The following is a 60,948-nucleotide window of genomic DNA, read 5'->3' on the forward strand; positions in this document are numbered from 1 at the left end:
GAAACTAGCTCATTGTTACTGACTGTGCAGCCCAACAGGTGACAGTTAAGTGACAAACACACACACACACACACACACACACACACACACACACACACACACACACACACACACACACACACACACACACACACACACACACACACAGTACACATAGTAAACACATTGACATGTTTGCACATAAACGAGTCACTGTCCTAAAGGGACACGTTGTACTGTTGACCCTGCAGTCGTAGGACAGTGGAGGAATATCAGGAGCCGCTCTGGTGTAAAGTCCATCAACTAGCCTGTGAGAAAGAGCACCCCGCCTAGACCCCAGGCAGCTCTTCTGTGACTCTGCTTATTTAACTGAAGTGTGTGTGTGTGTGTGTGTGTGTGTGTATGTGTGTATGTGTTCTCTGTCAACACGCATTGTACGCTTGCATGTCATTGTTGAGGATCTCTAGGCAGCTGCGTGTGTTGTCTGTCTCCTCAGGCTTTGAGTTTTTCATTTTTCTTCTTCCCCACTGTTGGTCCTGAACCTTTGTCAGTCTGTGATGCTGTTTTTTTTATTTTTATTTTTTATTTTTTTTCAATTAACTTAATTGAAAATTCTTAAACATACAGTATACAGTATTATCTATTATATTTGTGTGTGTATAACATACATATTCATCAGATGATCCAGAAAACAGACCAACATTTTAAACAAAACCATGTATTCTTACAAACCTATCAGAAGTTAAGACAAGCTAATACATAAAGAAAAACATAAATATACAATATACATATATATTCTACAGGTATATATATATATACAGGTGTTATTTGATGGTCTTAGTTATAAAAGCCAGATCTATACCTCGTCTTGACTTAATGTATTTAACTGTCTTCAATGTCAAGAGACTGAGGTAATACGAAACTGCTTGTTATGCAAACAGACACATATTTTATTTAAGTAATGTGGCACAGAAAAAAAAACACCTTCACTCCCAAAACAAGTAAGTGACAATCTGTGTCTTACATCATCTGTGCTCATTTAATGTGTAGTTCTGGCCCGACAATAGGATGACTCTACACTTGTTCTACACCTGTTTCTGTGTCAGACTAGTCCCCATTTGGAAAGGTTCCCAGAGATACTTTAAATCCAGGGATAAGATGAAGATTATCCTGGAAGCCCCTTTCTCTCGTAAAGTGGAACATTAAATCCTACCTTTTAAAGCAGAAGGTAAATCCCATGTTTGTGTAGCTTTTCTAATCAGTCGCATACTTGCACACTATCCTGTCGGAAAACAGTTTTCTCTAGCTGATGGCGTCATTCATACTGTCAACACTTTACCACTTATTTTAGCTTCTCAGGAATTTATTTTCGTCAGCAGAAGAAGTTACATCAGCCGTCAGAAACTGTAGGTTAAACCGGACTTTAAAGTGAGTAATTAATACACACAGGTGTGCTATACATTGACATGGAAGTGTCAATGAGGCTACAAGCAAAACATCTTTGTAGCAACCAGTGTTACACCAGTATTCGCTCCATTGAAATAGTTTAAGAGGATATAATAACTCCTCTGCTTTTTCAAATAGAATTTCTAGAAATGGTTATTTTCCTATATTACTTTAATTTGTTTATAACATTGTGCATTTTTAGATGTCTCTGTGTGTACTATGTGTGTGTGTGTGTGTGTGTGTGTGTGTGTGTGTGTGTGTGTCCTGTCCTCTTTTCCTGGCTGCTTCCTGTTCAGAACCAGGGGTGTGTTCCACTTCCTTCCTTCGCTGCCACAATCAGAAGTCAGGCTTCCTTTTGTGTCTTCCAACCTTTTATGAAATGTGCTGTGTATGACTGTGCATGTCGGCGTGCGTGTCTGTACTCAAGTGCACATGAACCATGTGTCCGTGGGACACAGGGCTTGTCTGCGGTGTTTTTCTATGCGACCTTTGACTCAGCTCACACGCTAAACAGCGCCCGGCAGACACACCTCTGAGGTCAGAGACAGATAAGGGAAGACATGAAGTAACTTTTCCCACACTGTGATGTCAGCGCCTGTGAAAAATCCTGTCCCTAAGCAGCTTGTCTCTGGTCCCTTTTTATCTTTGTTCTCTGCTTCTTTCGCTCCCCAACCTCTTTCATCAATCCCTCTTGACCAGACTTTGTCCTGCTTCACTGATACCTGACGTGAGCTAACGGGAGGTCTGCACTGCTGGCTCAGACTCTTACTGATGGGGCAATGCGCACACAAACAAACAAACAAACAAAACAAGCAAAAAAGAGCAATGCTGTTTATGTGGTTAGCACTTCTCCATCATTGATGAATTGGCATTTTTCTTGCAACATGGAGGAATGTTTTGCTTCCCGTCTGGGTGCTGTTGTTTTGACCCTTGCAGAACTTCTTGGCTGCACATTTGTGCTGGTATTACATCAATTTAACTTTATTTTGCTGTCTCGTAATGTGGACAAAGAGATTGACCATTGCACACTGCCTGTATTGTATTGTTATGTTTTTTAACTGCACATGGTCAAAAATGAACAGAACATGTGGCAACTTGGTGTGATTTATTCTGAAATGCCCTTAACACATGTATGATGTAGTGTAAGCCTTTTCAACATTATTCATATGCCAGCAGGGCTGTACAGTGCGACAGTTTTGATCGCATTTGCTACTGAAATTGATCACGTGCGATGATGAATACAACTCCAATCGCACTCGTGCTAGTGTTGCCACCCGTCCCGTTTTTCCCAGAATTGTTCTCTTTTTTTCACCAGCTGTGACCCGTTTTTTGGGGAAAATGCCAAAACCTCATTTGATTTCCTTCCTTCGTTCAGTAGTTAAGGCCGTCTCACACGGGCCGAGGAGTTTGTTGCGCCCGCTATTGCATCGGAGAGGCGGGCGGGCAGGGGCGGTCTTAACGATCTCGGGGCCCGTTTCAAGACCCTGTGTGGGGCCCAACACTTTTTTTTTTTTTTTTTTTTTTTTTTAATAAATAATGCTTGTGCATGCTGCCCGCGAAAATAAAAAAGATTGTGGAAACCAGTTGGTTCATAGACGGATTATGAGATAATGGGCCCAGACTCTTTGTACCGTTTTAAAGTTAAATGCATCAGAGCAGAGGAACATTTTAATCAAATCTTGAGCTGCAGAAGGAACATTATTTTTCTTAAACAGGCACTCTTTACGCTGCAACTGTGAAAACAGTACAGTAGATTGGTCTGCAGACTCATGTTATATGATGGAGGGGCCCATTGCAACATATACAGGGTGGAAAGCTACTTTTCATGAACAGTATAGAATTTACACATAGCAAGCTTATTCCTGTTTGTGTGTGGGGGGCTTAGCTGTCCCTCATGAAGCCCCTTAGACAGAGCTAATAATGCTTTTGTTTTGCACTTGCTTTTCTATTTGTCACCTAGTTGGGGCCATGATGATTTATTTCCTTATATTTAGGCTATTCCTTGTTGGACCCTGTTATTGACATGAGTGACTGAGCTCTTTGACAATGCAACATTTAAAGTTACTATCAGTATTTCTGGCTTAGGCCCCCCCCCCCGAGCCCTTGGGCCCCTGGGCATGGTTGCATGCAATATTATTCTCAAAGTGCACCAGATTGATGAATTTTACTTTAAAAGGTTGCATTTTTTTCTTCCGGGGCCCCCCTACAAGGTCCAGGGTCCCCACCCACCTCAGTCTCCCTATTTAGCCTATACTGTAAAAAGCACTGTAGGTGTGTATGGTTATTATAGGTCATTACACTGGTCAGTCTGAACTGGTAGCCTAATAATGGCCGAGCCCTCCGCCCCAAACATTCAAGTGTCCCTTTTTTTCCTAAATCCAAGGTGGCAACCCTAACTAGTGCGACAGCCTGCCAAATTGCAATTGGCAGGTTAGATTATTTTGTCTAAATTGCAATCAGTGCACCCCTATTATTTTTTCTACAATTATTACTGCACACACTAGGAAATAATATTAATTGAGAATCTCAAATGAGACCAAGATGACATGCTCAAAGGTAATTAGAGCGAAATGCAAGGGTTAAGGTTATGCAAGTTTTCGATCATACTTTGTGTGCTACCAAATTTATTTTTGTGCTACTGATTTTTTTTGCTTGCTAGCACCAGTGCTACCACTTTAAAAAATAAGCGTACAGCCCTGCTGCCAGTATACTCACTTTTGATTAATAACATCTGTTCTAAAGTAGTTGATGACAGCCAAACCCACAATAACAGACCTTTCTGGCCACTTGGGAGCAGTGTGGAAACAAGCTGAAATATCATTTTTAGTTGATATGGTGGACTTGTTAGCAAAGGGTTGCTGATTTATACATGCAACTGCGACAGAGCAAAATTAGCATTCATTTGGAGTCATGTTTTTGTAATTGTTGAAAGTGTAACAGTATCGAGAGTTGGAGGGGGGTGTTGATACTGACGTCTGTATGGGCTCAGTCTCACATTTCTACAGCTCTGGCCAGTGTTACTGTGTATCTTGACCCTCTGGAAGCTCATCTGGCCGGGCTGAGGTCATTAAACTGTTTCCATGTGTGTATGCGGCTGCCATAGAAACTATAGGGGGTCGTCTGATGGCAGGACCTGTCTCTTATCTCGCCCAGTCGTCCTGAATCCACTTCTATGCCCTTGTGAAGCACTTTGGGAAAATATGCACTCCCAGTGTTACAAAGACACACACACACACACACACACACACACACACACACACACACACACACACACACACACACACACACACACACACACACACACACACACACACACACACACACACACAATGTCCACACACACATACACAAATGTCCACACAACTGCAAAGAGATAGCTGGTAAATTTAGGGCACGACTGTTGTCCTGCATGCCGGAGCTGACCGAGCAGCAGCAGTTCCTTTATAGTTCACTGTTAAAGTCCATTATGATTTGTCTCTACGTGGAAAATTCAGTGCCTGAAAAACCAGACAGAGGCGAAACAAAACAGGAAGAATTCAGTGGCATTTCTAAAAGCAGATGCCGTGAGAGCAAACGGTAGACAAATACAAAAATACAGCTGTCATGTGCTTTCAAAGATGCAGGCAAACTGTGCCCCCCCTCTCCCTTTCCACCACTCCTGCTGCAGATATTTTAATACATATGTGTTTTAAATAAAACTCTTTCCATGACAGTGTCAGTCTAGTCCCACTGGCACTCACACTTTTGCAAAGATTACGAAATGATGAGGACCCTGCACCCAGCCGCCCTCCACCAAATATCACACAAAAAAAAGTGCTGATTGCATCAACACTCTTAATCAAACACCTCCTTCGCACCTCGCAATCCAAACTTTGTCCCTAAATACCTCACCCACAGCTTGTCAATATCATTTTCTTTCAAACAAAACAACTTGCACAACCCCACTACAGAGCAAATGCTCTCCTACGCAGCCCGCAAAAACACACCAAACAATCCCACCCCCCCAAAAGAAAGGCCCTTCTGTCTGGCATCGAAAGCAGAACACAATCTGTCTTCAGAGAGCAAGAGAGAAAGAAGCGCTTTTCAAGAAGCCAGTGTTTTTCTCAGCATTTTTCACAGAAAAACGCCTGCAAAACATATTTCTTCCACAATTGTTTCCATGCTGTATAATCAATTGGGGCCGTAGGAGTGTCCGCGTGGGGAGAAGCCTGGACGTCACAGGGGGAATGTTTGTAACTAGGACGATATGATAAAGAAATGTAGCAATGACTGCTGTGTCGGGCCACAGATACGGCGATTAAGATATGGTACAAAAAGCCTTGAAATTTTGACCAGAAAGCTGTGAATGCAAAGATCTCGTTCTGCAGTGGAAGTAGTCCCTGCTTTTGGATGTGCAAGTCTGGGGGACTGGGTTGTCTTCGATGTGGGGGTCTGTTGAGTGGTATAGAGGGGGCCCTGTTTTCCAATGTGTGCTGTTCATGCTTGCAGTGTCCCTTTCCTCTTCAGGCAGAGGCTGTCAGTATGTGGAACAGTCCTGCAGGGCCTTGGCTCAGCGCTTTCTTTTTTTTTTCTCTTTCTAACATAGCTGATGAATTTGCTGGGGTTTGAGCCGTAGCATCTGTTGCTCTGAGGGGGCCTGCTATTTATCAAACTGAAGCTGAGTCTGCTGGGAGCCAAAAGGAAAGAAACATGGCTTACTACAGCATATAGGTTAACCCACCTTTTCCCTTTCCACTCCCACTCCCTCTCTTTCTCTTTTACCCCCAGCCGTCTGTTGCCTCGCTCTCTCCATCTGAAGACATGTTATTCAGAGCTGTGTTTGTGCGAAAGGAATAACTAGGAGGGGCTGCAAGGGGGATAATAAAGGAGAAGGGGGTTGGGGGGGGGGGGGTATTGGATGTGGCCTACAGTATTTTTATGACTCCCTGTAGTGTCATGGTTAAACGTTTGAAATAAAATAAAAACAATCGACTTCTCCCCATAAGCACTTGGCACCCGAAGTTGTTTTTCAAAACTCTGGTGAAATAGTGCGGTAGTTAAATGCAGATTGGCCTCGAGCTTTTCAGGAATCCGCCCAGTGTGTTCTTAGAAAGACTGCACAGAGGAGGGAGAACTTGAAGGTTTGCTTTTTATTCCAAGTGCTAAAATAAACAGCTGCAGTGTTTGTGTAGTTGTGCTCTTATCTGAATAACAGACCCCGAGAATAAGGATACATGTCGCATCAGGCAACCTCTACAATCATCCCTCACCTTTTTTTTTTAATAAATTCCGATTGGTACTTTCTCACACACACTAACACGTAGTTAGAGGGAGAGATTGCCTCAAGGCACTGATGAAAGGCAACAAGGAAACAAATTGACAATGGGGAATGCAAAGGGAAGCCGGCCGTATTGATTGACACAATGACAGTGACTTACACCGCTTGACTGAAAAGACAGAAAATAGTCCAGAGGGTGGACTTGTGACTTATTGATGCACTCCTGTGGCTTCCCAGTAGAGCGTGTACCATTGAGGCCAAGTATTTTTCTCGACGGCCCCTGGTTCGACTCTGTCCCCGGCCATTTACTGCATGTCTTCCCCCCTCTCTCTCCCCATTACAACTCTGTGCTTAAAACTATCATTATAAAGGTGGAAAAACACCCAAAAATATATTTTAAAAGAAAAAAAATTAAGATAAATACTTCTTTGGGCTGTGGCAGGAAGGCATCCCAGTGAGACGTGTCACTCATATTACTCCGAGAACCGGGGTTATGTAGGGCACCTAAAGTTACATATCTAAGCCATGCATGTAAACAAACACGCCTATTTCCTCCACTTCTAATGACCCACTTAGGCCACCACCGGTCACCTTTCCCTCTGCTTCTCCTTCCGTTTCTCCCTTGTCCCACTTTCCCAGTTTTCTATTCTGTCACTTTCTCTTCCCCTTGCTTTTGGTTGACCTCTTCTCTCTCTCATACCTCCGTGTGATGTAACTCCCTTCTAACAAACATGTTTTCTTGAAGGAGGCTGCGCACACAGAGGCTCCATTCACGCCAAGCTATTCTCTTTATGCTGCTTGACATGTTTCTTAGAGCACAACTATACTCACGGCTCACATGTCTGTCCCGCATCTGCAGGCCCTGTCACGGCCCTTTAAATCCTTTATTTATGTAAGATGAGTCTTGTTATGAGTTGAGCCGCCCCAAAAACATGCCTCCTGACATGCTACAGAAAATAGGAGGGAGGGAACATGCAGGGATGTTGTCCCCCCCCCCCCCTCTATTAACATAGACTGAGAGGAACAAAGAATAAGAGCAATTTTTCACAGGGTGCACTGCACACACAGCAGGCTAGAGGCTCTTCCTCCTTTCTCTCGTTCTGGCACACACATAAAACTTTGCACACAAACACACACACACACACACACACACACACACACACACACACACACACACACACACACACACACACACACACACACACACACACACACACACACACACACACACACACCAACGCATGCTCTCCAATCAAAACTTTCATGCTGAGAGGCAGCAACTGGTCAACAGGATATGATACCTTCCTCTCTTCTTTTTTTTCTCCTTTCTTCTGCATGTTGATTTGACCTTTCCCCTACTTGTGCCTTTTCTGCCCTAAAGCTGAAGCTCTGTCTCTCGCGTGCAGTGTTTTCTGCCGTGGCTGTGGTTGACCCGAGACTTTTTGAGTCCGTGGCGTTAACTTCAAACACCACTGAAAGCAATAGCCTACCCTGGGCAAACTGTGTGTCTCGGTTTAAGGAAACTTTCCATTTCTGCGCTGCAACTCCGTGCAGACTTGCGGATAATCAGTGTCCAGCTCATTTGCTTTATGGGTGATGGCTGAGTCATTCCCATGTACTTGGAGAAAGGCGTTCGCTTGGAGACGGAGACCACTCCAACTCCACCACCCCACCCCCCTTTCCCTGGCTGGTGTTAGTGGAAGAGAAGATGACCATCTGCTGCCCCAGTTGCCCAGTGACTGGACAACAGCCTTCCCTTATGGCACAGTTCCACTGTCCATTGTCTGCATGAGACCATGACTGTAAGTGTGTGTGTGTGTGTGTGTGTGTGTGTGTGTGTGTGTGTGAGAGAGAGAGTGTGTAGCCTACAGTGCATATGTGAGAGGGAGTGTGTACTGTGTGTGCCTTTCTTGTGTGCCCCTTTTATGTGTGTGCGTGTGTGTGTGTGTGTGTGTGTGTGTGTGTGTGTGTGTGTGTGTGTACCTAAAGGAGAGCCCAGTATTGTGTGATGCTTTCCTGTGGGAGTCCCATAGAGAACACACCCTCAACCAGCAGGACGGTCCTCCGTGCGGTGCTAGCTGACTTGGCCTTACAGTTGGGTTAGTGGAGGGTCAGATATTTATAAGGCTATTGGCCAAAACCTTGCTCCCCCTGCACATCAAGAGAATAGATTTCCTCTCTAGACATGTGTGCATGACCACACACACACAAACATGCATACTCCGACCTGAACAACACAGACATCCATGCTAAGTATTGTTAAGAATCAAACACGGTCCTTCAGGAACAACTTGGGGAAGCTAGTGTGTAGTAGAAGGTGAGTGAACCTGACTTAAAATGGATGCAGTTCATGAATAAAAGGAGTTTTTTATTCTTTAGGGAAACGTAAAAATTATCCTTGAGATGGTTAGCTTAGCTTAGCATAAAGACTGGAAGTAGGGGGAAACAGCTGGCCTGGCACTGTCCAAAGGGAGTTGTTTTTTACATTTCTGTTTTTGTACAGATTAAACAAACAAGACAAAACATACAAGTGAGCGTTGCAGGTGCTGGTTGGAAGATCATTTGTAATATATATATTTTTTTTTTTATACCTTTGGACACAAACCTAGTTGTTTCCAATAAGCATATTATCTAACATTTTGGAATGTATTCCTTTAATCACACTGAATTTATAGTCTAAGCCTGCTAAGTTGCCAGTGCTTAACTATGAGCTTATTGGGCTTCATAACTCTGGAGAGAACATTTTTACAGTCAAGTAAGCTTAGTGGATTTAACCCTGCCAAATATGGTGCTATATGATAGCACAAAGCTAAATAAGCCCTTTAGTAAAAGTCTGTGTCGGGTGAAGAATATACACAAACGGTGTGCATGAGATACAGAAAAATAGCATTCACAGGATGAATGAGCCTCAAAATGATTCCTTTGAGAAATCATCATTACAGTCATTCACAAAACAGAGACATAAAAGCTTTTATTTGCCACAGTAGGTCAAGCTACAAGGCTGATTTGCGGCACACAAATACTTTATTGATAGAAAGATAATGAATCATTTTGTCAAAAAAAAAGACATAAGGTTTGTCCCTTAGTTTAATGTGAATATCTGTAGGACAGACAGACAGACAGACAGACAGACAGACAGACAGACAGACAGACAGACAGACAGATAGACAGACAGACAGACAGACAGACAGACAGACAGACGGCGCCCAGGTGAGCGCACACTGCCAGAGCGAGAGGAGATGGTCCTATCGGCTCACAGATCATGTTTCACTTCACCCGCCCCAGCACCAATACTGAAAGATCTGCTGTGGCCAACCACACATTTAGTTCCCCACCAGAGAAATATACAGCACTGTATGTGATAATGAAACCTAATCCGGTCTGAGATGAAAAAAAATACACCCACTCAGCAACTGCATCTTCATCTCAGTCACCTCAGGAAGTTAACACACTGTTGTTTTTTTACTCTCTCTCTCTAAACTGTATTGGAAATCGAGAGCAAGAACCAGTTTGTAACTTTCCAGATGCACATTCCCCTCCGGCTGTATTTCGCTGGTGTGATGTTGAGACAGTGTAAGTGTTGTTTGATATTTTTCTCACCCCCCCGTTTCCCTTTCTGCCTTGTCCCTTATGGCATGGCCTTCCTGTTGCACACTCTGTCTGGCACACACAGGTGATGGTGGGGACTGCACTGAGGTGGGTTACTCATCATCCTCCCACTGTTCGCCTTGGCAGAGAGAACAACAATCACTGGCAATCTGAGAGCCGTGTTCATAAAGCTGAACTTTTCCTCCCAGACATCTAGTGAGGAAAACAAGCCTGAAGCATCACATTTTTTCTCCCTTGCTTAGCTGAAAGAATGTGGTGAGCACATCTAATTCTGTCAATGGTGCTTAAAGCTCAGAGACCACATTCATGACACTTGTTTATGGTTGACAACATTTACAAGGAGTTCTTTGAGTGATGCCAAATGCCTACGTGCTTCAAGATGTTTTTATTCGCATTTATTCCCCTCTTTATTGCATAATAATATACTGTGGATTGAGCAAAGAAAAAACAGGCAGGGAGTAAATAGGTTGAGAAATACTCAGGGGGGATCTGGGAGATTTGCGGATTGGTGCTGAGCCATGCTGCTCCGGGTTTTTAGGTGTGTGTATGTGCGTGTTTGTGTGGGAAACCTGATCGAAATCTGATTTGGCAGAGCCATTATCCCCTTTAGACTTCAACACTAGGCTTGTACTGCACTGTGGCAGCTGCTAATCCCATAATGGGCTGACTCTGCACTGAAGTCGCACAAATACTGTTCCCTTTGGCGAGAACCGTGACAAGAGAGTTTGTTTCTGTTAATGTATTTGTATGTGCTCTGCATCACAGTTTGTGTGTGTGTTGTGTGCGTCCGCTCAGGTGAGCGGGCACAGATAGGTAATCTAGTGTACAGAGTCATCGATTTTCCTGCCGCACAGGAAGTGCCTGGTTATTGATTCTCAGGGACAATGATGTCACTCCAGACGGTGCGGGGTGTTTACTTATCCATGATAAGGTCCGAGGCGCTTTCTCTCTGCACACTGATCAAATAATCCTCTCCCTCTGTCCTCTTCCCTTTTATCACTCTTCTCTCATCTCTTTCCACCCTCTTTCCACCCTCCTTCCACCATCTTTTCATCCAATGTGAGCGCCCTCTGTGACCCGCACAGCCATTATGTGTGATATAATCATTTATGTGGGCTGTACTGCATTTGGCCAGATCTATTAAGGTATGATTATAGTGTTTATTGCATTTCTTACTACATGACTCACATTATACATATTTGATATTAAGTACAAATTAGTTCATTTAAATTGAGATAACTTTCTCTTTGTTAAACACATTTGCACATTTATTAAATTTGAGCACCTAAGCGGCATTAAAACTCAACAGTCTTGTGGGACAAACTGTTTCCAACTCTTTGTAGTCTAAAAGACTTTATCTTTTATCACAAGCCTCTTGTGTTGTTGGCTAACTTTACTTTCTTATAGTCGCCAAAGACTGTACTTTATCATGCTGTTGTTGTCCTTTTTAGCCGAGTTGGCTAAACCATGCACTATTATTGCTTATCAACTGTGTAATTGACATAGATTTATTGGTTTTTATAGAACATGACACCAATAGGAATGCTGCCAGACGTCCTGGCAGTGTTTATACAGTGGTGTCCATCTATTTGGGTTACGTAAGACCATTGTAAGACACTGATTGCACACTCCTGGTGTCTGGGTGCCTGTTTACAAAAACTGACCAGAAGATTTCAAATCAAAACCTTGATAAAAGTATAAACTTTTCGACTTTTAAGAAACATACTTAAAACCTTGCTTTACCAGACAAATTGACTCCTTTACTTGGTCGCCACAGTAATATAATCATTGAATACTGTGCCGAAAGCAATCGTATCTACTAATGACATCTGACACTTTGAAAGTTAGTGAAATATTTGAATCAGACTTGAGTCCACAAGGGGAATGATACAGAACAGTCTAGGCTGTTAGTTTGTTCTTTTATTGGTCCCAGAGGCCTGTAATTGATTAACCACAGAGCAAATATGTCCAACATTACCTGTAGGAAGACCACACTCGCATCCACACTCGCATGCACACACGCACGCACGCACGCGCACGCACGCACGCACGCACACACACACACACACACACACACACACACACACACACACACACACACACACACACACACAGACAGTCAGGGTTATAAGGTCCATGGAGAGTTTGTAAAAGGGAAGAACTAGCATGCACACAAGCCCTATACGCATTAACTAAAATAGTTTAATTTTCTTTTCATTATTTAGTAAATTAATCATCCAAAATGCACAGATATCATGATATCTTATGAGAATATGTTTCTTTCAAAAGTCTGACACAAATTATAGCATTTATATTCCTTCAGATGTTGCAGTATGCAGCGTTCATATAAGCATGACACATTGAATATTTTACTAATAAAAAATGCCTTGAAGCTGCTAAAATAAGAAAGTTTGATCATTTGATTTGACTTAAATGTACTGTGATACACGTGAATGACTGTTTGCGTAATTGGTCGGTCGTATGGATGTGTTTAAGGCCCAGAAAAAGACGTGCCTATGTAAGCATTTTCTGATTTTTTTACAGAACAAACTCATGATCTCATATCACGTGCTTGTGTTTCCATATTTGAGGAACTCACTGGGTATAGTCTCAAGAGGACAACATGCATGTGCCATGTGTTTGTGTGTGTTGGTATTTGCCCCTGCTGTGTTTGCACACATTCGGTCACTGTATATTTTCTATGTACTCACTTGGATCCCTGCTTGTTGAAGTTGAACCTGCGCTGCATTCACAAGATTCTGAAGCTACACCGTTATTCAGACTGCTCCCAATGACAGTTTACTTGCCAAGTTGATTGTTGGAGTTTTTGGTTCTGCTGTGTATCTTTGGGTAGTGGAGTTCACCTAGGACAAGACAGGGCTTTAGAGGGAGAACAAGCACATATTGCCTTCTGTGTTAAACACTACATCTGATGTACTCCCTGCCAAACAGGACAACATCTTTAGGAGACAGACCCTATGAAATGCTTTATAATTTTATCAAATCATCAAAAATGATAATGGGAAACGAGGTATGTCCCTTGAACATCATACAGTAGCTTAATAACTATTGAACAAGCTTTGGTTTTGGGGTTCTGCAAATATTAATGCATTTGAAGAATTTAGAAGGCAAAAGCGTAATGGAATAATTGATTAAACTTTGTATTTATCCGCTGTAATGTAGCATGCAATCTTTAGCATGGGCGCCTAGCTAACATTCCACAGTAGTTATCTGACGTAACCTACAAGGCAAAGGGGAATTCCATACTTGATTGGTGCCAGGTTTACAGGTGACAGCACATCCACTGTGTTGTATTGTTTCCACTGTGGAGAAGTTGCTATATCAAAGTGAAAGGTAACGTTAGCAGGTTTGTCCTGCTCTTTATTGGATTTGCATGTTGTTAACACTCCTGCGACTCCCAGAAAACTTGTTATGAAGAAAGTGTTAGTTTGCCAAAAAAACGACAGCTATTCCTCAATCCAAACACCTTTTCTCGTAGAATCAAGTATTTTTTATTTATTTATTTTTTGTAATGCTTTATTGATAGTGTAGAGACAGAGTTGAAATGGGGCAGAGAGGGGAGTGACGTGCAGAGAACGACCGCAGGCTGGAATCAAACCTGGGTCCACTGCTGGCCGAGGCCCATGGGGGGGGGACGCCCTACCAACTGAGCTAAGGGCGCCCCCAGAATCAAGTATTTTAATCACAACTTCTGTATTGCTCTTTTGCATTAATAAGCTTAGCAGTCAGACAAACTCTTAAAACAAAACAATCTTACATTTTTCCTTCAGCCTTCCTTCATCTAGAGTATATCTTAGTGGCTGATCTCTGCAATACAAGAACAATGCTGCTGCTGCTTTATTTTCATGTTGTCTTGATATTTTTTTGACTAACTGCAGCTTTGTCCAGGCCTCAATTATAGACTGTATGCACTTGCCATTCGGTGCGTATTTAAGATCCATTTACGGGATTCTTGTCAGCTTGAGACATCATAAACACATTCAGAGAAAATGTTTCCAACCAATTCATAGTTCTGACGTCATCTTAATTAGCTATCTACAGCTGATTAAATCAAGTAGCAATAGTTGTCAGTTCAGCCAAAAAGTTGACAGCCTGCTTTTGTTAACCGCCGTCCCAACATCAAGGACCCATTGTGTAATCTGGCACCATTAGTGAGTGGTCAATTAACTTGCACAAAACTTCATTTGCACTGTTGAAAAAGAGACAACCTCTTTATTTTGAGGGAGATTTGATAGAACTGGAATTAGTGATATTTAACTGTATCTCGAAGGCAGTGAAAATATTAATATTGACATCAACGGCTCCAAAAACAATCTCTAAAGTTGCTGGATGTTGAGTAAGTGGCGACTGAGGAAGAGGACAGAGACCAAGGTGATCGGGTTTCCAGCTAATCAAAGAGACATTTCATAAACCATTAAACATTAACGGGGCGGTCGCCGTGACGTCGCACTCAAATGCGGTTCTGCCAGCTGTTTTGTTCTACCATTCATCGCCTATTAATGAGGTAATGGGACACGGCAACAAAATGCTTCTGAGGCCAACGATTAGGCCATATCACTTCTTCTCTCCTAAAAGTACAGCAGTATCACATCCACTCTTTGAAATCAAAATGCATCCCCCGGGGTGAAGGTTTACGAATTGATAGATAATTGAGGGAAACGAGATGGGCAGGAGTGAAAACCCGGCATTCGGAGGCAGACATCAGTGCAGATTAATCCAGAGTGTGATAGCTTCTAATCTTCGCTGTGAAGCCTTGACGATGATGCATTACATCAGACTTCATCCGTCTGCTGTCTGAGCTGGTACACCACACAACGAACGCATCGCTGATCTCAGGACTGTCAGCATTACTTGTTCTGTTATATAAAATGGGGCCGATTTACCCACTTGTCTGATCTACTTGGAGATAATAAAAACTGTATTCGTTAGACTCATCAAGTGACTCATCACCAGCCTTTTTGAGTAACAGTTGTCTGCTGTACGCTGCTGCTGCCAAGATCTTGTTGTTTATTGGTTTTTTTTTTACAAATGAATCACCTCCGTTCTGTGTTCTCACAGAAACAGAACAGGTGAGGGGTCCGATCTTTTGTGCAGGGTTTACAGCGCCAAGTAAGAATTACAGGGTGAAGATCAACAACTTTTTGGCCATGTTCCCAGTGACATGAGTCATTTATGTTTTGCTCAGTCAGCAGAGCCGAAGTCTTGTCAGAGAGAGAGAGAGAGAGAGAGAGAGAGAGAGAGAGAGAGAGAGAGAGAGAGAGAGAGAGAACAGCTGTGCATGCCAGGAGGCACACAGCAGCGGGCTGTTTTCTTTGGGGCTTTTTGAGTATCCCAATGCTGGTATAAGGTCAGCTCTGTTTAGTCCTATGTTTTTTGGATAAGATTGCCCTTGATTTCACCACTTATCTTAGAATCTAAAACATTTGCAACCATACTTTATAAGACTCTGAATTATGTCTTTTGTTCCTCACCTCTACTCTTGCCCTACAGTGATTCCCATCAGTAAACCTTATGTAGAGGCCAGGGGGAGTCAAAGGGCAGCTACGGGTTGTTATCTTAGAAATAAGGAGACTATTGAGAGGAAAGAGAACAGGGTGAAGCAAAATGGAGAGATTTTCCCTGGTTTGTGGTGGCTGGCTCATATCAGGCTATAGTTAGCAGGGGTGGGTTTGGCATTTTCATTTTTTTCTATGGGATCTTTTCTGTTGGAAACCCGTTGTATTGTGACAGCTGCCCCTCTCCCCGTTAGAATAACATCCCCGGGAACTCACTCTTCCTCACGTGCACACAGGGGTTTTGCAGGCCAACGCCTTTCCCCTTACACTGTAGCACACAGTATTTAGATTTTTTTTAGGAAATAAGGCATAAGCATGTTATCGGCCTGGCTGGCTGTGTAACGTCATAAAAGAGAGGTTATCTTTTTTTCCCAGATACCTCTCCCCCCCCCCCCCTCCCCTGATTTCTAGTTTTCTTTTCTTCTCTTTTCCGTGTTGTCCATGAAGGCCTCTGCAGTTCCTCTGAGTTTCATGGAATCCAGGGAACGCTGCTTCCTCCCGGGGTTGGTGTGCGCTGGTCCAGGGCCCTGGTCTGGGGGGCACGCCTCTCCTCTCAGGAAGGCCGGCGGCTTGGCCAGAACGCTCCACTCTGATAGCCTGCCAGAGTACACACAGATCAGAGGAGAGGCCACTGGGAAAGAAAGAGTTTGGGGGGAAAAGAGACCAAGAGTCACCCAAAGAGGGCCAAAAGGCAACTCCACTCTGTTGTGGCTTACCAGTCTTGAAGGTGGAATAAGCTGTTCTGGGGAATGCTTGTTATCAAAATCACTTTTTGTCCAAATCAGTGAATATCCCCTCACCTGTCCATACCGTTAGTTTTTTGTGAAAAAATCCAGTGTTAACAATACACAGCTGTGGCTCTGTAAACGGCATATTTTTTTCAGTGCACACACACAGTATGTAAAGGATTTTGTGGAGATATTCACGGATTTTGACAAAAACTGATTTCGACAACAAACGTTTTCCCCAGAATCCCTGACTTTACCTTTAAAAAAAAATAATCTGGGTACATTTACACAATTGTTAAATGTTACCCTCACTTCTCACTCTGAAGCACATGATCAACAGGTTCTTACAATTTAGCAGCAGCTTCAGAGGCTAGTCCCTGCTCAGAGAGAAGGGTCTGCAGGTTGTGGCCTGCTGGACAGGTAAGGGTTAACTCTCCAGTCTGCTCGGTTAAATGCCCAGCAAGCTCCAACCTAAGAGCTGTGTTTGAAGAGCGGGGTGGGGTGGGGGGGGGGGATATCCTCTTAGTCTGCAGTTTTCACTCTGACTGTGGCCCAAATTTAAAACTGCCCTCGTATCTTTGAAATGTATTGATTTAGTCCTTTACTTTTTGAAAAGAGTCACTGTGCGAATTCAGAGAAATCTGTTTACACTGAAAGACCCAAACAAACTAGATAAGTTGTTTTTCACAGATGAGAGCTGCTGCTGCTGTAGTGAGCCTCTGGGCTAAGTCAAACCGTGTGCTTTTGTTTGTTTGCTGTGAAGTTAGGAGACAGTTGTTTCGCCACTTTTTGCAAGAGAAAGCTGGCAAACACATTGCTGCTAAACTGAATTACTTTCTATGAAACAGACCAGATTGGTTTGTTCAGTGAACTTCATACCTCGGCAGAAGTTTTTTTTTCTTTTTTTTTTCTTTTTTTCTGTCAGAGAAACAAGAGAGGCAGAGAGATCGGGCGGACAAGATTGGTCCCTGTTAACTGTTGTTCTGCCCCGTGATTGGTGGAAGCCTGTTGCTAGGCTTATGTCAGGGTTGGAGTTTTCTGCTTCCTCTCCTCTGTGCACTGATAGGTTAGGTTTCGTACTGGTCTGGTGGCCTTCTGCCACTTGTTGAACATCCCCACAGTTTTTTTTTTTTTGCGGTTCCCTCACGTCTCACTGCATGAAAAAACACAGCAGTGCCGAGACACATATGTGCAGAGTTTGGCCTGGCAGAGCTTCCTCTCTCTGTCTTTTTTTTTTTATCCTGTTAACTTTTATCGTCATTTTTATTGGTTTAGAATTGTTGTTAATTCTGCTCCACACCCATAAAGGAAAAACAACTGCTTTAGTGAGCATTTGAGAAAGTAGCTGCCATACTTTTTTTTAACTTCTAAAAAGTTTACTGAGCTAATTCCAACATTTAGATGTTAATGAAACGGCTACTTTGCATTAAAAACTTAAAAATGTTTCAATCCACTTTGTACAGTAAAACCATTTCTACCTTTTATAACTTGGTTGTAAGGAGTTCTTACAACGTGCCAACTGAAAGAAAGAAGAAAGATTAAATTGATTCCAACTATTATAAAGCACTCCTGCAGCACCATACATCCATCAGTATGGTTTTTGTTGAAATCACATTCAAACATTTCTGCATGAACAGCTTCTAAACTGCTGAGCTTCTGCTTACTCCTTCTTTAACTCCGTGTTAAAGAAGCCTCACTTGGGTAAAAATGGTGGGAAGTGTGTTTAATCAAAACACTTTTTAAATCAGCTCAATATTCCTGGGCTATTACTTCTCATGGGAGTATTTTGATTAGCATAATACTAGTGGAAATGTATCCATTCTTCAGACCTATAATCTTCACAATGTTTTCCCCTTGACCCCTTGCACCCAATACGCCCATCACACACACACACACACACACACACACACACACACACACACACACACACACACACACACACACACACACACACACACACACACACACACACACACACACTCACACAGTAACATCTATCGGGGGCAACAGTGGATTAGAGGCAGAAAGGTCAATCTGCTACAACAGCTAATGAGTTGTAACAACATGTCTGCAGGCTCATTCACTGAAGCAAGATCATAACAAGCATGTCTGTGGATTGGTTAGTCTGGGCTTGGGATAATTCCCTTATTCAGTTTGCACTGACTAGCCATTTAAAGAGCAACGCCATTCAAACTCACAGTAGTAACCATCAGATAACTGAGATGCCTAAAGATGTAGACCCCCCCCCCCCCCCGCCCCAGAGACACCTGCAGTGTGGTTTGTTGTGTAGAAACACTGTGTTCTCAACCAGCTTTGACACACCACAGGGTACACAAAGTCGTACAAGTTGTAACCAGGCCAGGATATACTGTTATATATTGGAGTGGAATAGTTTGTCATGTTTTATTTGAATTGCGTGACCAATTAGTTAAGTCCCAGTGTGCATAGGGGATCAACACACTTAGCTCTGGACACAAAAGACTGGTACAGTATAATATTATATGGATGTATTGTGTTTCGATGACAACTTGTTGGAACTTGTTTAGGAGCTCTGGTTTGCTTTAGCATAATTTTACCTGTGGGTACCACTTACAAACACGCAACTTTTTAATCAATCATTTGGCGAATGACAGCGAGCTGGAGACGATACCACAGTCTTGATCCAAGGAGGCGCGGATATCCCTGGGTTTTTACACACACACACACACACACACACACACACACACACACACACACACACACACACACACATACACACACACACACACACACACACACACACACACACACACACACACACACACACACACACACACACACACACAGACACTCTTGACGTGAGTACGGTAAAGCCTCACAGAGTAGTCAGTGCGTGCACTCTGACAATGGTGTTTGGCCCCGTTTGCGAGGCCGGACCCCCGAGCCTAAGCGCTTTTATGTCAAAAGGTTTGGTGTGTCGTAAGCCCCTAACGCTGACCAGCCTCTTCTGCAGCTTTGCTGAGCCATGGGGCTCCGGGCAGCCCTGGGAGTGCTGACTCCAGCCCTGGGAACATGTTTACAGCTGCCCCACACTCTGTGGTGCAGGAGAGGGACCAGAGAAATGAGGGGGGGGAGGGGGTTGCTCCATCCACACAATGAACCTGCTGAATGCTGTCCTATCCAGTTATCAGTGCTGGCCGGGCAGGCTCTTGATGGGAGTACATAGGGGCAGACTTGCCTTTTCTGGTCCTCCACTCACTGTCTCATCATTACAGACTTTGAGCTGCCTGTCTACTCTTTATTGGGCGTCCCCTCGCTGTTCACCCAAACACTGGTGTAGCCGGTGTTGCAGTGAGGATGAATCGGGGGGAAAAAGGATGGTATCTGACAAAATGCACAACTTTTTTAAACAATGTGCACGTGTGTGGCACTGTGCACTGACCAAAATGTGGACGCTTTTGTAATATGGCTGCTGGCAATACACGTAAAAAACCGACACTTGACTCGGCCGTGTGTGTGTGTACACTGAAATACAACTTGTTGTTTACCAGAAATGTTAAAGTATACCTCTTCTAGTCCAAATCGTTTTTCCACAGCGACAGACTTGTGTGGGTGAAATAAGGCATAGGAAATTATACTGCAATATAAAAAAAATTGCAGTACACACAGGGGTAGCTTTCAGTGCAGCTTATCTGATATCATTCAGAGTAATTATTGACTTTCTAACTAGCGCACTAGCTGTGATAAACCAGTTATAGACTGAACGTGTTATTGTCAAGCTGGGAGAAACAAAGCCATAAGAGCTGCCTTCCTTATCTCTGCTTCCTCCTGGCTGGTTAAAGGACTCCTCTGGCCCGGGCCCATTGGTGGAGGAATGGCATTATCTGTGGTCTGATAGGCTGCGGCTCAACAGCCACTAACTGAAGGGCTGTTGTTGTTGCAGCAGCAGGTCCTGCAGCTATTCACCTCGCTGCACGCTGATGCTGATCTATGCACAGCAGACCTTTCTCTGCCTTCTTCTTCTTCTTCTTCTTCTTCTTCTTCTTCTTCTGCTGCTCACCAACGGCAGCTGAGGGGGCTCAGTTTACCCCCACCCTCCCTCCCTCCCTCTCTCCCTCCCTCCCTCCCTCCCGCTCACCCTCCCTCCCTCTCTCTCTCCCCAGTGCTGCAAGAAGCTGAATGGGGGACTGGGGGACTTGCAGGCTGCTGTTGTTGTTGTTGTTGTTGTTGTTGTTGTTTCCATTCAATGCACATTACACAGATAAACACAGAAGATACCACAAGCATTCCCTTTTGCCAACACATCAACAAATAGTTTCCAGTAGTCCTGCAGGACGCCTTCTCCAAACTAATGATTGGGTTAAGTATTGATTGGAGAGAGAAATCCCCCTGGGCTGCTATCATTCAGCATACAGATTGTGAAAGCACAACTGTAAATGAAATCATGATCAATGGCAGCAGGGAACAAAAGAAGGAGAGAGAAGTGATGATGTTTTCTTAGAGGAGGAGGAGGGGGGGGTGCTGGTTCTCTCTTTGCTCACGTTTAGAACCCCCCCTCTCACAAACCCGCCCCTCCTCTCTCCACTTTCAGCCCCTCCCGCCGCCATTGGCTACCGGGGAGGCTGTTTTTGTCTTCTGATTGGCCGCTGCGCACGTCACTCATGCGAGCCCCGACTTATTTACCGAATGTATGAGCGAGAGAGGACGGTATTCTGCTAGAGGGCTGCAACAGCTGACTGCCGAGCACTTTACCCAGTGCCTCAAGGAACAAAGAGAGGAGGACACAGCCATCCAAAATACCTCTTTTTTAAATGTTACAATTTTTTATACCTTTAAAATTATCGAAGCGCAGCGAGGACACGAGATGAGGCACGCAGTCGCACCGGCAGACAACGTGGAAAATAATTATTTCGCCGTGACAAACCTGTTAAAGACATGTACCCGTTGTGAACGGCTGAACAGAAAGGTAAGAGCAAAGAAAGGAAAAGACTACTTTAGGGGCAAATGACACTATTGTCAAAATGCATCCTTTCTTCTAACCGCTTCAGTCTGAAGTAGAGATTCTGAAAACTGTTACATTATTGATGTGTTTTTCGTAAGCGACGTTTCTCCTTTGAACAAACAAGCTGCAGTGCAGTCTTTTGTGCAGACTTGTTTACGAGTAAGAAAGAGTTCGAGAGCCTTGGGCAAGAAAACGTCTATGGGTTTATTCGATCTGTTCCAAATAGTAAGACGTGTGCATTACACGTTCATATGCACTTTAAAACAAAGTGTCATCTCTGAATAATATGCATTTCGTTGGTCATTCATTCATCCATTAGCAGCTCCCATTGTGCGCTGCGGGACGGTGTCCGCTAGTAGACATGTCTCGACAAGCAGCGGAAAGTTACAGGACCCGAGTCCGACAGGGGCAATGTGAACTGGTTTCTGTGGGCATTTGAATATCTTTGTCTTTTCAATTTATTTAGAAGTCGAGCTGTGTATTTAGATGACTAATTATGTAAGGTCATAATTTTTTTTTTTTTTTTTATTCACCACAAATGTGACACTGCAAATATCTTTATGTCGCTTCTATAACAGAGAAAGCCTCTTGATTGTTTTCGTATTTTTTTTTCTGAAAACCAATATTTATCGGACAGGTTTAGAGGGCGACAGACACACAATGAGACCCTGATTTCTGTCGCTGGTAAATCATTTTAATTGACAATAGAGGGGCTGCAGCAGGAGAAATGAGAAGTGATGATCGCAGAGCTGTATTCCTCAGTTTTTTCCTGTGGTATTAAAAGTACATGTTTTTTTTTCTCCCTTTCTTTTGTCTTGCAGGACTTGGGAGTAAGGATCCCAAGACCCTTAGGCAACGGACCAAGCAGATTTATCCCCGAAAAAGAGGTATACTACAAGACCAATGTATCACCTCGACATAGACTTGACTCAAGTCTTAACAATATAATGTACTAAATCTTTTGTACTTATTGCTGTTTTTCCCCCATTTAGATTCTCAAAGTCAGTAAAGTGGACGCCCGGATACAGACGATATTTGAGGATGCGTTTGCAGCCCTCGGTCGACTCGACAACATATCTCTGGTGATGGGCTTCCACCCGCAGTACCTTGCCAGTTTCCTCCGGACGCAGCACTACCTGCTGCAAATGGATGGACCTTTGTCTTTGCCCTACAGACACTACATCGGCATCATGGTACTTTTTATCTTTCAAATTCCTCAAATCTACCCCAAATATATTGATTGATATGACAAGTGGTTGAATATCCTGTGGGTAACTTCTTATTCTTCTCCTCTGAACCCTGCAGGCGGCCGCTAGACACCAGTGTTCCTACCTAGTCAACCTGCACGTCAATGACTTCCTCCAGGTGGGTGGGGATCCCAAGTGGCTGAACGGCCTGGACGAAGCCCCGCGGAAGCTGCAGCAGCTCGGGGAGCTCAACAAGATCCTGGCCCACCGGCCCTGGCTCCTCACAAAGGAACACATGGAGGTGAGAGGACAGGGGCACGGTCTGGAGAGGTGGACAAGTAGAGACAGAACTGAGATCATTTATTAACTTGGAAGGATTGTGTGGGCTTATAGCAGTGGACAGAAGGCGGGGAGTGTTGTAAGAGGGAGACTGGAAAACATGGAGACAGTGGATTAGTTAGGAGGGGGGGGGGGTGAAAACATATTTTTCCACTTCCTCAAAGGTCAGTGATATTGAAGTCATTATTTGGCTCCATGATTAATTTGTTTCCTTTTCTTCTCGTCCCCCAGGGCCTTCTGAAGGCCGAGGAACACAGCTGGTCCCTGGCTGAGCTCATCCATGCCGTGGTGCTCCTGACACACTACCACTCCCTGGCCTCCTTCACCTTCGGCTGCGGCATCACGCCCGAGATCCACTGTGACGGGGGACACACCTTCAGACCGCCCTCCCTCAGCCAGTACTGTGTCTGCGACATCGCCAACGGCAACGGGCATGCTAATCACCATGACGAATTCAGCCAGGTGAGCGGGAAAGGAAGGTGTGTGTGTGTGTGTGTGTGTGTGTGTGTGTGTGTGTGTGTGTGTGTGTGTGTGTGTGTGTGTGTGTGTGTGTGTGTGTGTGTGTGTGTGTGTGTGTGTGTGTGTAGTGAGTTAGACGGATACAAGTGAGTGCATTGGAAGGTCTTCTTATCAGGGTGCGAAACTTAAATCCGAGTAGCTGGTGGTCATGTAAAATCCTTAAAATAAAGATTTATATTGGCCATTCCTTGATGGATGCACCAAACGTTAACATCCTGGGAGTCTAGATATCAAGAAGCAGCTGACTGAAGGAGTGAAGACTCCCCACGAAACTGTGATTAGTGCCTCTTCTTGTACTCCCCCCTCCTGACCTCCATCTTGTTCTTTGTCTTCCCTTTGTAGGAGATGTGTGGTGAGGTGGAGGTGCTCATGGAGCGCATGAAGCACATGCAGGAGTGTCGTGACGACGAGGAGGCCAGCCAGGAGGAGATGGTGGAACGCTTTGAGAGGGAGAAGACTGAGAGCATGCTGGTGGTGACCGCCGAGGATGAGGAGGGTGTTCCCTCCAGGGACATCTCCAGACACTTTGAGGACCCCAGCTATGGCTACAAGGACTTCTCCAGGAGGGGGGAACACGTGCCCACATTCAGAGTGCAGGTAGACATCTAGAATACAGTCTGGAGTCTGGGGAACAGCCTTTTAAATGCTTTAAAAAAAATGTTTTAACGGTTTCATTGTTATTTACGTCTCTTTTTCTCTCTCTTCTCCAGGACTACAGCTGGGAGGATCACGGTTTCTCGCTGGTCAACAGACTGTACCCTGATGTGGGTCAGATGCTGGACGAGAAGTTCCAGATGGCCTACAATCTGACCTACAACACCATGGCCACGCACAAGGATGTGGACACCAGCATGCTGCGCAGGGCCATCTGGAACTACATCCACTGCATGTTCGGCATCAGGTCAGTCACTGGAAACTTGTTCCACAACGTCACCTTCTTTATTTAGTAATGCATGTCTTATCTACTCAGCCTGTTTCCTAACACTTGGTTTCTCTGTATTTTTCAGGTATGACGACTATGATTACGGCGAGATAAACGAGCTCCTGGACCATAGCTTTAAGATCTACATCAAGACCATGGTGTGCAGTCCTGAGAAGACCACCAAACGAATGTATGAGAGCTTCTGGAGGCAGTTTCAGCACTCCGAGAAGGTAAGATCTGAGCTCCTCCCCTGGCCTGATCTGCAATAGTTACTGTAATGAATTAATGAACAGTGTTTAAACAAGTGTCTCTCCTCTCCCGCAGGTCCACGTTAATCTGCTTCTTATGGAAGCGCGAATGCAGGCAGAACTGTTGTACGCTCTGAGAGCGATCACCCGCTACATGACATGAAGTGCTTTTGGCGTTTTTATCGTTGTCTTTTTACTGTTATTTGTCGTTGCTCATTACGGGACACTTCAAGAAAAAGAAAAAAAAAAGAAAATCAAAGGGTGGGGGGATTTAACAAATGTGGAAGAGAGACTTTAGAAGCCCTGGGCTGTGGTGGAGCTTGTTGAGAAGAGGAACAGAACAAATGAAAGCAAGGAGAGAAAAAAAAGGACTGTCAAAGAAAGTCATCTCAAACTCCAAGTGGATACACGAACTCAGATGTGTTGCCTGCAGTGCCAAACCCGCCCAAGAGAGGGCAAGCCTGGAGCAAACTCCCTTCCTCTGCTGGGGGGTTTGTGCCGGGCCTGAGCACTGACACCGGAGGCACCCAGGACTGCGTTTCAGTATTCCAGCGTGCAACACGTATGAGGGCAAGGTCTTCTGTCTCCTGGTAGAGTGAAGACCCCGCAGAAAATCCCCAGAAAAAAAAGCTGTGCAGCCAGAAAGAGTCTGCACTTTGATTTGTCGTCACTGTTATATTTGTTTAGTTTCTTTTCATTTCATTTTGTACTAAGGGACGTGGATGTTGTTGTCGATGTGGTAACTGGAGATGGAAGCATTAACTTTGGACTTTTTTTTTTATACGTGTGCCTGAACTATCCAGCACAGAGTGCATAGGTGCTGATGCTGCTGCTCCCATGTTGTATTCAGCGGGGTCATATTGATCCCCTCATCCCCCCCACCCCCAACCCCCAACCCCCATTATAGCCCCTATCCATTTGAAATCCACTGCATTACCCCCCTCCCCCTCCCTTTTTTCCTTTACAAGCCCCGTCACAAATGTCAAAGTAAGCTAATCCAAGATTTTGGAAAGAAACTCAAAGAACACTGTCTGAGCCCCTTTTTTGAGTTTGACTGTTCTCGTGTGAATGAGTTCTATGTTCATGATGACTGAGGTGTGGATGAGAAAAAAAAAGAAAAAAAAAAGGTTTGTTCGTCTTTGAATTTCATGTGTCAAAAAAAAGCGAAGCACTTTGAAGTAAAGACTTCTTGCTTCTGCTGTAGCTCTGTTATCGTAAGATAAATGTTTATCATTTGTTGTTGTTGTTGTTGATGATGATGATGTCTTTTGTTTCTGGTAATGTAAGGGGGGTGGGAGAAAAAAAAGCTAATCAAAAAGAAAGTTAGAAACCAGGTTTTCCAGGAGGGATTTGCTTCCGGTTGCCCTAACCACACCTTATCTGTCTTCCGCTTATCCCAGCTGACTGGTCACCCTAACACTTTCAAAGCTTTGGATTGTGAATTTTTACCAGTAAATGAATACCTCTTGTGTTTTTCTCTAAAAAACATATAAGAAGTGCTCTTCGGTGAGCAGAGACTCTTTTTCCGGGCCGCCTCATCCCCATTGCTGGGGGACCTGGCTGGTCAACACAGGGCCGACTGCAGGCGATATCTGTCTAATGCAAACGGTTGTAGCTGTGCTTATTCCCCTTCTGGGGAAGTCTAACATGTGCAAAAGCAGCTTTTGTTTTTTTATTATTATTTTGAACAGAGGCATGAAACCCCTGCTGTTTTTGTTTTTTGTTTACTAAAACCAGTTATGTACTGCATTCTTGTGAGGTTGGGTTGAGAGAATCAGACAGATGAATGAGTGATATCCTGAGGAAGGTCGTGCTAAAGGAATGGTACATTTGGAAGTGGTTTGAGAGGAAGTGGAGTTTTATTTTTCAAACTTCTGACTGATGTCAGTTACTGACACTTTTTTTAATATGGAAAAAGATAAAAAAATAAATAAACTATGATATTGAATTGTTGTGTTATCATTCACAGTCTTCTTCTAAACAATTGGATTTCATTGCAGATGTGGAGAGGCCTACACTATTCAGGAAATCAAAACAGTCATAGCACAATCAGTGACACCATCGGCTCACTTCCACTGCTCAGTTGCACACAAGCATAGGGACTAAAATAACCCATGGTAATTACTATGCACATTTGAATGCTGTTATGCAAAGGATGACTCATGAATAGACATGCAGTGTTTGTCGATGGCCTCACGTACACCCGGCTCTTTGATAATAAAGCTGACTTCATCAAGCTGAACTCAGGACAACAGTTCAGTCAGTCGTCCATATGGTCCAGGGACTTTCATGACGTTTTATTACTGTTGCAAGCTTGAGAAGTGTCTGACTTACAGGGAGCCAGGTATCGGCCTCTGTTCCTGTGGTGCCGTCAATCACAAAGTTTCCTATTTGCACCTGACCAACATTTGGATGGAGATAAAATGGGAATTCCTTGTAGGACACCTTACTTTGCTTTCCCATTTGCCTCCATTTAATACCTCACTGGGAAAAATCCCAAACTTTTCCCAGTGAGGCTGATAACCTGAACCTCAGGGTTTTTCCACCTGAGGCCACAACTCACAGTGACCAGGAGAAACTCAGACTGCTCTTTCCAAGACAACATACGATATAGGAATCATTTAATAAGCACCCTCGATATCAGCCAGCCAACTGTCTTTTCATATCAACCTGATAAATTCTATGTAGAGAATTTTTTTTATTATTAGCTCTGGCTAATGAGTTGCTAAGGTTTGTTTTGGAAACATCAGCATGTCTTGTGGTTGTTTTCAGGTCATTACTGTGTGTGAAAACTGAGGAAATTGACACCGGGGGTTTTTTACATTAAGTGCCGTTTCTGACTCGTTTAGATGTAATAACAATGTGATTTTGAAATGCTGTACTTTAGGCTGCTTGGTGTAACTTGTAAGCACTGCCTGGCCCCATATCTGTGTACCAATAAAAGGCTTTGAGAAGCAAAAAATGTTCTTTTCAGTCTTCTTCTTTTATTATGTACAAGTTCCAATGTCACACAATAAACGGACAATAAAAGATTTCCTTATGAGGTCAGCTCTAGGTCGGTCAATTGTTTTTTCAAGCCTAGTACATTATCATAAAAGAACCTGGACAACGCAGTGCAAAAAAACAAGTATGTTACATAAATGTGCAGAGAGCTTGTATCAAATGACTTCCCCTGCACATGTAAAGATCCCCAGAGGCTAGGCTTCGGTGAGCTTAATGGGAAGTTAAAGTGCATAAAAAGTAGGAAATGTAGCTGTAAGACAAGGAGTGACCAAAGACACACAACATAAATACATTAAAAGGCAGATGTTTTTTTCATATCTGGTTAATAAAGTAAACAACATTGAGAAAAGGTTGGTTATGTTCACATCCACACACAATGTTTTCACCCTTTAACCTGCATAATTGCCTTTATCAGCCACCTAAAAACTATTGTGAATATGACTCACTGACCATCTGTTGGCCTTAAATCACCCTGAAAAAGTTGGTAGTTTAATCCTTCCAGAAAAAAAGCATCAATAAGGCTACCATTGATGATGACATTAATGGTTGACTGTTGCTTACCATCATTTAGCAAAATCATTACCACTTGGAACATACCTGTACTAAAGCATGTGCGTGGACAGCGGAGAAGTGAATTACCCTGCAGAGGTGATTTGGTGTTTTGACTTGAAAACCCAGTAATGGAGTCTACTGTGTGTGAAATGAATTCGAGAAGACCTCAGCTGCTTTCTTCTGGAAAAGGAAACAAACTTATACCGCCACCTTCAAAACCCATCGCAGTTGATTGTTTTACACAAAAAGAAAGCATAAATGCTTTCCATGACAACATTAAACTCTTAACTCTGTGTCTCTTAGTCAGGTTGTCCTGTATGAAGGCTCAAGCGTCTTCATCAGCTTTTGAGCTACAGGTAGGAACTCCAACTCCCAGCATGCCTTGTGGTAGTCCCTCATGTCTTCATTGTCTGTCCACTTCAGAGCCTCTTCTTCATCTACGGAATGATTTTTTGAAAGAGTGGATGGAGAATGAGAGTGAGAGGCTTCAGGTTTATTTAAAACATTTGCAGTAGTAACGGGTTTTGTGTCCAGGCCACTTTCAGATGTGACCACCATGGAAGTATAATGTTCGTGACAGTGGGAAATATGTGCGTCCCTCCCTTCCCCCCAGAGGGCTGCTGATGTGAATGGAAGCTTGTTATTTCCAGCATGACTCCGTCCTTTGTTACATAAGGATTAGTTAAAACACTGTGCACCAACCTAGGTATGTAATGAGGACCTCCAGCAGTGACTCTCTCTCCTGTGTGTCCAGCAGCTTCTCTGAGCCGCCACAGATTATGTTCCACAACGCCTGACAAAGTTGACCCGCCAGCTGCCAATCACCTGCTCCAAAGACTTTCAGACAGTCCACAAGCCTGATCACACGAACACACACACACACACACACACACACACACACGCAAACACACACACACACACACACACACACACACACACACACACACACACACACACACACACACACACACACACACACACACACACACACACACACACACACACACACACACACACAAACACACACACACACACTCACATGACTCCAGGCCCAGGGATCGGTATTCACATGACCTGCAGGTTTGTGGGCATACGCTCCACTTCATTGGACCAACATCCGTGTGTGTGTGTGTGTCTGTGTGTGTGTGTGTGTGTGTGTGTGTGTGTGTAAAGCGTAAAGAAGAACTTAAATGTTCAAACAGTGTTTAGAAGTGAAGTGAGACACTTGTTCTAAAGATAGATGGACAAGGTAATCTCAACTGACATATCAAGAATCTTAACGTTTTGTCACTAACTACTGGGAACAAATAACATCAAGACTGATATGATTAGTGGTGTCTTCTTCATGTCACTGGTGTTGTCCTACTCATGTTTTTCATAATTAAGACCATATTTCTGAAAAAAACAACCTGTGTAGGCCTACTCTCTGTTCCAAATAAGGATGCTACGTTAGCCAAAGACTCAAACAGCTTTAGCTCAGTTTGCTATTAAAGGAATAGTTTAACATTTTGGGGAATACTTGCAAAAAGACAGTTTTCTAACCAAGAATTAGATAAGAAGACTGATACCACTTTCATATCTGTCTGCTAAATGCCAAACTAAGGCCGGGATTAGCTTAGTTTGCCAAAGTATAAAGACTGAAAACAGGGAAACAGCTAACTTGGCCTTGTCCAAAGTTAATAATCTAAACAATTCAACCCCCGTAAAATCACTTTTTAACAATATGATTGTCTAAAGGTGCTGGATTTTGTTTCCATTGAGCCCAGGGACAGGCTGTAGCTTCCTTTTTAGAATGCAGATATGAGTGTGGTATCAATCTAGCGCTATGCTAAAAAAGTAAATATGTTGACATTTTTCCCTCTTTTTTTTTACGTTATAAAGCTTTTTATGCCAGTTACAAATTCACCGCATTCTGCAGTCCAAACTAACCTAAGGGAACGATCATAAACATAATAAAAGTAATTATGGTGATATCTCAAAATAATGTATTAGTTATTTCTAGATTTTTTATTGTTATCGGCTACTAGTCTGTCAAATAAAATACAAAGATTTAGTGTTTGTATAGCCAACACACACGCACACGCAGACACACACACACACACACACACTTTGTGCATTAGTCCTTACTTGGCAGCAGCCCCCTCTAGTGAGAGACTGACCCTGTTGGGGGGGTCCAGAGCCAGGTTGGTGAGGACCCCGCAGGCTGAAAAACACATCTCAGTGCTTTTGGAGTCCAGCAGTGTCACTACAAACTGGTGAACTGAGAGAGAGAGAGAGAGAGAGAGAGAGAGAGAGAGAGAGAGAGAGAGAGAGAGAGAGAGAGAGAGAGAGAGAGAGAGAGAGAGAGAGAGAGAGAGAGAGAGAGAGAGAGAGAGAGAAGAAAGAGAGAAGAGAGAGAGAGAGATGGCGTGAGGGATGTGGACAAAGACAAAGCAGGTCAAAGATAAGAGGGCTGCTATCACCGCCATCAGCAGGCATGTTTATACTGACTGTAGCTGGCCTTGCAGATAAGTCTTCCTAAACATGACATAAGGTGTGTACTCCAGTGGCGTCACTAGGCTGTTTCATTCGGGGCTAAAGCCCCAGATCTAATTTGATTAGCCCCGAATCTATTTTGAAAAAAAAAAAAAAAAAAAATATATATATATATATATATATATATATATATATATATGTGTGTGTGTGTGTGTGTGTGTGTGTGTGTGTGTGTGTGTGTGTGTGTGTGTGTGTGTGTGTATATATATATATATATATATATATATATATATATATATATATATATATATATATATATATATATATATATATATATATATATATTTAATTCAGGATGATTCCTAGAAATGGGCATTAGCAGAATTTTTTCAAGACAAAGGTCAGTGAAAATATGATTGTTTAAAAAAAAGTTGTGATGTGGCTCACTTTACCCCAGCTGTGGGGTAAACTGAGACAGACCAGAAAAATCAAGGGGGTAAAGTGAACCAGCTGGGGTTAAACTGATCCACTTACTTTTTCCACTCTGAAACTACCATAACAACACATATTGTAACAGTTAGAATCCTGAAATCTAGCCACACATTCCAGAACTAATGTTGGACTAGTAAAATAATGATGGGGTTTGGTCAATTAAGCAAAGCAAATTTTCTAAACACTTGAAAGTAACTCTGAACAAAATCAAATACAACATATTATAATTCAAACGGTTTTAATAAGATTCAAATGAAAGATAGAACCAGTTAGATTAGAACACAGTCTGGGGGTCAGAACACAGGACCCTTAGAGCCAGCTTGTGTCTGGGGGTCAAAGCATAGGAAAATCAGAACCAGCGAGAACAGCCTGGGACTCAGAACACAGGAGAAGACCCAACTGGATTATAACATCAGCCTGTCATACTCAACATACAACTAGGCCTACTCTACATTCCAGCCCTGAAGGTTACAGGGACAGATGAGAAGGTGCTCTTTCCGTGTGTTTGCCCCAGGTCGTCTTCCTGGTGTATTTCCTTGGCATGATAGCTTTTCTACAATGTGTATGACATTAAAATAAAGGATATGTCATGTAATATTACATTAAAATATGTTTAAGACTAAACTTAACTTGTGCCTCATGGTGGGGGAAAGTGAGACAGAGGCTCACTTTCCCCCACAGCATTTGGCTCACTTTCCCCCACCACCACAATTTGAGAAAACACTACCTCTCTTAGCATTTCAGGCTAATCTTCAGTTATCAGCATCACATGGTTTCATTTGTTGGTAGTTCATCAACACGTATGATAGAAGTGTTTCTACGTGAATACATTTGCTTTGGCACAACAGTTGATTAAGTTGACAGCAAGAAAATTTACTTTTACATGCAACATACCTATTTTGGTGAAAAAAACATGCTTACCACAGCACCATGAGGTCCGCTTGAATACATATATCTCACATGACCACAAATGTTTTCGGTTGCCTAGATACAGGGGGTGGCTCACACTACCCGATGCCTCGGATGCTGCATGCAGAGCCTGTGCCATATCCGCACGTCGCACATGCTCCCATTGGTTAGGAGTCTTGCGTAGCTTACTGCTAGGAATGTCTGTTCGACTGCTCAACATTTTAAGCCATGAATTGATGAACTTGCATTGAAGAAAATATGTCAGTTTTCTGTGGGCTGTAAATAGGCCAATCTATGAGGCTAAAGAGCTTGCTAATATTGATGATTGATTGTGTCAAGTGTCTATGGATGAATGCTAACATGATTTGTTTCCAACTTTTGCCTTAAGTTACAATTTAGCCAACTAGCTAGCTGCCCACCCTTTTCATTTCCAATGGTGGCTGTCATTTCATTACCAATGTTAAGTGTCATAAATAGTTAACTCTGGTGCTGAGTCATGAATCCTAAAAAAGAAATACCCAAAACATGTGATAAGTTTTGAATTTGCAGAAAGTTTTGAAAAATCCAGGATGCCTGAGAGGCTTACTGAATTATATACCACTATAGTTGTTTCTTTAGGAACCTGAATGTTGTCTTTTCCTTCACAGAAAAGAAATATTTCCACTATAAAATGATCCATAAAAGGCACAGATAGAGGAATAAAAATCCACCAGAATGCAGGAAATTAAGTGTTTGACTCTCAAAAACGTCTGGGGGAGCACTTATACCCCCCACCTATAATGTGTCCCCCAAAAAGTTGAAATGAAACCTAGTCTATGACCCTGTACGCAGGTTGTATACAATATATTTATAGATATGTTGTTTTTACTGTTTGGATTAAAAAGAAGGCATGTCAGTAAACTCCATGTCGGCCCTTAGTGTGATTATCATTTCATCATAGAGTGGCCCTTTGTGAAAATGAGTTTGACACCCCATATGGGTAATGTAAGGTCTGTCTCACTTGTATTCATTTTACTCTAAAATAACTTGAATGGAACTTTAGATGTCTGGGGATAAGCAGCAGTCAGGTAGCTATTTAAAGCTATAATTACCTGCCTATTTTGTTTATTTAGGTAAAGCATTATGAAAATAAATGTGCATTCTCCGCGCGCGCACTATCCTGTTCCCTCTTGGACTAAGCCCTGGATGTTACAGAAACCTAGAAACGCCCCTGGTGTGCTCTACTGTACTGGAACTGGGTACTCACTACTTGGATTATATGATTAATGCATCTTTGCATTAGTCTTTATTTTATCAACTTATTTCTGTGTAATATTAAGCTTTAAAGATGAAAGAGACGGTCCTTTTTCTTTCTAACATGCAAACTTTCCTGCAAGGGTCAACACATTCTGTATGTTTTACACAAAATATGATATATTTGAAGTTTCATCCTGTGTTTTGTGTGCGTCTGTCCGTGTTTGTGTTCAACATATACCTTTGTTTTGCATAATAAAGTCCCGTACATCCTTGGCCTGTGACAAATTCCCATACACACGGGTGGCCTCCAGCATGGCATCCATACTGCAGCTGAGCACCAACTTCAACATGACTGAGGTGACAAGTGTGAGCAGAGGAAAGGAGAGAAATGGGGGAGTAGAAAAAAAGGGGGGAGTGAAATTAAAAAAGCGGTTACACCCTCTCACTGTTTTTATTCTTAATTTCTACACTAAGATCTGTTGGTCCTTCAGTCTTACGCTTTGCGATGGTCAGTTGACTGTGTCTGAGCGCAGAGCTTTCCGCCTGGTAGAAGGACAGATTGTTGATGGTGGCAGCCACATTCACCAACAGCTCCTCACTCTCCTGCACTGACCTCAGCTCTGTGAAACACACACAAACAAAAGAAAAACAAGGAAGAAAATGATCCTCAATAAGCGTAACCTTGAATTTACATTCTTTTTTATTTATAGAATACATACAGCCAACAGAGTGGAGGTCCGTACAGCATTGGACAACAGTAACCTTTCATGTACCCACTATTCATTAACATAATGTGACCCTGAATCTGGTGACAAGTCTCGAAGTAATTATCAGTTAAAACGTTTCATTGCCACATATGTTCACTGCACACTAAGAATAGACTGCTCTTTCCCTGGTAATGACTTATCTGGCTGAACACTTTGTGTTCTTGTTATGTTGATGGGGAGGAGGTTGGGAATAGAGCAGGAATAGACTATTCATCTCTACAGACGGTAGTAGGAACATTCAGTTGTTGATTCTAGCAGCACCTTTGGACAAAAGCTGTAGTGTCATTGTGGGCAATTGTATAGGAAGTGAGTGAAAGAGAGACCCCAGGATGCATACAATGAGGTAATGTATTTCTGTGACTGTCAGTAATGAAAATATGACGATCCCAGTTCCCAGGAAATCGAACCCGGGCAATGGCATTAATAATAACAAAAAAAAAATAGCGTTGTTTGTCAAAGTAAAAACTATTGTTATATAAACATTTTGAAGTTCCTCATAGGAGGTTTAACTACTGCAACATGGATTGTGTAAACTGGGTTGTACTCAGTTGTACTGTATGTAGATGTTACCCGATTATTTAAGTGCAAGCAAGATGTAAATACATGCAGTTATACAGTGAACACCTTGTGGTGGTGGTGGTGGGGAAACAGCATCATCGCATATTCAAGCCTGGCGACACTAATGTGACTTTATCACGAAAGTAGCTGTGGTTAACTGTGGCTTCATATAGTCAGTTTGATTTGATCATGAGCTGGCAGGCATACGAAGGTCAATGTGACCCCATCCAGCCAGCCATGACACAGTGTGCGGCTTGGAACCGAGTCTGTTCCTGATATAGCAGCAGATGTCGTGTGCTCGATCATAAATCGTGTATATTGCGGTTGCTGTCAACTGGCGCTTGAGTTTCGTTTCTGGTTCTGACTGAAAATGCCGCTTGGTTGCCCCCCCCCCCCTCAAAGGATCTGTAATAAAAAGCAGCACATCCTGTTCTGAACTCGATCAAAACAGGACATAGATAAGACAAGTCTGCTCTTTCATCCTCTACCGAGATTTTCATTTCGGTTTCCAGACGTCACACCAACTCCATATCCTCCTCGATTAACTTATTTTATGTTTCTGTCTTCAGTTACTTCATATACATACCGGCTCTGGCAGCAAGATCAGGCCCCTCTATCTTTTGAAATGCTCTTCACTAGTTTGACCTCTAGTTTTGTTTATCTAATTTTCTCTCTCAACTGCCATGGCGTGTGTGTAGGAGGCAGGCAGCAGAGAAATCGAGAGTTTCACACCCACCCGCGTATCAGTTCAACCTTGTCCTGAAACCATCTAACCACATGGGAGAATTTAACAAACACAAACCAAGTCGGCCGTGAGATGTGATACAACATCCTGCACATGCAGACAAGCGCTTCACTCGATGAAAACATGTCGACCAAAAGAGGATGTGCTGTGTACAGAAAGCACAGAGAGGAAAGCAAGCGATGGAATAGACAGACAAATGAGGAGTGTGTTTTTCGACCAAAGTCATGTCTTGTTCCCAGCACAAGGGAAGTGGTTGGGTGCCTCGCAGAGACTTACTGTACTTACAATGCAACAAACAAGCTATTTTTAAACTCATCAGAACTCCACATTTTACATACTGCTCTCTTTGTATGACAGACATGGGTGAAAAAGGACACATCAAGAAAATGTTATAACCACAAATCTGCTACCGACTGTAGCTTACATTTTTCAGCTTAAAGGTGGAGTTAGCTATGATGGAGAACACTTGTTGACAGAATCACTTTTTTGTCAAAATCAGTGAATCTCTACTCACAATCCGCTACCTGTACGTGCGCACTGAAAAAAGATCCAGTGTAAACAGCAGCTTAAGGGGGCCCACCGTAGCTAGCAACATGTCCATTTACAGAGCTTAGGCTTTGAATTAACATTGGAATTGCTTTCGGCGCACAGACAGTATGGACAGCTAGAGGATCGTGAGGAAATATTAATTGATTTTGACCAAAAAAAAATAAATGGTTTGGCAACAAGCGTTCTCCAGAATAACTGACTACTACACCTTTAACAAATCATTTTGTTTAACACTGGCAATCTAAGGGGGGGTGATGAGTTCCGCCATCTCTTCGCTCACCGAGTGTCTCCATCAGCATCTGAATGCAGCAGGTGTTGGTTGCCAGAGCTGGACCTACATCCGGGTGGATACACATGTTGGCCAGTACCCTGACCAGCTTCACCAGCACGTCATCCTCCTCCTGCACGCTGGCTGGATGTACAGGGGCCTTGCTAGATGAGGGGGAACCTTTTGGTGGCACATCCTCTCTGCGCTGGTAGCTGTGGTACAGCTGCAGCAGTGTTTCCATGCAGCCCTCGCACTGAAAGAGCTGCTGCCGAGCCTCGTCGCTCTTGGCTGTGAGGTTCCCAAGGGTGAACAGAAGGCGCACCACAAGGTCCTGTGGAAGATTGGAGGAGAAAAATACTGTAATAGACAATCGGAATCCGTCAAATGTTAATATTTCTGAATGAAAGCAAACTGTGTTTTGATGTTTCTTTCTATTGCAAATGTGGCTGACAGGCCAGACTGTGTTGGAAAAAGTGGCTTCAAACGTGCAACTTTTTCAGCATTGTTATTTATTCAGTGCTAGAAACAAAAAACACGGAGATCACTTTTTAGTAGTTTTGGGGTTACATTCATCAAATGAATGTAGTGTACAGTATGTTTTACAAATGTAACAAGCAATTCGGCTCATTATCCATTAACCTACAATTGATTTTCATTATCAATTTATTGTTTTATCTGTAAGATTGATTTTGTCCAATCAAAAATCCAAAACAATAAATATTCAATTGACAATTAGAAAAGAGTTACAGTCATATGAAAAAGTTTGGGAACCCCTCTCAGCCGGCATTATAATTGACTCTGCTTTCACAAAAAAAATATAAAAGTGGTATGTCTTTAATTTACTAGGAACAGCTAAGTACTGGGATGTTTTCCAAACAAAGATTTTTTGAAAAGCAGTATTTGGTTGTATGAAATAAAATAAAATGTGAACAACTGGCTGTGCAAAAATATAGGAACCCTTGTGGTTTTGTTGATTTTAATGCCTGTAACAGCATGTAAAACTGAGGACTTTAAACACAAAGTTGGTTGGATTATGTTGTTAAGCCTTGAACCTCATAGAAATGTCTGTTTAATCATGAGAAAATGTATTTTAGGTGCCTAAATGCAAGTTGCACTTCTCTTTGACTCTCTGCTGAAGTGAGACATAATGGGATCATCAAAACAGCTCCCAAAAGATCTGAAAAACAAAGATTGTTCATTGTCATGGTTTAGGGGAAGGCTACAAGAAGCTTTCCCAAAGGTTTCAATTGTCAATTTCGACTGTAGGGAACGTTGTCAGGAAATGGAAGGACACAGGCATAGTGGCAGTTAAACCCAGGCATGGCAGACCAAGAAAAAAACAGGAGCGGCATAGGTGGAGGATTGTGAGAATGGTTGCACACAACCCACAGATCACCTCCAAAGACCTGCAAGAACATCTGGCTGCAGATTGTGTATCTGTACATCGTACAACAATTCAGCGCAATTTGCACCAAAACATCTGCTTTTTATAAAGACCAAATAACTTAATTTGTCTCATCAGTCCAAAGAATTTTCTTCCAATATGAATCTGGCTTGTCTAAATGAGCTTTCGCATACTCCATGCAACTGTATCTGTGGCGTGGGCGCAGAAAGGGCTTCCTTCTCATCACCCGGCCATACAGATGTTTTGGACAAATTGCACTGAATTGTAGAACCATGTACAGATACACAATCTGCAGCCAGATGTTCTTGCAGGTCTTTGGAGGTGATCTTTGGGTTGTGTGCAACCATTCTCACAATCCGCCGCTTATGCCGCTCTTGTACTTTTCTTGGTCTGCTAGACCTGGGTTTAACTGCAACTGTGCCTGTGTCCTTCCATTCCCTGACAACGTTCCTTACAGTAGAAATTGACAATTGAAACCTTTGGGAAAGCTTCTTGTAGCCTTCCCCTAAACCATGACAATGAATAATCTTTGTTTCTAAGATCTTTTGGGAGCTGTTTTGATGATCGCATTCTGTCTCACTTCTAAAGAGAGTCAAAGAGAAGTGGAACTTGCATTTAGGCACCTAAAATACCTTTTATCATGATTAAACAGACCTTTATATGAGGTTCAAGGCTTAACAACATAATCCAACCAATTTTGTGTTTAAAGTCCTCAGTTTTACATGCTGTTACATGCATTAAAATCAGCAAGACCACAGGGGTTCCCATATTTTTGCACAGCCAGTTTTTCACATTTTATTTAATTTCATAAAACTAAATACTGCTTTTCAAAAAATCTTTGTTTGGAAAACATCCCAGTACTTAGCTGTTCCTGGTAAATTAAAGACATACCACTTTTATCTTTTTTGTGTGAAAGCAGAGTCAATTATAATGCCGGCTGAGAGGGGTTCCCAAACTTTTTCATATGACTGTATATAGTACATTTAGTTCGTCAATTTAGTTTATTTACAGATGGCTTTTCTGAGTCGGAAAATATCTCTCCACCAGAAGAGATTGTTTTTGATGAGAAAATAAAACATATGAGATTATGTTTAAGTTTTGAACATCAACAGCCTCTTCGCCTGCAGCACAGTAAGCCTGTGTTTTGAGTTCATAGACATGGTTAAATGTGAGCATGACCTATCTTTTCAATGGGTTATCACATACTTACCAGGAAAAAGGTGACAGATGACACCCTGTGCATCACCCTTGCATCCTGACCCCACTAAGTAAATCACACAAGGAGCAGGTAAGCACACACTATTTTTCCTATAAAATGGGACGGGGTGTCCCGTCCCTTCAATCATGGTGCTCATTACATGTGTTCCTGTGCAGTATGTGTGTGTGTATTTGAAGACGTGGATGTGTGTTTATTCCATATATAAGATTATTAATAGATGGCCGGCCGTCATATCTGAGTCCCTTTTCTTCTGGTCCTCCTCCTCACATCTACTGTATCTCTCTTCCCCTCCACCTTTGTATCACCTCTACCCAAGCTCACCTCCTTTATTTTCTTCCTTTTGCTCCTGCCCTTTCCTTGACTTACCCAGAACCCTCCTGGGATGATTAAGTGTCAAAAAACACCTAGCAGAGCCGCGAAAGGGAGGGCAACGCCACGTGCAGAGGGACACAATGTCCCGTGAATGTGCTTGGACTTGAGGTGCATAAACACTGAGAGTGGTGTTGGATAGCATGCTTAGTGGAGTTGCATCATAAACTCTGGATAAACTTTCTCTATATAATACAAACACACACACACACACACACACACACACACACACACACACACGCACGCACACACACACACACGGACGAGGAGGCGCATGGACTCACCTGTTTTTGGTGATGTTTGCTCAGCAGTTCTAAAAATAGTTGGTAGCAGTTTGGGGTCTGGGCCAGAGCGAGGCGGCACTCCGAGTAGGAGGAGAGTTTACTGAGGGAGAGAGAGGACAACAAATACCACTGACTGACCACACCACTCAGCGACCGCTCCGCCAGGCTGACTAAATATGGAGATATTAAATCAACACTAATGGATAAGTAGGCCTGGGCTGGGATATAACTTTCATGCTCTCATTATCGTGCGCAAAAACACTCAGAAATGGTTAGCTTTATCAGCACTAACCCGGCTAGTAAAACTGCTAAGCCTGGTATTTTCTCTTGGAGAAACAACTAAATGTTTTGTTTTCTGCCTCACATACCGATGACCAACTTGTGCCAAAGAAGGAGGCTGAGACCAGGACTGAGAAACTGAAGGTGGGGACTCATTCTCTCCATCATTTGTGCCATTGCACTCTGTTTGGTGGAGTCATTTGAGATCAGTGTCCTATGGTCAGACCAGAAGATGAGGCCTTGTTAAGGTCCTGCATCTTGATTTAATATTGAAGCATAGTCTATCCAATGTAGTTCTACAAAAGGTCAAGAGGAGGCACCTATTTCATATTAAAAAATAGGTTGAAAACTCAAAGGGTTTTTCTGCTTATTTCGTAGGGTATGACCGTCAGCTTATGGTGGCTAACATTCGCTGGTGTTACATTGATCTGACTCAGTAATGTCAGAGCAGTAATGTGTAACTGAGTCAGTTTGCAGACCCTACGAGTCTTCGCTACTTCACTTCTTCTACACTTTTAATATTTAACACGATCCATCCACTGTGATTTGTTGACATAGTGGCCACACTTCACAGCATCTCCCTTTGAAATATTTTACATATATGTAATTTTTTGTTCTTGAGAACTTTCATATCATAGAGGCCACAGTTTTAGATTCAGAGTAGTATATCCTTAAAAAATTGTGTTTGTTAATTGTTGTAACTGCTATATTTTATTATCCAGGAGCTTGTGTGAATTGAAACCACTGTACTCTCTGATTTGTATAATTTTAGATTCACACAAGGGAAAGGTTTTTTCCCCCCATGAACTTGCTAGTTTGAATTTCGAGATGGTTTGTTACGTTCCGTTTTAACAAGATTGACAACTTGTAAACATTGTTAAGCGTTTCTTTCTCATGAGCGTGTGTGATTGTTTTTAGGCTCAGTTCCCTATCCAACTTCAAACTGCACATGTCGGACCTTTCTTGTCATGTAGGTCTTCACAAATAAACTCAAATTCTGAACTGTATACTGAATCAACACAAAGCAGCTGTGTCACTACTTTGAGTGTTTTTGTAATGGTATATAGACACAAACACATATGGAATATAACCACATCCTGTCTGACAAGAACTCTGTTTCTGAGTAGACTTTTGTTTTGTGTGACCCAACTACAAACAAAAGAAGGCGAGTGATGTTGGAGTAAGAACTAAAAACAGAGAGCAGGGGTCAAATGTGGATGATGGCTTGCTTTGAGGTTATGAGGGCTTTTTGTTTGATACCTGTATATCCTGGAAATATTGGTGCAGATGTCCTGGTCTTTGCAGTGATGACGCAGCACCACACAGAGCTCTGGTAGTATAGAGAAGGAGACGAAGAGTGTGCGGGAATCAGGGTGGTCTGCAAGGTTCCTCAGGGTCGCTGTCAGCTACAGGGGTCAGAGAGAGAAAGAGTGCTGTTGGATAGCAAGAAGAAATGTATAGAAATGTACCTACTGTATCTTAGCTTTTATATTTAGAACAATATTGCGTATTATTATTATCACTTGCACACAGTGTTCTGGTCTAAAGCTCATTAAAGGCTGGCTGCTGGCCTGTACAGGACGCCATACAGCAGGGCGACCGGAAACTATTCAGCACTGACATTAATCATTCTATCACGAGAGGGAAACAGTCATTTGCAACATCATGGCAGCACTGGAAGTCCTGGAAAAGTCATGGTCTGCTTATTTCCCTGCTCCAACAGCATAATGAGTTGTGTTAAATATCAAACGAAGGGCTGGCCTCGAGATGTTTGATTGGGCCAACGTTTGCGGTTTAGCAGCGATCATTTTTCCCGAAGAGTGAAAATTCCGTGTGTGTTTTAGACTGAAGTGGCCGGCGGAGAACATTATGCTCTTGGAGCTGCTTATATACCAGACATAAACAAAAACATTTTTGTCTAATAGTGGGAAAATCTACAACAGCCAAGAAATACATTAAAAAAACGAATATTTAACATTGCGTTCCTTTACATTGACTAATTATAACTTTGGGATTTTTACTCATGTAGCCAGAAAGTATGTGCATTGTTAATGCTTCAAGTTTCACCCCGAGTTGTAATCCAAAAGCTATTGGTTTAATAGATTGGTGTACACCAAATACCTCAGAATTCCTCCAAGACGTTTTAAATTATAAAAAGTTTTGAATACATCATTATCAGCAGTCTGTGACATACCTGTACAAGTATGTGCCCTGCTATGGTGAAGTGGGCGTCTTCTGCCGTGCAAAGCCTTCGGATGAGTTTCTGAGCAACAGCGATGCAGTTCTTGTCCAGCAGAAGCTTGAGGATCGCACTGTTTCCTGACAAAAACTTCAGAGTCCCTACACAGTACAGGAGAGCTTCGCCAGATGCGGACACATCCTCATGGCTCAAAATGGCCAAAACTGAGTCTGGACATGGAGAAAAAATTTAACATTAACATCTGTATGTATCTGTAATGAACTGGTAAATGGGTCAGTCAGTAAACAAAAAAAAAGGCCAACATAATTCATAGAGCAGTTTATATGCAAGACATGAACACAACTTTTTTGTCTAAGAGTGGAAAAAATCTACATCCTTCAAATTGACTAAGTATAACTTTGTGTTTTTTTTGTACCAACATTTTAGAACATATAAACCTGGTGCAGAATTGAACCCCTAAACTAGACCACCCTGATCTAGAATGGTGTTCACCTATGATAGAGTTGTTCTGGAAGAGGATGTCGTTGCTTTCACTGCGGCTGATCTGGAAGATGAGCTTGCAGATGTTGAGCAGGTTGTTTCCACTGACACAGAGCTGGAGAAGAAAAAAAAAAGAAAAAAAAAAAGCACACAACTTTTGAGAGTCAAAGTGCTGAGTGGGTGCCCTTGTGATAGTGACTGAGAAGTGGCATACCCGTTGACACAACCACAGAGACAGAGCAACGAACTCACAGCAAGACACAGCTTGGCGATGTGCAGGTTGAGCTGGGCAGAGTTGAGGTCGATGAGGCGAAACAGCGTTCGAAGTATCCCCGACCTTCGCTTACAGCGCCGGCCGAGCATGTCCGCTTCTGCCAAGGTGCCATGGAGACCGTCACACAAATCACACAGGCGCTCCACCGAGCCCTCACAGCTGCCTGGCATCACAGGAAAGAGGATATAGGGAAGAAGAAGAAAAAAACAAACAAACAAAAAGGATATCAAGTTCAGGGGCAACATGTCAAACATTCACAGAGAAAGCAAACATCCCAAAATGAAAACACCCACTTGTGTGAGTGTGTGTTGGCAAGTGTGTATCAATACAAAATACAGAGGAGTGATATTTTTGTGTCTGTTGCGGTATGTTTGTGCAATATGCTTTGGTTTCAAGTGCATGGTGTGTACACTTATTGTTTGCATGAGGAACTTGGGGTTAAATCCTCAACATCAATAATACATTGGTCAGCAGTAAAAAAAGAACATTCCCCTTCCCTTATTTTCTGAGAAGCAGCTCAAAGTAGTTCCACTGGTCAAGTGAAGGGGAACAATCCTGCAACAGGCAGCTACAATCTTGACGCAGAGGAAGAGAAAGGGTGGAGGCTTTTCCTTGTTTTTGAGGTAGAATAAATGTTTTCCCTGCATAAATAACAGGGTTTGGCCCCTTTCTAAAAAAGGTCGCCTGCAGTCTCACACTCAACACTGCACTGCAATTTCCCACTGAATCTGAAAGGTGTTTTATGCATGAGCCAGAAGGCACTTGGTACAATAAATAATTAATATTTATCTTTCAAATGAATTTTCCATTAAATTTGTAGAGTGTTAAAATATTTACAGCCATAGATTTCATTTCATGGCAGCCAGACCGCAGTTTCAGGCTTAGACAATTATGTATGGAGGCCAAACACAACACTGTTTAGTTTGCCTTTCTTCAGCTGTTGAAATGACTTTTCTTTTGCCTTTTGTTAGATTTCATGCATGACTATCTGCCAATGCTATACATCTATTTCCCCAGCCTGCTGGTTGAAAATCAGATGTAATAAGGAAAGAGAAAATTAGGCACAAAGAAGGAAACAGAATAACTGCAACCACATTTACATTCTAGATTAGCTTCAGAGACATCTTTCAAACCCAAAGAGGAAAATGGACTATAAAGAAAGTGATGAGTGCAGACGAGTTTGTGACAAAAGCTATATATTCCTTGGGTCAAATGAATGTATCTGGTCAAGATTAAAATATGTCACATGGTTGGACTTTTTTTTATTGGGCATCCTTGATGATGCGTCGTTTAGACTACCTGCAGCCACAGTCTCAAGTTGTTGCAGAAGAGGAGAAATCATATTATTCCACAGCAACGCCTCAGCATCCTCCTCTGTGCTTGTTTTCTTGTCTCCGTTCCCCAGATCTGCAATGTGTGGAGAGAATTTCAGTTAGCCGATTTCCACCTCAAACCCCAGACGCCGAACATGGGTGACAAAGTTGGTTCACAAGTTCACTGTCTTAAAATAAAACAGCAGGAAGTTTGATGCCACAATGAAAAGGTCACCATCCACAGCTACACTTCCTCTGATTTCTGTGCTCATGTGAAATAGTCTGCGTATGGGCACGTGAGTGTGTGCGTGTGCAATGAAAACACGTCTGTGTGTGTGTGTGTGTGTGTGTGTTTGTGCATGCAAATGTCTGCAGACTCTCGCACACCGTGCACCTTATTTTGCTGAACATTTGCATACCCCCTTGCATGGTGTGATGCAGGAAACTGTGGTTGCCCAAACCAACAGCCCTCTCTCAGCTATTGCCTGCCTCTCATGGGGGAAATTAAGCCATTTAACAAAAAAACACCCTAATCAAAGATTGACAATTAGACAGGGGTGTTCAGGTAATGGTAGAGAGGTGTGTCTATGTCGTTGATTAAAATACTTATTTTTGCATCTCATTATATTTAGACTTCATTTAGAAAATAAGAAAAGTCACTAAATGGTCAAATGCAGCTACAGTTTTATTTTGCAAGCTGTACAAAATGTACAATGCAAAAAAATAGCAGTAAGGGTCAGTGGACAAACCTGTTCTCTGTACTGCTGGCTCCTCTGTGGGTCTAACTCCTGAGTCATCAGCAGGCTGCGTTATTCCACTGTTGGCACAAAGAAAAGCAAGAAACACAAAGAGTCTGGTTACAACAGATTTTTCGAGATGAGACACTGGTGACTAATCACTTGTTCAGTTGAAAGAAAAATACAAACTTTGAGAGATTTGGATCAATTGGGCAATAAAGTATAGTGAAAAAAAATATATGTTCCATTCTTTTTACTGAACTATTTAGAGGATGAATTGTAGAAAAAAAAAAATATATTCTTTAGGTGCCACTAGGTGTCCCTGTTGCAGCAGAGGTTGAGATTTTGTGAAGCGCTGCTCTCTGTAATTTGTGAGTGAGCGTGTGTGTGTGTCTCTGTGTATGTACATTTGCCCTCATGCGGATACATGCGTGTGTCTGTTTGTGCTTGACTGCTTGTAAGTTGTGTGCGTGTGAATCTTTGCATCACAAACTGCAATCCCCAACAGACAGGAACTAAGATCTTAGCTTTGTGGGCAGCCTGGTTAAAGCTGTTCATGATTTGTCACTGTGAGCTGTCTGCACAGCCTCACCGCCTCTGTACAGTAACCGTAAAGTGCTCCCCAATAGCACGCCCCCTTGTCATGCTATGCTATGTGTTACAGCTTGCCCTCTGTGCATGTCACTGATGCATCTTGCTCCCCTCATGTCACTGTCAAGTCCCGCGCAATTCCTCTCACACACAAAGATAATGACGGATGACTGAATTACATTCTGTGAAACATGACAGGTGGTGCGACTTATGACTAATTACTACGTGACCAGCTGAGAAAATAATTATTAATAGACAGAGACAAGCTGCAAGTTGAGTCATCCCAATCACCTCCAGAACTGCAGGACTTACTCCAGAACTCCCACACAAAACCGTCAATCAACCTTAGAAAGCATTGTAATTGTGTAATCACTTCTTCCAAGGACAAATAGTACTATGTTACTGGGACTTACTAAAGCTTCTGCGGTGACATTGGTATAAAAAAGCCTTTCAGGAGGGAATCTTCTTTGAGCTTCTACACCCAAGTGAGCTATATTTCAAGGTCTTACTGGCAGAAAAATGTCCCTCGCTAAAATGTCTCCTTTCCGTTCCATTGGAGCATCACCAGAAGGCGTTGCTTGATGACTGGATGACCTTAGCATTAATATACTGTACGTGGCTCTTACTAAAGAGTGCACTTTCACTTTGATGGAGATTTAGTGATTGTTATAAGCTGGCACACAGGGCATTTGCAGCAGGGAGTGCTGGCCGAGGCATGTTGCAGTGAATGTCAGAGAGGGGGCTTTGGCTCTGTATGATAGGATTAAGAGCCTGATAATAAGGCCTCTTTGTGTGATACTGCATTCTCTGAGACATGACCTCATCCCTGTCTTAGGCCTGGCCAGTGCACTGCAGTCACAACACACGCTGCTGCCAGCCTTGCCCAGATGGGCACCCAAATCTAATAGAGAGCCATTTGGAGCTATAAAGCTCCGGCTTATTGGAGAAAAAGAAGCTAGTGGATGTCTAATCTCCCCTATCTTTATATCTCATCCAACTCATCACATTAATCTGTCACGCAGTGTCTATTTCCACTTGCAGTCGGTGTACTTCTGGCTTGACTATTTCTGTTATTTCCACTCGGTTTGTCTCGGCCTAATGCACCTTTAATGCAGTTCATTGCAACACTTAAGAACAGTACTTCAAAAAACTCTGACCCAACACTAATCAAGAAGGGGAAGTCTTTAATCTTCTCCTCTTAAATCAAACATTGACCACAGCCTTGTCTCTTAGGACTTCTCTTTGTCAGTAACAAGTAATACAAACACTTGGTGTGAACTTGGCCGTGAGGGAGGAGGAGGTGAGGAGGTGCTGCTGCAGGCGATAGCCCGGATATCCTGTTTAAGTGTTTTATGGTGTGTCCCCCTCTACAGCCTCAGCTGCCCCACCCAATCGATATGCGGATGGATTGTAACGACAGACCCAACCTCACGCCACAGAATTATGCCCCTTGTACTGACACGCAGCTGATGAGGTCGGCAGAAAAAAGCAGAGCTTTTAGCCCTCTGCACTGTGAAGGTGTAAAAGCTGACACATGATAGTAATGACATATAGAGGCAGTTTCATTGGGAATGAAGCTCGCCAGGAAGCTGGATTTAACTCTGACAAAGACATAGTGTATACAGTAAAGTATATGAGGGGTTTAAAATGGGGAAGAGTGTCTCAAATTGAAGAATTGGTCATATCTGTTAGTTAGTGACACCATTGCTGGTCTAAGTGACTTCATTTATTCATCTGTGAGTGCAGGTGGCTGCATCTATCTAACCGGTTTTGGCTCTGGATCAAACCATGGATAAAATATTTATTTGAAAACCTTTTGCTTTGGAAAATATGTATGGTTTATATAGTTTTAAATAAAGGAAAGCTCTTTTTTTTACCATGCAAAATATAGCATGATTGATTAAGGGTGTATTCACACATGCCGTGTTTAGTTCGGTTGAAACAAACTCAGGTGCACTTCTGCCTTCGGTGCGCATCTTTCAGGCAGGTGTGAATACAGCAATCGCACTCGGGGGCGGACCAAACAAGCGGACCGAGACCCAGCTGAAGAGGTGGTCTCGATGCGCTTCAAAACGAACTCTGCTGCAGTTCGTTTGTGGTGTGAATTTGGCCGGACTCGATCCGACCCAATTGCAGGAAGCACTGCGCCTTTGATTTATTTTATTTTCTTTTTTTTCTTTAATCGCCATCAGCTTCACATTATGGGAAAGTGTTGTTGTCGCCATTGTTAGGAAGATTAGTTGTGGTTTGACCGGGAGCCCCGAGCCAAAATATTACAGTTGATAATGACGCGTACACATGCTGATATGTTCAGCGATCAGATGGAGAGGGGAGCGTCTCCCGCACAGTGCCAACAGGTTCACGCTGCGCTTTGCATGAAGTGTGTGTTTTTATTTTTCTTCCGAACGTGACCGTCAATACTGTCCCTGTGTCAGTTTGGAACTGAACTGCGCCGAACTGACACCCAGCTGATACACTGCTTAATCAGCTGAGTGTCAGCTTGAGCCTATTCTTCTCTCGAGCCGCGCGTCCAACAGCAAAAATACAGTAGGCTATACATTATGTTTCACATCGTAGGCTACAAGCCACATAACGTGGCATTGACATAGGGCTACATATTATAACCATATGAAACAACAATAATTAGATTTTCTTCTTCTTCATTTATAGGCTAGATGTAGGCCTTTTTATTATGTTTAACCCCGTATTATATATCAATGATATATTTCGCGGTTTTTACTTCGTTCTTCCTGCTTCTCTCCACCCCAGAATGTCTGTCCAATGAATGAATGACCTCAGATCACGTGTGGTTTTGCTTCGTAATGCTGGTTCACTTGCAAAAGGGGCAATATGAAAGTGGACCACACCAAACAAAAAAAATCTAAACTCTATTTGGTCTGGACCAAAGCAAGTGAACTAACGGACTTTCCATGTGTGAATACACCCTAAGAGTTTGAGTCAGATTAGGGCGGCAGTGGCGAAGTGGGTAGGGAGAGCAGGGTCGGAGGTTCGATCCCCCGTCTCCCCGCCACATGTCGAAGTGTCCCTGAGCAAGACACTGAACCCCAAATTGCTCCCGATGGTTCAGAGAGCGCCTTGCATGGCAGCTACTGCCATCGGTGTATGAATGGGTGAATGTGGTAAGATATGTAAAGCGCTTTTGCGCGATGCCACATTGGCTCTCCTGCCTGATGCTGCGTCGCGCAGCATTATTACTTTATCTAATTTTCATGGCATTCCCAGCATAGAATGCACTGTCATTGGTTCAAATACACATGAGGTGGGTTTTGTTGATTTTTTGAAGACCACGTGACCACCCAAAAGTTGTGTGGTTTGCCGAAAATCATGTCAATCAAAAAAAATCAAAAATCAAAAATAAAACAAAATAATAAAAAAAATACGCCAGCTATGTCGGCGACAGAACAGTTAGTGGCGTTTGGTGCGCAGAATCAAGGTCTACTATAGACTACTGACGAAAATCACACAACACATTGCATCTATTTATTAACAATATTTAATAATTTTCTAATTCATCTAATTTTGACGATTTTTAGAAATATTTGTTGATTTGTAAGCGCTAAGGGAGCATGTTTAAATAAAACCTGTGAACCTTAACTTTTAAATGTATTTTATTTCATGTTTCCATGTGCTACACAGGCTTAGATATTAAGGTTTTGGTAGACTTGACAATTCGTACTATTTTTTCAGAAAACCCTCAGGCATTAAGGACATGCATCCTAGATTGCCATAGTCATCAATGGGTTAATATTTGGTTCATGCGTTGGGCAAGTAATGGCAAAAAGCGAAACACAATCAATTATAGTGATATCAGCCTTTTGAAAGTATTTCTTGTTATAATGTTATTTTCTCAGTATATTGGATAAGTTATGGACCACAACAGGAAAACAAATAGAAATAGTTTGTTTGCAGCTATCTCAGAGACAGGCTACAATGCAAGGAGGAGGCGGTGCATGGAGGGATTTGATGAAAGGCAAAACTGGGAGTAGGGCTGGCCCGAATTATTCGAATATCCGAATATTCGTTCGGAAAATTAGTATTCGGAGCTTAAATTAGTATTCGGAGCTTCGTTTTTTTTTTTTTTTTCAAAAAATGTTTTTGCAAGAAGCTAGTACTGCAATATAATGTCATCAAATAATTTTATATTTGGATATAAAAGTTAGTAATATTATAGTAGTAGTAGTAGTATTGCTCATTTAGGAGGATATTACATCACTAAGTGTCATAGCGCATCCATTACTTCACCTCCGAGCGCGTGAATCTTCAACAAAATATGCAGATACTGTCAAAATCGGTTCCAGGGAGTATATAGGGATTATTAACGTTTAAAAAAAAAAAAAAAAAAAAAAATCTTTTTAATTTTTTTTTTTTTTTTTTTTATGTATTTTTTGATGGTGTGTTTTTCTGGAAGGAATATTCGAATATTCGCTCGGAAAAACCAACGAATATTCGAAGCCTGAAAAATGGTATTCGGGCCAGCCCTAACTGGGAGGCACAATCAACTCCATCTAGTAATGGCTACCAATGCATCCTTTGAGAGCCTATACATCTTCAGCTCATTGTCGTCCTGTCACTTTGGCCAAAAAGAAGGAACAGGAAAGGGGGGGAGGGAGGGGAGCGTAGAACAGATCTTGCAAGTCAAACAGAGGGATAGAAAGCGTACCTTTCACTGGCTGTTCTGCGTGGGCCAGGTTTGCGGGGACAACCTAGGGCTTCGGTGTGGTCTGTGCCGGGGAGCCGTTTAGCTGACGGCTGCTTTTGTCCCGGGCCTTGATTCAATCTGTCTTTCACTAAACACATAGGAAGGATGTGGCAAAAAAGTAATTTATAAGTTGCCGATTTATGTTGCAGCAACACTTCTGCTTGTTCCACTAGCTAAAATAATAAAGCCACGATTTGTACAAATTCTTTATACATTCTGTATACGTACACATATCTATTTGCAGATTTGAGGGTCAAAAAAGGTTTGAGAGAAAGAGAGTTCTTACTCAAAACAGCAGCAGTAAAGAACGTTTTTCACCCGGCCAAACCACAGAGAATGTAAATCAGGAATAATGTCAGCAAGTGAAGGGCTCCATTCATTTCCCCTTTGAGAAGGCTGCTCTTGCACTAGTGCCTTCACCGAAGATTTACAGCTAAGCAACGGGTAAAATAAATGACTGATGTTTTATTTTCGCTTTTTAGCTTTAAAAAAAAATGCACCACCTAATACTTTCTGTTATTAATAGTATTTTATTGTATCATATATTGTATCATATTGTCAACACTTAACTTTGTGTAACTAAACACCCCCTATATCTGCCATATTTGACCCATTGATGCAGACTAGTTTCAATATTTTTTCTCCTTCCTTACCATCTGTGTGTCCCTCCACAGGGGGAAGCATAGTGAGAGATCCAGCCCTGAGGAGGCGTGCCCGTGCCCCTGCCAACACCCTCTTCCCTTCCAGTGGGTCAGTGGGGGGTTTAGGAAAGGTCTTGAATGGATCCCCAGCATCGCAAGGGACTGGCAACTTTGGCTTCTGGTAGCACACAAACATGTTAGCGGCACACGATGGTGTAAACAATGAGCAAGCATCCCATTTGTTAAAAGCAGTCATGCATACGGCTTATCGTACTATTCAGTGTTCATGGAAATTATTCATACAATTAAAAATTTGTGAATAAATGTATATATATTCAAATCTGAAAATACAAAATGAACCACCATATGCACTGTATGTTTGTGTGGGATATTACATGGTCCAGAGGAGACAGGCGAGTCCCTGAACCTGGCCTGGAGTCAGGAGCATCAAAATTTTGGGCATGAAGACTGAAAGAAAAATTCATATTTAGTTCTACAATCTGATCTCAGCACATCATGACGACACGAAGGAGATTTAAGTGTAGTTTTTGACTGACCTAAAGGTTGATGGAGGCCTGTTGTCACGTTCTGCACCGACAGAGCTCTTCGCAAACAGTTGCCTGTGTCCATCTCTGGGAGTGAACGGTCGCAGGGTGGACTGGACTCTCAGGGACTGTCTGGCTTCACTGACTATCTCCGCGCTGGTTTTCCTCGCAGCGTTGCGTCGTGGAGTGAAGGGGCTGCAGATCTCATCTTTTCTCTCCATAGGGGCCATTTAGGCCTACGGGACATTTGCCAAGACAGTCTGCAAATGACTTCTGCCGTTTTTATTTCATTATGGGAGCAGCTACAGGGTGTCTCACTGATGGAAATCTGTTGGAAGAATAAACATATAGAATAATGCATGATGATCCGACATAAGTAAAAGTAGCCATACTACAATATTTCTTTAGAAAAAGTATGGAAGTATTGGAACTAAAGATTACTTTTAATATTAATTCAACTGCCAATTATTTTTCTAAAAAAATACAATCAACCACTTAGTCTATAAATAAACAATGTCCCAAGTACAAGTTGACACATTTATATGTAAGGTCTTATTTTAAAAATTATTTAGTGACTATCTTTGTAACATACAGTTAGATAAACACAACAATCCCCCCTGAAGTAAAGTATGAATACCTACATCTAAGTGTGGTACAATGAACATATCTTTGTCAAAATGTAAAAACTGACCAGGATGGTTGGTTGTAGGTTGTATCATTGTTAGAAATGCAATAAAGTCCAAACAATTCTTTTTGAAGTGTGTTTACTTAAAAAACAAGTCAGGCAGACAGTAGGCCTACACAACCTCTGCTCATTACATTTGGAGGATTTTACGACCAAAAGAGAATGAGGTCCCTCTGCGCGTTCACGTGCCGTCTCCATGGTGACCAAATGCCGCTGTGGTAGCTTGGACAACAAAGCCAAGAAACAAAAACCACCACGATAAAACAAAGAAAGGGAAAGACAACGAGATAAACAGTTTTATCATCCCATGTTACAGCCGCTGGGAAACTACTGTTCTGTAGTAAGAGTACACATCTTTTTCGTAACCAGACACAGGGAGCTTTTGAAGAAACTGTAGCTTACTATGAATGAAATGGATAGTAAATAATAAACCTAGAAAAACTTACCGTGGACCCTGGTAAAATCCTCTGTGGGTGATTGTCCGGACAGTTATCACCACTCCAAAACTCGAACTCAGCTACCTCGGACAGAACAAAACTATCATGACAACAGAAATGTGTTGAAAACTGTGAAGTTTGACACCTTGCAGCAAGCTAACCCGAGGAAGACACACGTGCACGAGCCTCACACACTGGCAGTCTCGCGCTACACGGTCGGTGACGCGCGTGTAACAGTTGAGGAGGTTGGATACAAACTTCGCGAGGAAAAATGTAAGGATATCTCGTTCATTTCTGGCTAAATGTGTTTATTAAAGATGTTTAACTAATCGTGCTAATACATGTATAACCTTTAAACAGCGGTGGAAAAAGAATTCAGATATTTGACTCAAGTAAGAGTAGCAAAACTACTTTGTTTGTTACAATTTAAAGTCCTGCACAGAACCTAGGCCTACTCAAGAAAAAGTAGCCCATTAGAATCAAAATAGGCTATATTTTAATTATATAGGCCTACCAAGAGTAACCATATTTATTATGCGGAATGGACTGTCCTTTTCAGAATCATAGGATAATAGAACTGGATTATAATTATTGATGCATTAATGTTACACCCCTTGAACAGACAATACAGGTTAATAAAAGCTTTGTATTGATATTATGAATCTGCAACGTAACCAAAGCTTTAAAATAAACGTAGTGCTGTAAAATGTGCAATATTTGACTCCAAAATGTAGAGTAGAAGAAGTCTAAAGTAGCATAATATAGTGTACTCCCATAATACATAATTAATTAGTTACAGTTTTTGTTGATTGCTTACACACATGTTTCAGACTTTGGCCCACTGTGTCAAAACTTACAGTTTTTGCCTAATGCTTACACACTAATAGTGGTTGCTTTGCCCAAATCATCACAACCTCTAACTTTGGTGACCATTCCCTAAACACAAGCACCAACCCCACAAACACAAAATATGCTTTGCACTGTGTTTGAAATTCTCCAAAACACTGCTTGCAAAACACTACACACAGTTTTTTACACAAGACACATTGTTCAAAAATGAAATCTCCTGCAATCATTGGGAAAACACATCTATGTAAAATACAAAACACAACTAAACTTGGAAAAACACAGACTCACACACATGAAATATACAAAATAAAACTAATTGAATACCAATCAGTGTGAGCCTGAGCACTACAAATAGACCTCAGGTGAGCTCAGCTTCTTTGTGAGAACAAAGACAGTAAGAGTCAGGGCACGAGGACAAGAGAGACAACAGACAGAGACAGGGTCACTATAGTGGACCATGTTATAGATCATGGCCTATCAATATAGGAGCCTGGGCAGAGAGTACAGCCCAACTACACAATAGCTCCATAATTAGGTCATTTAGACTGGATATCAGGAATATTTTCGCTGTTGGTTCTCAAAGGATGACATTGCATGTGATGTCGATGAGGCGATGTGGCCAGACGCAAGCGTGAGGCGGTATCCAAAGGGTTCATAATCCACCCGCCCCATTCCTTTCAACACTGTTTTTTTTATTTTCTCGTAATTGTTTCAGAGTTTACAGTATAGTAGTGACACACTGAATTGCTTTTTGAACTGCATCCTACCTATTCGTTTTTTTGTTGGCCAAAACCATGACATTGCAATATACACTTTTTTTTCAGAAGCATTTTTATTTTCATGTGTCTAGATGAACTGTAGTGAATCAATCTTTCATAAAAAAAAATTCGGTACGAGACTTTTAAAGTCAAAAACCATCCAAAGTACTGAATACAGCTGTGTTTTACATAAAGCACATCTGTGTGTTGTTGCTGTTTGGAAAGAGTAATTCAAAGGTGCATGTGTGTATTGTTTTGATGCTAAAACAGTTTTGAAATGGGATTGTTAGGTTTTGTTTCAATAGCTTCATTTTGCCGTAGGGGAGAACGGGGGAATCTGAGGCATCGGGTAATGTGAGCCACCCCCTGTATCTAGGCAACGGAAAACATTTGTGGTCATGTGAGATATATGTTTTCAAGCCCCTCTCATTTCCCCATGGCCCTGAAAGAGAGGACCTCATGGTGCTGTGGTAAGCATGTTTTTTTCACCAAAATAGGTATTTTGCATGTAAAAGTAAATTTTCTTGCTGTCAACTTAATCAACTGTTGTGCCAAAGCAAATGTATTCACGTAGAAAAACTTCTATCATACGTGTTGATGAACTACCAACATATGAAACCATGTGATGCTGATAACTGAATATTAGCCTGAAATGCTAAGAGAGGTAGTTTTTTCTCAAATTGTGGTGGTGGGGGAAAGTGAGCCAAATGCTGTGGGGGAAAGTGAGCCACTGTCTCACTTTCCCCCACCATGAGGCACAAGTTAAGTTTAGTCTTAAACATATTTTAATGTAATATTACATAACATATGTTTTATTGTAATGTCATACACATTGTAGAAAAGCCATCATGCCAAGGAAATACACCAGGAAGACGACCTGGGGCAACCACACGGAAAGAGCACCTTCTCATCTTTCCCTGTAACGTAGAGTAGGCCTAGTTGTAGAGTATGACAGGCTGATGTTATAATCCAGTTGGGTCTTCTCCTGTGTTCTGAGTCCCAGGCTGTTCTCGCTGGTTCTGATATTCTTATGCTTTGACCCCCAGACACTAGCTGGCTCTAAGGGTCCTGTGTTCTGACCCCCAGATTGTGTTCTAATCTAACTGGTTCTATCTTTCATTTGAATCTTATTAAAACCTTTTGAATTATAATATGTTGTATTTGACTTTGTTCAGAGTTACTTTCAAGTGTTTAGAAAATTTGCTTTGCTTAATTGACCAAACCCCATCATTCTTTTACTAGTCCGACATTAGTTCTGGAATGTGTGGCTAGCTTTCAGGATTCTTACTGTTACAATATGTGTTGTTATGGTAGTTTCAGAGTGGAAAAAGTAAGTGGATCAGTTTACCCCACAGCTGGGGTAAAGTGAGCCACATGACAACTTTTTTTAAAACAATCATATTTTCACTGCCCTTTGTCTTGAAAAAATTCTGCTAATGCCCATTTCTAGGAAACATCCTGAAATAATGGGAAATGTGTAAATTTGAGTGATAAATCATTTTAGCTCCCTTAGAGGGGAGCAAATGTAAAAAGTGGCTCAGATTACCCCGTTCTCCCCTATAAATTAGAAGATAATCTCCATGTGCTTTGTCTCATTCCTCCTTAAGTTTTGACACAGTGGGCCAAAGTATGCAACATATGTGTAAGCAATTGGCAAAAACTGTAACACACAGGCCGAATAGGACAAAGCACATGGAGATAAACTTCTAACTTATACGGCAAAATGAAACTCTTGAAACAAAACCTAACAACCCCATTTCAAAACTGTTTTTAGCATCAAAACAATACACACATGCACCTTTGCATTACTCTTTCCTAGCAGCAACAACACACAGATGTGCTTTATGCAAAACACAGCTGTATTCAGTACTTTGGATGTTTTTTTTTCTTAAAAAGTCTCATACTGATTTTTTTTGTGAAAGATTGATTCACTACAGTTCATCTAGACACATGAAAGTAAAAATAAAAAAGCTTCTGAAAAAAAAGTGAATTTTGCAATGTCATGGTTTTGGCAAACAAAAAAACAAATAGTTAGGATCGCAGTTCAACAAGCAATTCAGTGTGTCACTAGGAACACTCTGAAACAATTACAGTAAATTTAAAAAAAAAATAAGCGTTGTAAGGAATGGGGCAAGTGGATTATGAATCCTTTGGATACCGCCTCCCGTTTGCGTCTGGCCACATCGCCTCATCGACATCACATGCAATGTCATCCTTTGAGAAGCAACAGCGAAAATATTCCTGATATCCAGTCTAAATGTCCTAATTATGGAGCTATTGTGTAGTTGGGCTGGACTCTCTGCCCAGGCTCCTATATTGTTAGGCCATGATCTATAACATGGTCCACTACAGTATAGTGACCCTGTCTCTGTCTGTTGTCTTCTTTGTCATCGTCCTCCTGTCGCTCTCTCTTGTCCTCTTCCCCTGACTCTTACTGTCTCACAAAGGAGCTGAGCTCACCTGAGGTCTATTTGTAATGCTAAGGCTCAAACTGATTGGTATTATAGCTTTATTTTTCATGTGTGAGTCTGTGTGCTTTTCCAATTTTAGTTGTGTTTTGTATTTTAAATAGATGTGTTTTCCCAATGATTGCAGGAGATTTCATTTTTGAACAATGTGTCTTATGTGAAAAACAGTGTGTAGTGTTTTGCAAGAAGTGTGTTGGAGAATTTGCAAAGCACTTATTGTGTTTGTAGGGTTGGTGCTTGTGTTTAGGGCATGGTCAAAAAAGTTAGAGGTTGTGGTGTTTTGGGCAAAGCAACCACTTTTAGTGTTAGCATTAGGTAAAAACTGTAATGACAGTACTCTTCCTTTACTCATACTTGCATTAAAAAATATTTTCAATCCCAGACTAATCCTAGGCAATTAAAACTATGAGTAATAGCCTACCCAATTCAAGTCCATAACGACACTGCAAAACTCAAATCAAGGTTGGCAAAAGTTTTTATTAGGGCTTAACTGAAATGACAACATGTTGAACAGTGAGTTACACATTATAATATGCCCACACGCACACAAACAAATATATACTATATCTAACATCAGCAATTTATTCACTGAGGCTTTGACTTATATGTTTCTCTTGAACCTTCCTTTTTAAAACAACACATGATTTTACTTGGCTATTCTGAGAAAGTGTTTTAAATATATTTTTTTGAATATACATTAGGCCTATATAGAAGCAATATACTGTCATAACTGACTTTCACAGGTTGCAGCGAGCACCACAGCAGTCTTATATAAACTCTTGGTCAGATGGGTGTGTGTGTGGTAAATATTGTAGCTATAATTTGATAAAAGCTTGTTTACAACATAAAAATCAGTGTCACAGTAGTGTGGGCAGAAAAAAAGAGACATTTTCTTTTCATTGCTTACAAAAATGTTTTAACTATCATGTGTCATCCGTGTTGGTCTCTAAAACAAATCTGCTTCTCATTGAAATGTAGAGATTACAAATGACGTCCTAGAGAAGAAGTGTGTCTGACATATAAAGCAAATTCTGTGTATAACTTCAGTCAGTGTAGTTCCGTTATCACAGTCCAGTCATAATGTAGTTGAGAGCATGTGGTTGTAGCCGTATAGTACAGCTCACTTTGACCTCTTCTCTCATCCATGTTAGAGACACACCGGTTAATCCTGTAAGCCAGATAGCTTGTTCTAATATTGACATGTCCGTTCTCCATGGCACAGAAGGACATGGGTGGTAAAGTAAGTGTAGGCAAATTATACCATGTGAAGGACAACTAGATTTAATTTCAGTTTTATTGCAAAGTTAGGCTATACAATGATTTACCAAAGACAAAATACCAACTGAAATGCAGTACAGATAAATCATAAATGATCCTGTCTGATAATAGCATTAAACAGTAAATTATGTAGCCTACTAAAATATGAAAAAGTTAGAAAATTAACTTAACAGAAAAATCTTTGCCTTTAAAGAGAATTTTGAGTTGCCAGCCCCGACGTTCGGATTGGTCCGCCATTTTGTCGTCAAAGAAAGTGTGACGTTTCAAAAAAAAAAAATGGGTGGACATACAAAATGGCCACAGACTTACGCTGTGTTCGTCAGCGAGAATTTTTCCACTCTCTAAGTAGTGATCCACTCAAGTTGAGTCTTTGGTGCAACACTCCGGATGCAAAAAAAAAATAAGACCTTACTTCCACTGTCCGGTTGATTCGACCGTGCCATCCCTGCTCTTGTCAGGCTTCACGTACTGCAACTCAAGCCTCGGTGCAGAGAAAGAAGGAGTAGAAATGGATCGATAGTCATAGATAAACTCAGGATTCAGGAGGAGTACATGATGCACAAGTTCATTCATTCAACTCGCGCTTCACTCTAGGTCTCTTTAGCCCGTCTACATGGGCCGACCACTTTAAACACCAATCAGGTCGGTCTGGATTTGCACATTCGTCCACTCGTAAACCTTTTCCCCCTAGCTTTTTATTTTTTTTACACTGTGAAATATACATCTGAACAATCTTGTGAGTCTGGTTGGATTTAAATAGCCTTACATGCTTCAGTCTCTTGGATACAGTGAACCTGATTGGCCTAGAGTGCATGCCGGGCATGCCCAATCACAGGGCATCACCATGGAGCCTACCAGCCAATGGGAGGAGGAAGATAGTCCCTGGGATTTCATTGTCACTAAGGGAGGAGGAAACACACTGCCAGGACAGTGGGCACTAACATGCAAAGCAGTGGACTCTATTATAGTCAGGGTCTATATGTTTGCGATAACCTGTGGAGCCACATCAAGAGCGTTGCCAAGGAGAGGAGAGCACAAGGCGGGTCTTAAAAGATGAAGCTCCTCTCAGCCACACAGTCCCATTCACAGCAGCTCATAGTACACCCACGTCACTGTTATCAGGGCTGCTCACGTCACAGGAATGAATGGCTTGATTTGTGAGAGCCATCGTCCTGCTTGAAGGTGCAGTGTCTCCTTGGCAACCAGCTCCATCTCTTGCCAGAAGATTAGACTGACAGAGAGCATTCAGCTCACAGGACAGGGGCTCCTTTACTCTCCCTCCATTGCCTTTCAGTCCTGTTTTGACCCCCTCACCCCCTTTTTTCATTTCTTTTGTCCTTCATTCCTCTATAAATCAATTCCCCACTCTGTTTCTACTAATTATGCGATTGACCATTTTTTCAATCATCCGCCGATTATTTTCTTAATTAGTCGATTAAATGTTTGGTCATTAAAATGTCAAAACCAAGTTGACGTAATCAAATGATTTGTTTAGATTGAACGGTCCAAAAGATGCCTGAGAGGCTGAAACTTTTTGTTGTAGAAAATGTACTTTTATTGTACAACAGATTGATGATTAACACTGTCACCAATTCAGTTTCTTTAACTTGATGAGTCATTTAAATAACTCATTGTTTCACCTTTAGCTTATATTTCTTAATTAGCTTGCAAGAAACACACACCTTTTTGTCACGTTGCAGAGTCCACAACTGTAATTGTGTTGTCTGCCTCTTACAACATTGTAGAATGCTCCCTTTTAAAAGGTCTATTTCTAAAACCCAAATTGGCTACACATTAGATACAGAGACAATGAGAAATGATTTATTGCACATCCATCCATTTCATTATTTGAATACATTTAAAAAATAAAATACTGATGTGTAATTTAAGACTTTCAGTCTAAAGTAGATGCTACATACAGTATATAAAAAATGTGAGATATTGTGAGCATAAAAGTTAACTTGTGAATTTGGAAATAGCCATTTGTACCCAAAAAAAGTTAAACTGAGAAAAAAATACAAATGATATCCTTAAAAAAACCACTATTTAGAAAGTGACTCATCTCGTGTATATTATTATTACTTCATTATGGTGGGCGTTTCCTTTGATATATCCAAACAGGACATTTATTTTTAAAGTAATGTCATCATTTGTGTTTCTTGTTTTATTATCTGTTGACTCACAAGGCCACAACAACACACAGAGATTATTCCGTTATACTAGTTTCTTATCGGTCTCTTTTTGACTTGTAGCCCTTTTCTTTTCTCTAGTCAGCTTTTCCAGCAGTGATGTGAGTGAGCGCCTGACTAGAGTAAAGGTTTTATGAGCCAGCAGGGTGACGGTGCAACAACAGAAATTAGAAGTGAGTCGTCCTTTGGTTTTACTCTTTAGTCAGCTGCTTGCTTGTTTCTTACTGACAGAAGCAGTTATATATATATATATCTAACTCCTAACTTTTGAGGTCTGTAACTATAACAAAGATAGCAGATTCAGCTATGAAGTCAGAAAAGTCTAAAATAAGGTTTTACAAGATAAGGCTCATAAAGGAGTTACAGGGGCAGAGCAGTGTGGATTCTGCACATTTTGTAGAATTAAAAAGATGCTCCAGCAAATGTTCTTATTCTGCGATAAAGTACTTTTTTTTAACTTGATCAGTGCTGGCTGGCAGTTTAACTAGCAAAGGAAAAGGCAATAAAAGCCAGGAAGACCACATTCATGACATCATGAAACTGAATGGCTTTCAACACCATTCAGTCACTGGCAAAAGAGTTGACTCATGCTGTCAGCAAAGTTAAATACCAAGAGTGAACACAGTCATTCAAACAAAGCAGTCATGCCGCTAGAAAGTCCCTGTCTTATCACTGATCTCTCTTTGTGTGCATGGAAAATAAAATATCTCACACGCACACTCTCATATTACGCATAGGTGAGCTTTTTTAAGAGCCTCATCCATGCAAAAAGAAAAAATCACACACACGCACACACACACACACACACACACACACACACACACACACACACACACACACACACACACACACACACACGCTCAATGCAACAAGAGACCTAAA

The 60,948-nt window shown here is 42.0% G+C and overlaps 2 protein-coding genes across 2 annotated transcripts; one reads left to right on the plus strand and one right to left on the minus strand.

The window, feature by feature from the left end:
* Positions 1–21,298: 21,298 nt before the first annotated feature.
* sesn1 (sestrin 1) lies at positions 21,299–27,708 on the plus strand. The gene is made up of 9 exons (XM_080047408.1): positions 21,299–21,540; positions 22,398–22,463; positions 22,569–22,769; positions 22,882–23,064; positions 23,334–23,564; positions 23,964–24,218; positions 24,332–24,522; positions 24,629–24,773; positions 24,868–27,708. Exons 1-9 carry the CDS (start codon positions 21,439–21,441, stop codon positions 24,952–24,954), a joined length of 1,461 nt encoding a protein of 486 aa, XP_079903534.1. The 5' UTR covers positions 21,299–21,438; the 3' UTR covers positions 24,955–27,708.
* Positions 27,709–28,649: 941 nt separating this feature from the next.
* On the minus strand, positions 28,650–51,632 carry armc2 (armadillo repeat containing 2; the record flags this gene model as incomplete). Its single annotated transcript, XM_080048230.1, has 17 exons — positions 28,650–28,783; positions 29,049–29,203; positions 30,474–30,606; positions 33,697–33,810; positions 33,956–34,078; positions 36,358–36,676; positions 39,623–39,722; positions 41,162–41,307; positions 42,096–42,310; positions 42,594–42,696; positions 42,834–43,018; positions 44,155–44,262; positions 44,918–44,985; positions 50,178–50,304; positions 50,870–51,035; positions 51,253–51,325; positions 51,415–51,632. 17 exons carry the CDS (start codon positions 51,630–51,632, stop codon positions 28,650–28,652), a joined length of 2,487 nt encoding a protein of 828 aa, XP_079904356.1.
* Positions 51,633–60,948: the final 9,316 nt, after the last annotated feature.

Source organism: Ammodytes marinus (genome assembly GCF_949987685.1).
Source record: "Ammodytes marinus genome assembly, chromosome: 19".
Lineage (NCBI taxonomy): Eukaryota > Metazoa > Chordata > Actinopteri > Uranoscopiformes > Ammodytidae > Ammodytes > Ammodytes marinus.

What these genes read in the sequence shown, in the direction of transcription:
- sesn1 (XM_080047408.1), top strand. Translation starts at nt 21,439, where the DNA reads ATGAGGCACGCAGTCGCACCGGCAGACAACGTGGAAAATAATTATTTC. An exon ending in GTGAACGGCTGAACAGAAAG is followed by an intron (nt 21,541 to 22,397) that starts GTAAGAGCAAAG and finishes TTTGTCTTGCAG; the next exon opens with GACTTGGGAGTAAGGATCCC. An exon ending in GACACTACATCGGCATCATG is followed by an intron (nt 22,770 to 22,881) that starts GTACTTTTTATC and finishes TGAACCCTGCAG; the next exon opens with GCGGCCGCTAGACACCAGTG.